At 48.0% G+C, this 72089-nt stretch overlaps 1 protein-coding gene across 1 annotated transcript; it reads right to left on the bottom strand.

Moving 5' to 3' along the window:
• Positions 1–23911: 23911 nt before the first annotated feature.
• On the bottom strand, positions 23912–27781 carry hey1 (hes-related family bHLH transcription factor with YRPW motif 1). The gene is made up of 5 exons (XM_072467503.1): positions 27208–27781; positions 26856–26931; positions 26651–26734; positions 26341–26422; positions 23912–25615 (listed from the first exon to the last, which is right to left on the bottom strand). The coding sequence occupies exons 1-5, from the start codon at positions 27291–27293 to the stop codon at positions 25032–25034; spliced, it is 912 nt and encodes a 303-aa protein (XP_072323604.1). The 5' UTR covers positions 27294–27781; the 3' UTR covers positions 23912–25031.
• Positions 27782–72089: the final 44308 nt, after the last annotated feature.

The following is a 72089-nucleotide window of genomic DNA, read 5'->3' as shown; positions in this document are numbered from 1 at the left end:
GCCAAGCTGACTACTGCCGATGTTACCCATTTATCGACAAGACACTCAGTCAAATTTCATCATCAAAACTCATTCTACTCCCGTCAACGAACTTCCCATAGGTTTGGGCCACTAGACAGTGCCAATCTGGGATGGGATTCTGAGTGAACTGGCAAGGGGAAGGAACGGGTGTGAAATAGAAGGATGGGGAAGAGAAAGTGTTTGGAAATGGGGCTGGAAATCGGAGCTAGATGAGTTATATCAGGGCAGAAAATTCTTACATTGAAGACATTGGGTTGCATTCAGTAAATGGGATGACTGGGTTTCAGGCTGGCAGATTGAAATGAAGTGCCCATGACACAAAAAAGGGATTGACAAAACGACAACAGGAGACAGCGTTGTTAACATTGGCAAGGCATAGTGCTAGAGGTGAGTGACCAGGAACAAGGTGGATGACGGTGAGGCAAGAGGATTAATGGTAGTTCCACAACACAGGAAGAGATCGGCCAACTGCATTGAACATTTTTTAGTCAAGGACCTCAGAGTGGGAATAGAGGCCGAAGGCATGAATGAATCCAAGGAGCAATGATGAGCTAGGAAGAAAAATGTCTAAAAGGCAAACTATGAGGCAAAATTTAACAACATTTGTTTAAACTTACATTTCCAATATGTGGTATTATCACCGTCTCAGGGCAACTAGGGTATGACTGCCAACTTTCCGGGATTGTCATAAAGTTGTCAAGAATTAAAGATTAATCTCCACACAGGATACTACTGCAAATAATCCAGAAGAGTAATCATCCTAGTGCTGTAAACAAGTATTTACTTTTTTATTTTCACCACTTTTGCTTCTTAGACATTAAAATATTGGAAATGGGAAAATTACTGTTTGACAGTCAAGATTCATCCAATCAAATAATGGACGAGTTCTCTTTTGAACATGATGCAAGTATAGAAAGCAGGAATATGGGAAGGGATAGATAGAAGGAGAAGGTCATGTGATGAAGGAATGCTTCCAGAGTTAACAACTCTAAGTAGGGTTCTCAACATATTGAGGTATTCCTGAAGATTTGCTTCTCCGACATTAGATCACATAGCATTTGATCATCTGACACCACTGATAATCAGGATATTTGATCAAGTGACATCTATCCACCGTTTGAATGTCAGCATTGTCAAGTTCTGAATAAAATATTTGACATTGTTTTATGAGGTGAATAAATTAATTTATAAATCCAAGAAAGAAGAAAGACGTAGTAAGGATTTAATAAAAGTGACTACTGTGATGTTTGTACTGAGCACAATACGAAACATCAAGTAAATTCCATTGACTCAGTAAAAACACTATTGACATAAGTAATCTCTAATTAATGTTTTCAATCAATTTTGTGGCATCTTACAATACATAGCAAATTATAAAACTAATGAATAAAACCAAAATCAAATTCAATTCAATGATTCCCACACCCCACAACTGAAGCCCATGACTGGGGGTGGGGCGGGGGGGATTCAGAATATCCAATTCACTGAACTGAACATCTTTCGGGACTTGTGGGAGGAAACCAGAGCACCCGGAGGAAACCCACACAGGCACAGGGAGAATATGCAGACTCCACACAGACAGTGACCCAAGCCAGGAATCGAACCTGGGACCCTGGCGCTGTGAAGCAACAGAGCTGCCCAATGTGCCACTGTGTTTGTGGTGTGCACCAGATAGTGTCCCAGGAGCCTCTTCAACAAAGTGTCCAACCAAGTTGAGTGTCTCTGGGATGGCGGAGGGTGTTGGAGACAGCTGTGACGGGAAATCCGTGTCATCCTCTGACTCGGGCTCCAGGGTGTCCTGGGTCTCCCATCCGTGTTGGTGTCCCCATCGCTGCTCGGCATCTGGGGCTCTGGGCTGTGGCTGTGGGCACCCCATCACCAGCAGCTCCTGCACGACACAAGACAAGATGCATGCTTAGACTGCAGGCAGAGGGGATGAGTGGGGGAGGGGGTGTGAGAGGGGGTGTGCGGGTGTTGTGGGTGTGAGTGTGGTGTGGGGTGAGGGTGGTGTTGGGAGGGTGACACACGTGTCACGGGAACTGCAAATCAGTCGGGCCTTACTTCCTTGCATGACGCCAATATCTACCCCCGTGACTGCCCTTTCCTCGTGCCCACTGACCATGTCCAGGGCCCGCTGCTCTGCTACGGTGAGGGGCAGTGAAGTTACGGGTGTGTGGGATGGGGGTTGATACCAGGGGCACAGTGCTGCCTATTCACCCTGGATGTCCTGAGGAGGTTGTGCAGCATTTTTTGGCTCTGCTGGCCGGTCCGGACAGTGTTGCTCACGGTACTTACTGCCTCTGCCACCTGTGCCTAGGCACGCCGAACGGCGGCAGCTAGCAGCCTCCTTCCCAGCGTGGATTTTGTAGTAGAGGTATTACGGTACTTGGTAATGCTGGAACACCATTGGTAGAAATTGTATGCTTCCTATTGGTCAAGCTGTATGGTAGCTCCGCCCTGCTAGGCGGGGTATAAGAGTCCGTGCCGCCCCAGCAGCCTTCATTCTGTACCTGACCTGCTGGGGGAAACATCTAGCTTATTAAAGCCTTCAGTTGGACTACAACCTCGCTTTAGTGGTCATTGATTATGCATCAGTGGAGTACAAGCTCGCTGGCCTCTCCTACACGGCCACAAGCAGGGTCTCAAGCTCGCTGTCCATAAAACAAGGTGCCGCTCTCCTCGCTGCCATCTTGTTGGTTGGATGGTGTGTGGGGGGGAGTGAAATGTGTATATGCGGTTGCAGTTTGTGAACCTTCCGAGTGTCAATCGCGAATCCGGCAAATCCAGCATTGTTTCTCATTGAAGTTGATTGTGTTCCATGTGGCGCCGGTGCTAGCCCCTCAGCGGTCGGAATCGGTCCGGGTGCAGTGCCTGTTTTGCTGTCGTAGAAGCCGACGAGTTTTACCCTGGTGTCAACACTTAATCTCAGGAATGGAGAATTTTGTCGACTATTTTTCCTATGAACAAAAATGGAATTAGGACAATGCCTGGGAAGCATAGATGAGACTGGTTAACATAGACAATAGGAAAAATACTGTAATCTACACTAAAAGAAATGATAGAACAGCATCCATAGAGACCAAAAAAAGTAAAGTCAGCATGGATTCTGAAAGGCTGTCATGTTTAATTAACTTGATTAAATTCTTGATAAAATAGACCAGGGCACCATGGAAAGTTTAAGGATTTTGATAAGGTGGCACATTGTCGGCTGAAGACGAAGTTTAGGGCATGTGGAGTCTCGGCCCAAATAGCTGTAAGGTTAGCAAATCGGTTAGAAAATAGAAACCAGCAAATAGGGTAAAGGATAGTTCTTCAGATTGAAGATAGTGGAAAGCGTTCTTTCACAAGGATCAGTGCTGTGGCCGCTGTTATTCACAGATGAATCCTGTTTTGTCCTCAGTCTCTGGAGGAGCGATATGAGTATCTAGTTCTGTCTAACGATGATACTAAGCCAGCTGTGATGTTGTTCTCCTGTTCTATGCTGTGCTCATGAGGTTAATCTATTTCTCTTTTTTCTCTTCCTTGCTTTTGGTGATGTATTACTTCGTAACTATGCTGCTTTATTTTATAAAATGTAAAATCTCAATAAGAATACTTATTAAAAAAATATTATGAATGAATTGAACAGCGTAGAAAGAATACTTCCACTTATGAGAGAATTTAAAACCAAGGTCCATAAATACATAAAATTATTGATAATAGCAAAACAAGGAGGAAACACTTCATTCAAAGTCTGGTTAGAATGTGGAACTCGCTGCAACAATAAGTTGTTATGGGAAAAAAGCTTAAATAATTCAAAAAGGAAAGGCAGCACGATGGCGCAGTGGGTTAGCCCTGCTGCCTCACGGCGCCGAAGTCCCAGGTTCGATCCCAGCTCTGGGTCACTGTCCGTGTGGAGTTTGCACATTCTTCCCGTGTTTGCGTGGGTTTCACCCCTACAACCCAAAGATGTGCAGGCTAGGTGGATTGAACACGCTAAATTGCCCCTTAATTGGAAAAAATTAATTGGGTACTCTAACTTTATTTATTTTTTAATTTAAAAAGGAAACCAGATTAGTGAATGAGAGAACATGAAGGAGAAAATGGTGTTGAGAGACTGAGATAAGGTTGAGGGGAATTTTGTGGAGTTGAAATGCCAGCACAGGCTAGCTCAGTTGAATGCCCTGCTTGTGTGCTGTATATTTTAAGTAATTCTATAAAAATTTGTGTTGTACAAGTATACATGGTGTAAGTATACATCTCTCCATCAATTTCAAGTAACTGCTTCACTCGAGATGTAAATAATGTATTTGGCCAGCAGAGGGAACATGCTACCTTACACAGTAAATATACTTCCAAGTCTTTGGGCTGGCCAAAAAAAGGTTATGGCTAGTCGACAGGGGTGGGGGCGGGGGGGCAGACCCCCATCCAGGCTGATTACATGGAATGTGAGGGGTTTGAATGGGCCGGTGAAAAGGGCTCGCGTTTTCGTGCATTTAAAGGGGCTGAGAGCAGACGTAGCAATGCTTCAGGAGACACATCTAAAGATTATTGATCAGACGAGATTGAGAAAGGGGTGGGTTGGTCAGGTGTTTCACTCTGGGCTTGACTCAAAGACCAGGGGGGTAGCGATATTGATCAGCAAGCGGGTGGCATTTGAGGCTGGATGAATTGTGGCAGATAAGGGGGGTAGATATATTATAGTGAGTGGGAAGCTGGAGGGTGTATGGGTGGTGCTTGTAAACCTATACGTTCTGAACTGGGACGATGTGGGATTTATGAGACGGGTGTTAGGCAAGATCCCGGACATAGAGGCATGGCTTGATCATGGGGGGGGGGGACTTTAACACAGTCATTGATCCCGATCTGGACTGGTCAAAATCCAGGACTAGAAGGAGGCCTGCCGCGGCGAAGGAGTTGAGGGGTTTCATGGAGCAGGTGGGGGTAAGACCCTTAGAGATTCGAACGGCCAAGGGCAAAGGAGTTTTCGTTTTTTTCTCATGTCCATAAAGTTTACTCTCGCATTGATTTTTTTTGTTCTAAGCAGGGCGCTAATTCCGAAGGTGGCGGGGACGGAGTATTCAGCGATTGCAGTCTCTGATCATGCCCCGCATTGGGTGGATTTGCGGTTGAGTGAGGAGAGAGGGCAGCGCCCGCTGTGGAGATGGATGTGGGGATGTTAGCGGACGAAGCGGTCTGCGGGCGGGTGAATGAGTCCATTCAGAATTACCTGGATACAAACGATACGGGTGAGGTATCAGCAGCGGTGGTTTGGGAGGCTCTGAAAGCAGTTGTAAGAGGGGAACTAATTTCGATTCGGTCCCACAGAGAAAAGGTGGAACGAGCAGAGAGGGAGAGATTAGTGGAGGAGATACTTCGAGTGGATAGGAGATATGCGGAAGTCCTGGACGCGGGGCTCCTGAGGGAGCGTCGGAAACTACACGCAGAGTTTGAGTTGTTGACCACGGGGAAGGCGGTGGAGCAGCTGAGGAGGGCGAGGGGGGCAGTGTACGAATATGGGGAAAAGGCGAGCAAGATGTTGGCGCACCAGCTTAGGAAGAGAGAAGCAGCCAGGGAGATTGGGGGAGTAAGGAATAGGGAGGGCAACATGGTCTTGGACCCAGGGGGTGTGAACGACATTTTAAAATAATTTTATAGCAAACTATATGATTCGGAACCCCGCCTGGTGTAGAAGGGATGAGGCAGTTCCTGGATCAGTTGAGGTTTCCGAGGGTGGAGGAGGGCCTGGCCGAGGGGCTGGGGGCCCCGATTGAAGCAGAGGAAATTGTTAAAGGACTGGAGGGCATGCAGTCGGGCAAGGCTCCGGGGCCGGACGGTTACCCGGTAGAATTTTATAAGAAGTTCTCAGAGGTGTTGTGCCCGCTGCTGATGAGGACCTTTAATGAGGGGGGGAATCCTCCCCCCAACGATGTCGCAGGCCTCGATTTCGCTCATCCTTAAACGAGAACAGGACCCGGAACAATGTGGGTCATATCGGCTGATCTCGCTTTTGAACGTAGATGCCAAGCTGCTGGCTAAGATTTTGGCAACTAGGATAGAAGACTGTCTCCCGGGGGTAATAGGGGGGGACCAAACCAGATTCGTTAAGGGTAGACAGCTCAATGCTAACGTTCGGGGGCTTTTGAATGTAATTATGATGCCCTCAGAAGGAGAGGAGGCGGAGGTGGTGATTGCGATGGACGCCGAGAAGGCTTTTGATTGGATGGAGTGGGAGTAACTTTGGGAGACGCTGGGAAGGTTTGGGTTTGGTGAGGGCTTCATCAACTGGGTGCGATTGCTCTACCAGGCGCCGGTAGCGAGTGTGTGCACGAACCGACTGAGGTCGGGGTACTTTAAGCTACACCGAGGGATGAGGCAGAGGTGCCCCCTCCCCCCATTGCTGTTTGCTCTGGCTATAGAGCCGCTGGCCATGGCGCTGAGAGCATCAAGGAAGTGGCAGGGGCTGGTTCGGGGTGGGGTGGAGCACCGTGTTTCGCTTTACGTGGACGATCTGCTCTTATACATCTCGGACCCGGTGGAGGGGATGGGGGAGGTTATGCAGATCTTGGGGGAATTTGGCAGGTTCTCGGGGTACAAATTGAACATGGGAAAAAGGGAATTGTTCGTGATCCAGGCAAGGGGGCAGGAGAGGAGACTGAAGGAGCTGCCACTCAGGATCGTAGAGAAGAACTTTCGCTACCTGGGAATACAGGTGGCTCGGAAATGGGAGGCATTACACAGGCTCAACCTAACCCGGCTGGTGGAGCAAATGGAGGGAGACTTTAAAAGATGGGATATGCTCCCGCTATCGCTGGCGGGGAGGGTGCAGACTGTGAAAATGACGGTCCTCCCCAGATTTTTGTTTGTCTTCCAGTGCCTCCCCATCTTCATCCCTAAGACCTTTTTCAAGCGGGTAAACAAGATTATTTTGGGCTTTGTATGGGCGAATAAAACCCTACGGGTGAAGAAAATGTTGTTGGAGCGCAGTTGGGGGAGGGTGGGCTGGGGCTGCCGAACTTTTGCAACTACTACTGGGCAGCGAATATAGCGATGATTAGGAAGTGGGTAATGGGGACGTGGTCGGCATTTGAGCGGATGGAGGCGGCGTCATGCAAAGGCGCCAGTTTTGGAGGACCGGTAACGGCACCTCTGCCGTTCTCGCCAGCCCGGTACCCCATTAGCCCGGTGGTGGTGGCGGCACTGAGGATCTGGGGGCAATAGAGGAGGTATAAGAAGGTGGAGGGTGCGTCAGTCTGGACCCCGATTTGCAATAATCACAGGTTCGCGCCAGGCAGGATAGATGGCGGGTTCCGAAGTTGGCAGAGAGCAGGAATTAGACGGATGGGAGATCTATTCATAGACGGGGTTTTCCCAGTCTGAAGGCGCTGGAAGACAAGTTCAAATTGCCGCCGGGGAATGGTTTCAGATATTTACAAGTCCGGGATTTTCTGAGGAAACTGGTGTTGGCTTTCCCGCTGATGCCACCACGGGGGATACAGGACAGAGTAGTGTCCGGTACCTGGGTGGGGGAGGGGAAAGTGTTGGATCTCTATCAGGAGTTGTTGGAGGCAGAGGAGACCCTGGTGGAGGAACTGAAGGGCAAGTGGGAGGAGGAGCTAGGTGGGGCGTTAGAGGCGGGTCTGTGGGCGGACGCCCTAAGCAGGGTTAATTCCTCCTCATCATGTGCCAGGCTCAGTCTAATACAGTTTAAGATGGTACACCGGGCACACATGACAGCGGCGAGGATGAGCAAGTTTTTCGGGGTAGAAGATAGATGTGCGAGGTGTGCGGGAAGCCCAGTAAACCATGTCCATATGTTTTGGGCATGTCCGAAGCTTGGAGGATTCTGGCAGGGGTTTGTCAAGGCAATGTCCAAGGTGCTAGGTACGCGGGTGGTGCAGAGTCCAGAGATGGCGATCTTTGGAGTGTCAGAAGACCTGGGAGTTCAGGGAGTGAAAGAGGCCGACGTTCTGGCCTTTGCCTTCCTGGTAGCCCGGAGATGGATCCTGTCAATGTGGAAGCCCCCGAGTGTGGAGACTTGGGTCAGTGACATGGCTGGGTTTCTTAAGCTGGAGAAAATAAAGTTTGCCATGAGGGGGTCAATGCTGGGTTCTCCCGGAGGTGGCAGCCATTCGGCGACTTTCTCGGGGGAAATTAAAACGTCAGCAGAAGCAGCATTCTGAAGGGAGGGTGAGGGAGGGACAGGTAGGTGCAATATGGTTAAGGGATGTACAGAAGGGGTTGGGTGGGAAATGTCTAGTTTACCATGTTGATATTTATGTTATTGTTTTTGTTTGTTATTGTTATAAAAATTTTGCAAATGCTTCAATAAAAATATGTTAAAAATATATATATATACTTCCAAGTATAAAAACAAAATACCCAAATGAAGCTTCCTTGAATCTGGAGCAAAAGCAGAAAATACTTCACATGCAATGCGGACTAGTGAGCGTCTGTATGCAGGCCCTTCACCTGAACTGAAAGTTTAGAGGTCTGAAAGGGAAAGGGATAGAGAATGGAGTTTGTGGTGGGAACTGAAGACGATGGCTGGAATTCTCCGGTCATTCGCTGGCGGTGAAATTCTCTGGTCCCGTTATCAGTGTACATCTGCCCGTAGCTTTCCTAGCGGCGGAGGATGGCTTCAATGGGAATTTCCATTGACAGCAATGGGAACAGAGAATCCCGCCGCAAGCGAACAGCACAGTGCCGAGGAACAGGCGACTGGGAGGTTGGAGAATCCCTCCCAATGACTTTAGGAAATTTCTGCTTATCCACTACTCGTAGAATCTACCCTGTCAAGCCCCCTGAGAATCCTATATGCCTCAATAAGGTCACCTCATTCTTCTAAACTCCAATGAGTACAGGCCCAACCTACTCAATCTATCCTCATAAGAAAACCCCTCCATATCCGGGATCAGCCTAGTAAAGAGGAAACATTCACTCTGTGTCCTCTCTGTCAAAATCTTTCAGAATTTTAAAGACTTTTATTAGACCTCAGCCTTCTTTATTCAAGGGAAAAGAGACTCAGCTTATTCATCCTGTCCTGATACGTATACCCATACATTTCAGTATAATTCTTGTAAAACGTCTCTGTAATCTCTCCAGTAACTACGACCTTTTTATAATAGATTTTTCAAATCCGTTCTTGGGTTGTGGGCCTCGCTGGCTGGACCAGCATTTGTTGCCCATCCCTAATTGCCCTTGAACTGCGTGGTTTGCTCGGCCATTTTAGTGGGGGGGCAGCAAAGAGTCAATCGCATTGCTGTGTGGGTCTGGAGTCACATGAAGGCCAGATCGGGTATGTTGACTAATATGGTGACTAGAACTGCACATAGTACTCTACGTGTGATCTAGTCAAGCTTCAAGACACGTTTATCATCGCCTCTCTACCTTTCAATTCTATTGTTCTAAAAAATGAAGTCTAGTGCTTTGTTTGCTTTATTTATGGCCATGTCTACGAAAGGGGTGTGAAGGAGCCTCCCTAAGTCGTCGACCCCCCCCCCCCACTTGGCAGTGCCCCTTGGAACCCTGGCAGTGCCATCCTGGAACACTGGCAGTTCCCTGTCCCTGACCACCCAGGGCTCCCATTGGCCTCCGAGCTGCCCATCCTGGCGATCGTGTCTAGTTTCTGTTTTTGAAGGCCAGTACTGATTTGCGCTGACCTCAGGCTGCACCGATGGAGCCGGTGAACCCCAGGATCGGGAGATTCCAGCCTCAAACAGGCTGTGTATATTTAAAAGAGTTGAACGACATGTAAATATGCTGATCATGTCGGGCGCAGAGGGTCGAGCGCATCGCGATCAACTCGGCACCGGCACGAAGCCCATTTTTGGGCTTTCCTGCTTTTCCCGATGAATAGTGGGATCAGTGCCAGGTGCAATGCGGCCAGAAAATTGAGCCCTACACCTTTCTTGAACAAATTATGAAATCTGAGTAGCAATGCCAATGCTACCTCTTCCCTAGATTCCTTCAAAATATCTGGATGTAATCCATGCAGACGAGGGCTTTTGTCCTCTTTGAGTTTATTTAGTTTATTCAATACATTCCCTTTTAAAATTTGAAATGCATTAATCTCATCTCATCATTAAACAACGCGGCTGGATTCTCCGTTTCGGCAGCAGCGCACTCACGCCCACGGATTTCCTGACAGCGTGGGGGTGCCCACAACGGGAAATCCCATTGGCCCGCTGCCGGGACGGAGGATCCTGTTGCTGGTGGGGGCGCACCGCACCAGAAAACGGGTGTGGCAGGACGGAGAACCCCGACCCATGTCTACGTGTTCTATCTCCCTGGTAAATACTAAAGCAAAGTCATTTTATTTTTTAAAATATATTTAGAATACCCAACTCTTTTTTTTCCAATTAAGGGGAAAAATAGCATGGCAAATCCACCTACCCTGCACATCTTCGGGTTGTGGGGGTGAGGCCCACGCAGACATGGGGAGAATGTGCAAACTCCACACGGAGCAAAATAATTATTTAATATTTCTGACACCTCTCTCTCTCGTTATCTGTGGTATAATCCTGTCTATCCCTTAATGGGATAGCAAAGCCACCTCGGTCAATGAACTGAAATGTTGTTCACAGATATCCTATAACATTGTGAGTGCTCACAGCATTTTCCCTTTTACCTCCAGCTACCTGCAGCCTTTGTTGTAATTGGACACTCCATCCTCTTCCATTGCCCCTTCCCCTTCAGCTGTCCTAGCCTGGTCCCATTCTTAGCTATCCACTTGTAGTCGAAGAGTCATCTGAAAAGGCTTCCCTTTTTCGGTCCCTACTTTCTCGTTACCTCTGGATTCCCTCAAAGATCAATTTACTGGCCACTGTCCCAGGTTGAAGAAAACCATTATCAACCTTGGTGTTGTAACTGATTCTCAGGTAAGTTTATCTAAAACCCACACCACCACCAAAACACGTACTTGCGCCTCCGGAACATGGCCTATCTTTGCTGCCCCTCAGCTAATCTGCTGTTGTAACTCTCATCCTCTACACTTGCCGATTGCAATGCATTCCTGCTCAGCCTCCCCTATTCTACCCTCCATGAACTTGTACTCATCCAAAATTCACTTACACTTCAATTATAAACTTCTCATTCTGTTTTCAAATCCTTCTGAGCCTTTCCTACTCTGTAACCTCCTCCAGCCCCTCTTGAGACATCAGTGCTCCTCTAACACTGGCTTCTTGAACATCGCTGATCTTACTCGCTTTCCGACTAACTACACTTTACCTCACTTTGCTTTCCTCCTTTAAGCCTTTTTAAAGCCAACCTCTTTGACCATCTGCCCTACTATTCTTGGGCGAGATTCTCCGCCCCCGCCGGTTGCTGAATTCTCCGGCACCGGAGATTCGGCGGGGGCGGGAATCGTGCTGGTTGGCAGGCCCCCCCCCCCGCGATTCTCCGGCCCGGATGGGCCGAAGTCCCGCTGCTAGGATGCCTGTCCCGCCGGCGTGGATTAAACCACCTCTCTTACCGGCGGGACAAAGCGGCGCGGGCGGGCTCCGGGGTCCTGGGGGGGGGGGGGCGCAGGGCGATCTAGCCCCGGGGGGTGCCCCCACGGTGGCCCGGCCAGCGATCGGGGCCCACCAATCCGCGGGCGGGCCTGTGCCGTGGGGGCACTCTTTTCCTTCCGCCTTCGCCACGGTCTCCACCATGGGGGAGGCGGAAGAGACTCCCTCCACAGCGCATGCGAGGAGATGCCGTGAGCGGCCGCTAACGCTCCGCGCATGCGCCGCCCGGCAATGTCATTTCCGCGCCAGCTGGCAGGGCATCAAAGGCCTTTTCCGCCAGCTGGCGGGGCGGAAATCAGTCCGGCGCGGGCCTAGCCCCTTAAGGTTAGGGCTGGGCCCCCCAAGATGCGGAGGATTCCGCACTTTTGGGGCGGCGCGATGTCCGACTGATTTGCGCCGTTTTTGGCGCCGGTCGGCGGACATCGCGCCGATACCGGAGAATTTCACCCCTGATATATGATCCGGTTTCAAACGTTGTTTGATAGCGTTGCTGAGAAGCACCTTGAGATGTTTTACTATGTAGCGGTGCTATAGAAATACAAGTTGTTGCTGTTGTTGAAATCACTGTGCTCCTCAAATTCTGATTTAAGTAACTCCACCATTGGCAGTTGTGCCAACTGTTGCCTAGGTTCCAAACTCTAGAATTCTTCCCTAAAATCTCTTCTCCTTTAAGACACTCCTTAAAATCTATCACCTTGACTAAATGTTTGGTCACTTGCCTTAATGTCTGTGCATGTGAGTAAGTGTCACATTTTGTTTGACAATGCTCTCTTGACGCACTGTGGGGCATTTTACTGTATTAAAGGGACATATAATTGCAATAATGGGGCACGATTTAATTTTAAAATCAGTCCTGGAGAGATTAGCGTGGTCATTCCCAGCGCGTTTAGTGCCGGGAACGGCCCTGCTATCTAATGGTAATTTGTTGCTATTTCGGTCCCCGGCAGGACCGGGCCCCCCCCCCCCCCCTCTCCTCCCGCCCCCGCCCCGAGACCGGATGTGGTAAACCACTGTATTGCATTGTGTCGTGTTGTACATGCCTGGGCTTGACCCGGCTGGCTCCGCCTGTGGCTCCTCCCCTCGAGCTCATGTATAAAGGTGGCTCGTCTCTGCCTATGACCCAGTTCGGGACCAGAGGCCATGAGGCTTGCTGTTTAGTGTATCAAAGCCTCAGTTACATTCATCACTTGTGTGTTTATTGATGGCATTTCAATTTAATACTCTAGACTTCTAAGATGAACTGAGCACTGGCTAAGCTGCTTCTAATCTTACCTCGCATCCTTCACCGAAGACTTCACAGACCTCCAGAAGAAGCAGATACTCCACGCACATGTGAGCCCACGAGACTTTCTTCTCATCAGGGACGCCCCCTCGTATGCGGAGGCAATAATGCTGCTGAAGGGACAATGTGTGAAGTCCGTTAATGAGGTGTATGCCCGGCACCTCCTTGCCACGAGACGGCAACGCCCTGAGGAATCACTTGCAGAATTCCTCCGTGCTATGCGTGTACTCTGCCGGAACTGCGATTGCCGGGCAATATCGGCTACCCAGCACACGGAGCTGTTGATCAGGGATGCTTATGTCGCAGGCATGAAATCAAACTATATCCACCAACGATTACTAGAAGGGGGTACACTCGGCCTCCAAGAGACAGTGCAACTCTCCAACTTCGAACATGGAGGCCTACACCTCCGACCGCGCGGCACCCTCATGGGCGCCGCCATCATCCGACCCGGGTGCAACGCAAGCCTGTGCCACGCAGTGGCCCGCCTACGCCGGAGGCCCAAGGTGCTACTTTTGCGGCCAGGGTAAACACCCCAGACAACACTGCCCTGCACGGAACGCAACTTGCAACGGATGTGGTAGGAAGGGCCACCTTACAAAAGCCTGCCAGTTCCGATCTCCCGCTAAAACTTCTAGGCCCAGCAGCGCTGCCTGTCGGGGCCGCCCCCAGCTGCCGCGCCACCCGCCATGTGCGACCCCAGGGCGCCGCCATCTTTGCTGCCATCTTCAATTTCGGCTGCCACGTGCAACCCATGGGGGCCGCCATCTTTAACGCATCCTTCAACTGCCATGCGCGACCCATGGGGGGGGCGCCATCTTGGACGCCATCGCCGATGCCTCCTTTCACGCGCGACTCATGGGGGCCGCCATCTTGGGACCACTCCACAGCCTCCCGGGAGCCCGGCTCACCCGACCGTATGCTGGCCGCCGCTACCTCCGACCGGCCTACCAACCGCCTTCCGACACTCTCCTCCATCACGGTCGACCAGTCCCGGCCGCACCACCTCGCGAAGTCTACGATGACCATCCGGATCAACGGGCACGAGACGGCCTGTCTTTTCTCCGGGAGCACAGGCAGCTTCATTCACCCAGATACGGTAAGGCGCTGCTCCCTCCCAATCTTAGCCGCGACCCAGAAAATCTTGCTGGCTTCCGGATCCCATGCAGTGGAAATCCGGAGGTACTGTGTCGGGACCCTTACGTACAAGGCGTAGAGTACGCTAACTTCAAACTCTTCGTCCTTCCCCATCTCTGTGCTGCCCTATTACTGGGGCTCGACTTCCAATGCCACCTCCAGAGCCTTACTTTAAAGTTCGGTGGACCCCTGCCCCCTCTCACCATCTGTAGCCTCGCGACCCTTAAGGTTGCCCCACCCTCGCTCTTCGCAAATCTCACCCCGGACTGTAAGCCCTTCACTACTAGGAGCAGATGATACAGTGCCCGGGACAGGGCCTTTATCAGGTCTGAGGTCCAGCGACTCCTGCGAGAGGGGATCATTGAGGCTAGTACCAGCCCCTGGAGAGCCCAAGTGGTGGTCGTCAAGACTGGGGAGAAGCACCGGATGGTCATCGATTACACTCAGACCATCAACCGGTACATGCAGCTCGATGCGTACCCCCTCCCCCGCATTTCTGACATGGTCAACCAGATTGCGCAGTATCGAGTCTTCTCCACAGTTGACTTGAAGTCCGCGTACCACCAGCTCCCTCTCTGCCCGGAGGACCGCCAATACAATGCCTTTGAGGCAGATGGCCGCCTCCACCACTTCCTCAGGGTCCCCTTCGGTGTCACCAATGGGGTCTCGGTCTTCCAAAGAGAAATGGACCGAATGGTTGACCAGTACGGGCTGCGGGCTGCAGGCCACGTTCCCGTACTTAGACAATGTCACTATCTGCGGCCATGACCAGCAGGACCATAACAAAAACCTCCGGCACTTCCTCCACACCGCTAAATTCCTGAACCTCACCTATAACAAAGAAAAATGCGTTTTCCGCACAACCCGCCTAGCCATCTTCGGCTACGTCGTGGAACACGGAGTCCTAGGGCCCGACCCCGGCCGCATGCGCCCCCTCCTGGAACTCCCCCTCCCCCACTGCCCTAAGGCCCTGAAGAGATGCCTGTGACTCTTACCCGGTCCCCAATTATACGGACAAGGCCTGTCCACTTATCAATTCCACCATTTTTCCCCTGACGACTGAGGCCCAACTGGCCTTCAATCGCATCAAGGCAGATATTGCCGAAGCTGCGATGCACGCTGTGAACGAGTCCATCCCATTCCAGGTGGAGAACAATGCGTCGGACTTTGCTCTGGCCGCTACCCTCAACCAGGCGAGCAGGCCCATGACTTTCTTCTCCCGTACCCTCCATGCCTCCGAAATTCGACACTCCTCCGTCGAAAAGCCTGTGGCTCCTCCCCTCGGGCTCATGCCTAAAGGTGGCTAGTCTCCGCCTCCGACACAGTTCAGGACCAGAGGCCAGGAGGCTTGCTGTTTAGTGTATTAAAGCCTCAGTTACATTCATCACTCGTCGTGTGTTTATTGATGGCATATCACCGGACTTAGCATAATTTCAGACGAGCGGAGCTCCTCCGATCTCTCGAACCCCCCAATGCACCTATGATGGGGGGTCCTCAGGCCCTTTGTACCCCACCTCACATGGGAAGGGCACCACTGAGCTTGATCCCCAGTACAGGCAAAATGCCAGCCTGACACCATGGCACTGTCAACCTGGTACCCTGGCAGTGCCTCTACCACTCTGGCAGTGCCAAGGTGCCCAGGTGGCATCAGCAGTGCCAGAGTACCACCCTCCCCGGAGGCCTAGCACCCCAGGGGCCTCTGGTCGCCTAGGAAACCCCTCCAAGTGCTGTTCCGCCTGGTGCCCGTTTGTGGGGACCAGTGTTGAACGCCACCTGGCTGGGGTCTCCTCAGCAAGCCTGCTAGATATCAGGTGGCCGTTCGATCAACGTAGACATAGTTAAGTGAGTTTCTAAACTCAGTTAACTATGCAGTCTGGACCCCACCCATTGTGGGCAGGATCCAAATTACGACGTCTTGCGAGATTTGGTTAGTCCAAAGTCCCAAACATTTCTTCCATGTACAACAGAAAGTTTTACCAACTTCGTTCACTGTTTTTTGGGCAATCCCTTAAACATTGATTAGATGGCCACTTTTCCAAACACGTCTATTGGTTGTAAATGTGATCATGGCACTTCATTTTAACTCCCTGCTACCAATTTTCTTCCTCAGGCCCATTTTATTCTCTCTGTCATTAGCCTCGCACTGTTACAGCCAAACTCTCGGCAGGTTTTGAGAACAAAATTACATTTTTTCTCCTGCAAACCTGTGGTCTGAACAATGACTGAAGTAACTTTAAACGTGAGTTGTAGCCTCATTTTTAAATCAGTTTTAATTCCTATCTGACTACCAGCCACCTGCTGACTTTAGCTATTTTAAACACTTGTTAAATCTGGACATGTCACTAAATGAAATATATATATTTTAAAATATTTTTATTAAGGTATTTGAAAGTTTTTATAATAATAACAATAACAATGACATAAACATGGTATAATAAACATTTCCACCCCATCCCAATCTTCACACACCCCAACCATAAAACAACAATCCGCCCCTTCCCCCCCCCCCCCCTCCCCCCGGAATACTGCATCTGCTGACATTTTAATTTTCTCCGAGAAAGTCAACGAACGGCTGCCACCTCCGGGTGAATCAAATCATTGACCCTCTTAAGGCGAACTTTATCTTCTCGAGACTGAGAAACCCAGCCATGTCACTCACCCAGGTCTCTGCACTCGGCAGCTTTGAGTTCCTCCATATTTACAAGTTCCATCTCCAGGCTACCAGGGAGGCAAAGGCCAAGACGTCAGCCTCTTTCGGCCCCTGAACTCCCAGCTCTTCTGACACTCCAAAGATCGCCACCTCCGGACTCGGCACTGCCCGTGTTTTTAGTATCGTGGACTTTGCCTTCGCAAAACCCTGCCAAAACCCTCTAAGCTTCGGGCATGCCCAAAACATGTGGACATGATTTGCTGGGCTTCCCGCGTACCTCACATACCTGTCTTCTAGCCCGAAAAACTTGCTCATCCGGGCCACCGTCATGTGTGCCTGGTGAACTACCTTAAATTGTATCAGGCTAAGCCTGGCACATGATGAGGATGCATTAACCCTGATTAGGGCATCCGCCCACAGACCGGCCTCTATCTCCCCTCCTAGCTCGTCCTCCCATTTGCCCTTAAGCTCCTCCACCGGAGTTTCCACCGCCTCCGAGAGCTCCTGGTAAATATCCGATATCTTCCCCTCTCCCACCCAGGTACTGGAGACTACTCTATCCTGTATCCCCCGTGGCGGCAGCAGCGGAAAGGCCGGAACCTGCTTTCTCAGGAAGTTTCGCACCTGCAAATACCTGAACCCATTCCCTGCTGGCAATTTAAATTTATCCTCCAAGGCTTTCAAGCTGAGGAAGCTCCCATCTATAAATAGATCCCCCATCCTCCTAATTCCTGCCCTTTGCCATCTCCGGAACCCACCATCCAGCCTACCCGGTACAAACCGATGATTATTATAAATCGGGGACCTTACCGATGCTCCCTCCACTCTCTTATATCTCCTCCACTGCCCCCAGATTCTCAGAGCCGCCACCACCACCGGACTTGTCGAGAACGGAAGAGGTGCCTTTATCAGTGCTCCCAAACTTGTGTCTTTGCATGACGCCGCCTCCATCCGCTCCCACACCGACACTACCCCCCCCCCCCCCCCCCCCCCACACTACCCACTTCTGATCATGGCTATATTAGCCGCCCAATAGTAATTGCAGAGGCACGGCAGCACCAACCCACCCTCCCCCCGACTGCGCTCCAGTAACACTTTCTTCACTCGCGGGGTTTTACCCGCCCACACAAAGCCCGCAATAACCTTATTCACCCGCTTGAAAAAGGCCTTAGGGATGAAGATGGGGGGGCACTGAAAGACAAACAGAAATCTGGGGAGGACCGTCATTTTCACAGTCTGTACCCTCCCCGCCAGTGATAGCGGAAGCATGTCCCATCTCTTAAAATCCCCTTTCATTTGTTCTACCAGCCAGGATAGGTTTAACTTGTACAGTGCCTCCCATTCCCGGGCACCTGGATTCCCAGATACTGAAAACTCTTCCCTACCATTCCAAGCGGCAGCTCTCCCAGTCCCTTCTCCTGTCCTCTTGCCTGGATCGCGAACATCTCGTTTTTCCCCATGTTCAATTTATACCCCGAAAAATTGCCAAATTCCCCCAGGATTCGCACTACTTCCCCCATCCCCTCCAACGGGTCTGAAATATACAAGAGCAGGTCATCTATGTAAAGCGAGACCCGGTGCTTCCCCCCCCCCCCCCCCCCGAACCAGCCCTTTCCAGTTCCTAGAGGCTCTCAACGCCATGGCCAATGGCTCTATGGCAAGAGCAAACAGTAACGGGGAGAGGGAGCACCTTTACCTCGTCCCTCGGTGTAGTTCAAAATACCGCAACCTCAGCCGGTTCGTACGCACACTCGCTACTGGTGCCTGATAGGGCAACCACGCCCAGTCAATGAAGCCCTCACCAAACCCAAACCTTCCCAGCGCCTCCCACAGGTAATTCCACTCCACCCGATCAAAAGCCTTCTCCGCATCCATCGCTGTCTCTGAATGAAATATTATTGTTCTTCACCACCTCACCACCTCAGAATCTTTTACCCCCCTCCCAGTGGCTGAGCGCTTCTTCTCATTGGGACACAATTGCTCTTACTAGGCCTCCACACCCACCTGACAGTTAGGCCCTCTCAGTGCAAATGTTTCATTCACAGTGACAGGTCTCAGGAATTAGTCAGTGAACCCTGGACCCTCGCCGCTAATCCTTCTCTAGAGTAAAGGGACAAAGGAATGTAGAACCAATCCTCACTTGCTCATGATCCGGGGAGTCAGCACGCTGGCAGCAGACAGGCAGGAGTCAGACATAAGCAGTAGCTGAGGAGCATCGCAGACCATTCCTCACTGCAAGTCATCATCACCCTCCTACATTGACTGGGCAGCAGGCACTCAAGTACTTCCCTGCTCGAGCACCCTGATGATTAAGATCTCTGCAACCTTCATCTCCTGGTCATAGCGGGGTCACTATGTCCCGAAGGGGGAGGGGGAGGAATGCTGTCGAACAAGCTGCTTCTACACAAAAAAGCAGGAGGGGATGAGGGCATCCCAAGCCCTCCTGTCCATGCGCACCCTCGCCCCCAACTGGCCTCCATCCTTCAGACCCTCAGCTGTCTCCTCCTCGTCCGAGGACACATGCCGCTCCTCGAGGTTGTCCTCAGGAAGGTTGTTGCCCTGCTGCAGAGCCAGGTTATGTAGGGTACAGCAGGTCACAACAATATTGGAGACCCTCTGGAGGCTGCACTTGAGGGTCCACCGGACATGTTAAGGCAGCGGAAACGCATCTTTAGGGGGCCTTTGCACCGTGCTAGTATAAATCTGGTGGCACTGTGAGCATTGCTGTACTGGCCCTCTGCTGTAATCTCTAGTCTCCACACTGGCATCATCGGCAAAGACCCCTACAAGCCATCCCTGTAGCCTGGGGTGACTCTTGAAAATGTCTGGGATGTGCGATTTCCTGAGGGTGTAACTAGCATGCACACTCCCTGGAAAACCAACACACACATGCATGAAGCACATCTGGTGGTCACACACCAGCTTCACATTGAGGCGTGGAACCCCTTCCTGTTTATGAAGGGGACTCACTGGGGTCACAGGGAGCGACATGTGTGCAGTCAATTGTCCCCTGCATCTGTAGCAGACCAGTTATGTTGGCGAACACTGTAGCCCTTGCGCCCTGCTTGGCCTGGTCCAGGTCAAAATGAATAAAGCCCAAAGCCATATCATACAGTTCATCCATGACCTAACGGATACACTTACGGGCGGATACCTATGATATGCCACGCAGGTCACCCATGGAGTCCTGGAACAACCCTGTAGCTTAAAAATTGATAGCTGCCGTGATCTTTACAGCCACAGGGAGCAGGTGTCCTCCACCACCATACGGCACCAAATCGGCAAGGATGCGGCACAGGTACCACACAGTCTCCCTGGTGAGGCGGAGTCTTCTACAGCACAGGCTGTCAGTCAGTCTTGGTATTCTTCTGCGCCTTCAAGCCCCCTGTACAGCTGGTGCTGCCTCCAACTCCTGAGCCTGCCCTGTGCCCCCTTGGTCTCCCTGGGTGCTGCCACATGTTGATGCCGGAGTCTGTGTCCTCCAGCACTGTAGTAAGTAGAATGACAAGCTCCACTGGATCCATACCGATCAGATTCCTGCGAGGGATTTGAGTCAGGTTGGCGTTGCAGCCAGATAATATCATTGCCTCCCGTAACCCATTGGCCTCCCAGACCTGGAAGCAGCCAATCCCAGACCTTATCCGGTGGTGACCGTTCACTCCCAGTTAAGGTGCCCTCCCTTCCCCATTACTGGCCCAGCCTCTACCCTCACCAGCTCGACTGGCCTTTGGCCTCCTGCCAGGTTCTCCCCTCCCTTATGCCCTCTAATACTGGGGGTTCTTACAGGAGAGTGATATGCTCGTGCATCCCTAATCGGCCGGGTCAACTAGATGGTCATGACTGCCTTGGGGGATAATGGATCCTGACTGACAGGTATTGGGATCTGGCACAGAAGCAAGCTCAGTGCCTCTCGATCCCCTGCAACCAAGCATTGAGCACTGAACCCTAAATACGCATCTCATCCCTTGATTTTGAACTGTTTTGGGTCCTTCCAATTAAACAAATTGAGGGACAAATTAAAAGGGCTGTTCCTTAAAAGGGCTTTGAGACTGTGGGCAACTGACATTGCTACGGGTTAACTCCGGATGGCCAATTAATGGGCAGTGCATGATTCTCAGGAATGCTAGAGAGCACAATTGCTTTCTGCTTCACGGACAGGCAGAGCTAATAAGCAACCTTCTTACTCAAGCTGCATCATTCCAAGATCTCATTGCTGACATACCTCTACACTTAAGAATCCTGGACATGTACTCCAGAATGTGTGCTCCTGAGGATCCCTCCTCTCACCAAGTCCAGGTTAGGCACCATGTTGCTTTCTTTTTCGGGATCTCATCCACCCAGCCCATCAGGCCCGCCTCCTTGGCTCTCATCACAACCAACCCCCCCAACCCATGTGGCCCGCAGCCGCCTCATGTCACAAACAGCAGACTAATCCAGCCTTCTAAAAACTTTTAAACAACACAGGCAGCAGGCTATCACAGCCCGAGAAACTCTTCTAAACAACATGGACAGCAAACTTCAGGACCGCCCATACTGACCACAACCCCCATCCCAGAAATCCCTGACTACCTTCCTGGAAACCTGTCTGTGACCCCCCCCCCCCCTCCCCTGGGTAATGCCAGCGTTGTAGCTGTACTGGAACAGCTTGGCCAGGTGAACGGATAGTTCAGTGCTATTGCTGGAATGTTGTCAGGCTCCATAGCCTTTTCATTATCTAGTGCCTTCAACCATTTTTTGTTATCACGTAGAATGGATCGAAATGGCTGAATACTGGCATTTGTGATGCTGGTGACCTCTGAGGGCCAAGATGCATAATCCACCCAGCTCTTCTGGCTGAAGATGGTTGCAAATGTTTCTGCCTCATCTTTTCCAGTGATTACTGGGCTTCCCAATCATTGCAGATGGGAACATTTGTGGAACCTCCTCCTCCAGTTAGTTGTTTAATTGTCCAGTTCCATTCACAACTGGTTATGGCAGGGCTTAGATATGATTCATTGGTTGTGGGGTTGCTTAACTCTTGTCTATAACATGTTGCTTATGCTGTTTGGCTTGCAAGTAATCCCTGTGTTGTAGTTTCATCAAGTTGATTCCAATGGATATATGATTTATGTCAGGGTCACATGTTTCTAGGGCTGTAGATTGCACTCGTTTCTGGTTGAGGTAACAGGTATCAGATATGACATGAGCTCCTGGCAGGGACGTAGCCCGAGTTTGGACAGTAATCTGGGGGACACAATCCAACCAGGACTGCAAGCAGGTTTCTGATCAGAGGTTGGGAGGGATCTGGCCATGGTGTAGGGTAGCTGCAGAATGAAATACCTCAGATGTGCCTCCTTCTCTGACATTTGCTCCCACAGACCCACATCCTATCTACTCCCTTTCCCCTTGTCCCAAATGAACATTGGAGTTTAGCAGTAAGGCTGTTTGGCCAACGAGGTGCCTGTTTAAACACTCTTAATAAACAGCCATTCACATTCCTGAGAAACTCCACATTTCCAATGGCTTTCCATCCCTCCCCACAATGCAACAATCTTTGTATCATCCCCAGCTCCTTGCTTGATTCTGCTTTTGACTCCCCTCTCCCTCGCCACTAATCCTGTCATATTCCGCTCCAACAACTTCCCTTGTTGGCACTGCTGCTTTGCCAACACTATTTGCCCCTGTCCCTTTATGCATTCCCATCAATGTCAACAAATTCTCTCTTTTTCATTCTTGGGAAGCTTGCATTGTTGCCTCAACAACCTTTTTAATCTCACTTCAGCCCCCATCTCTTTAATTCCCTCCATGCCCTTATATGCCCTCCACCTGTCATAGTGAGTCGCAGCACTTCTTGTACAAATTCTAAAAGGTCCATTGTTCACTAGTCTGCATGCAGGACAGACTTTTCTTCACCATTCTGCCCCCACCTAACCATCCCCCATTGATTTTTCAGCAAACATCAGGCTGGCATGAACAGAAACATGCACCATGAGGAATTCCAGTACATTCACACTCCCTAGGGTCCCTAATATACTCATCCAAACAGAAAAGGCACTTGTCAACTAAGTTATTAAAAAAATGCAATCTCTGGCAAAATTTCCCCTCCTTGTTGTGAATGAACATTGGACATTGGGACCCTAATAGCCATTGTTACAAGATCAGCAGTTGGGGCATTTGTTAACCTTGGTCTCCTAGAACACAGCCACTCTCAGGCCCTATCAACATCCTACAAACACAATATTTTAAGGAATTATTTTTTCCAGACAGCTCAGTGACCACCTTTTCCTCCTGTTGCAACAACAAGTCTTCATCGCCTGTCTGGCACAAGCTGGCAGCAGAAGTAGGGGAGCTCACCTCCAATCAGGTAATTATCTCCCACAAGAGCAAAAGTCCCATCCAGAAAGAGAGATACTCTTCTGCTAGGAAACCCAAGGTAATATTTGGACAGACTTTTACCCACGTGATAGAACATGCAAAATTCTCTGTTGTGGATCAGTAGCTGTAATATAGAATTTGTTGCTGTTTTGGAAACCCGTATTTGAATCCAAAGAGCTGTATGTTCTCATTGACCATCAATGGGGCTGTACTCGTTGGAATTTAGAAGGATGAGGGGGGATCTTATAGAAACATATAAGATTATGAAGGGACTAGATAGGATAGATGCGGGCAGGTTGTTTCCACTGTCGGGTGAAAGCAGAACTAGGGGGCATAGCCTCAAAATAAGAGGAAGTAGATTTAGGACTGAGTTTAGGAGGAACTTCTTCACCCAAAGGGTTGTGAATCTATGGAATTCCTTGCCCAGTGAAGCAGTAGAGGCTCCTTCATTAAATGTTTTTAAGATAAAGATAGATAGTTTTTTGAAGAATAAAGGGATTAAGGGTTATGGTGTTCGGGCCGGAAAGTGGAGCTGAGTCCACAAAAGATCAGCCATGACCTCATTGAATGGTGGAGCAGGCTCGAGGGGCCAGGTGGCCTACTCCTGCTCCTAGTTCTTATGTTCTAAATGTTAATTTGTGTATGCAAACTAATTTGTATCAACCCTGTCATTGGTAATGAAAATACTCCTCAGAGCCAGGGGAACAGAAAGGGAGAGTTTACTTCTATAGAAATAAAAGAATGCAATTCCTTCCTGTAGGGCCAAAAGATCTTTGTTAATGAAAAATAAAGAGAATCATAAACTGCTCCTTTGTCTACCTTCTTGTAAACTTGCTGTTACAGCGACATCGAACTCACCAGCATTACAATTAAACCTGAAGACCTACCATTAAATAATATGTCTATAAACATTAAAACGGTGCATAATTATACATCACTTACAGAAATCATTCTCAGAAAGGATGCACAAACATGGAATTATACTTAATTGCACTTGTAGTTTATTATTTATCTTGTTTAGTAAAGTCAGGACAAACCATCACACAGTAACCGAACACTGCACCTTGCTATTACTTTCCAAAAATTAACAGCTTCAGCATTGAAAAATACTTTAGCATCTAACACTCGCTGAAACAAAGCTGGAAATCTGATTTGTCATCGCTCCATTCAGCAACATAAAATATAAAATATCACTGAAAAAATTAATATTTACATTACTTAAGACAGTTTTTAATAACTCAAGAAACCAGTGTATTGATCTTATCAAGTTGACCTTTTTGTTATCTTTTTGGGGGGGGTTTAAGGCAGATGGTGTTGACTTTGTAGCTAGTCATGTACAGTACAGCTGTACACATGAAATAAATAGATGTAGGATGCCACTGTTGATTTTAAAAATCTGCAACATTTGAAGGGTAGTAAGTTAATATTTTTTCAGACAATATTTAACCAAACAAGTAAGCAAGACTTGGAAAATTAAACCCTCTGGCCTTAGGCTGTGCTCGATGCCACATACACACACATGCCTCTTAGTAATGGGAGGCCTTACCCTGGCTAAACACAACCTGCCTCATTTAAACACACCACTGTTATTCCTTTTTGGAACAAAGAATAAGAACTTAACTCACTTAAAACAAATAAATTTAATCCAATTTTATATTAGACCTCTTTTCTCAAAAACAATTGAATAACTTTATACTCAAAGCTTCAAGGAAACTGATAACATGATATCTGAAATGATCTCTAGAACCTTGAAACAAACTGGCATTCTGCTTGTTTAGACTAATCTCATTACTAAAATGAACTGCTAGAACTTTTTGTTTGAATGTAGACTACTTTAGGAATGAAAAGGTCAGAATGCTCACATAAGAATATATTGAATATTATTTATAATATTATGAGCTAAAGAGGCTATCTATGTAGCCAGATTCACAGGATTTCAGATTGATAAGCAGTTTTACACTATCTGCCTGCAGTGAACTGAAGTATATCCTTAACATTCCATGGCAATTATGCTGGTAATAGCTCAGCTCAGCTGAGTTTAAACTAAGAATTCAGTATTTCTGTCAGTTTAAGAAATGAACATCATGTAGAAGAGTCTTTAGAAAGCACCGATCTCTGTCCCCCAGGCTCTGTAGGCCTTGCCAATGCTGCTTGTTGGAGTCTGGGCTGATGAACTAAAAGTACTGGGAGAAATCAAGGGGAAAGTGCTAAAGGACAGAGGGAATGCAGACAAGGATGACATTGAGAACAAAGGTGGGGACAGTTTGGTGGAGGAGGTGACCACTGGGATGACTGGACCAACACTGCAATTAGGAGCCACTCTAAGTGGAGAGGTATCTGTGTGCGAAGATGTGCCGATCCTGTTCTGATGGTGAGGCTCCGTTGAGGCAGTATTACTATTGTTATTAAGGGCAGCCTGTGGCAGTAGGAGCGGGTGTAAATGATGATGTGGGTGCTGACTGAAGCCAGTGCCCCAGGCAAGGTGTCCAATGCTAGGGGGAGCAGTGCTTGCAGCTTCCCTCTGAGATGCATAGTTATTGAGGTGAGAGACCAAACGCACACGGAGAGGATCAGAGTTCTCCAGGCCTTCAATGATACTCAAATACCGAGCCACTTCAGCCAAACATTCTCGAAATCCCAGGCTGCGGTAGTCCATAGCTAGCGCCTGAGCATCAAAATAACCTATAACATCAGATAAAATTATCTTAGAAGTCACAAACACTATAGCAATTGCACAGTCACTTAAGCAGATCTTGAGTTTTATAAAAATGGCATTCATACAAAAGGAATCGTCTTTATAAAGAGCATTTATGTAGTGCCTTTAATGTAGTGCAATGTTCACAGCAGTGATTGCAGAAAAAAGTGGCACCGAACCAAAAAAAAGGAGACTGAAATGGCTTCAAACAGAAAGGTTTTAACAGAACCTTAAAGGATTGGTGGAGAGATAGTTACATCAAAACACATCTCTTGCTCTATCTGTGTGAGATGTATTTATTTTTGGCTAATTGAATAAAATTAAACTTAAAACATTCCTCTGTTCTTTCTTATTTTCTTAATTCAAAATACCTCATGATTGTACTCCATGGAAGTGCCTGGCCATACTTGATGAAAGGTTTACACAACAGGCCAAACTATACAGAGGTGGAAAAACAACTGAGGAATCTTTGACAAATGATTTTGCTTAAATAAGGTTGAGGGAGTTGTAGTTGTGGAGAGTTCTGCTCCGCTGAGATGTCATGCCAGAACAAACTTAGGCGAATTAACTGTTTACTTCAATTTCAAATAAAAGCCCTAATAATTGGGGAGTCCTATGCTCTTCAAGCATTTCCAAACTTTTAAAACATATATATAGATTAACCACTGGCATTTCTAACAGACCTTTCCTAGAAATACCAACAAATTGTTACCTTTGCCACCGGCTGCATGCAGCATCTTCAAATGATCAACGGTCATTTGCAAAATTTCAGCCTTTTCTAGTTTGGCGGATCCCTGTCAACAGGAGCAAGAAGCTACAATTAAGGATCTATGTGAAACCGACTTTTCCCAATCAATGTGCTTGCTGCACGACACAATCTGTGATAATAGTAGTCATTTTCTTGACATTTAGTTTCAATTGACTGTGGAAAATGTTTAAATTGTTTTTAATAAAACAAGCGGGCGGATTTTTATTAACGTTCATGTCACTTGTTAATCGAGGACTAAACTTATTTCGCATACTTGTTTCTCATAAGCGCTCGGGACCAGTCTTCGCAGTTCTGACAAGCTGTTGTTAATACGATCCCGGCGGCGTTTTTCTATGATCTGTTTGAAACAAAATAGATGTATTTCTTTTTTTAAAGAATACGCCGGACAAAACGCGGTTCGCTCTGATTACGAACAACAAAAGCGGTCGTGTTTCTCAGCGGGATTGTGTGAAACTTACCCCTCGCCTCCTTTTCCTGGCCAGGACTTGAGAGGATGTACTCGGGGACATGGAGCCGGTGGCTGTGCTGGAGTTCCTGAAATCCAATCCAAGAAACACGGGATCAGCATTCAAGCACAGACAGCTCTGTCGCAAGTTTTTTTTGTTACTTAAATCGGAAATTTTACAAACTTTTTTTAAAGCAGTAACTGAATATCATAAATCGCAACGTGCAGGAATGAATGTTAAATGTGCAGCAGAGCTTGTGTGGTTATTTTTAATGCAATGGTATGAGTTTCAATAGTTAAAATGTTCATCAAATCTATGCAATCTCCAGATTTCAGCGTAACCTCTACTAAATATTAGACATTACCCATTTTCATCGGCGCTTTCTTTCTCCACTTCGATCGTTTCGTCCAGTTCACTGTCCGACGAGCTGTAATCGTGAGCTCTCTTCATGCTCGCTTCAATTGTTCCCGTGTGTGTGCTGTAACATTAATGAAGCTGCCAGCAGATACTGTCCGCTCGGCTGCCTGCACTGCACTGACTTTGCTTTCCCACGGTATTGCACTTACCAACTGCACCCAGTGACCTGTCAAAGCCCCGCCAGCCGCGCCGATTGACAGCTCGCGCGGCCCATTTGCCGAGCGCCCGCGCTGTGTGGAGGGGGGGGGGAGCCCAGCATCTGATTGACAGCTCGGCCCGTCCAATCAGGAAGCCGCGGGCCGGGGTCGCTGCGTCGCCATTGGCCTCAGCTCGCGTCCGACCCCGTCCTCCGTCGGCGCGGCGGCCAATCGGGTGGCCTTGCACCCCCCCCTCCCCCACCCCAGGGCCGGCCCAAACGTCAAGCACGCGCAGGTCGTGGGAAAGTCCTGGCGGCGGTCGGGCGTTCGACTGAAAGTAGCAATTCGCTCGGGCGACTGTGGGTCTGCGGCGGACCGTGTGAACAGTAACATTAGCCGCTCAGAGCCACGCCAGCTAATTCCTGCCCCATTTATACTGCTTCCAGAGAGCGAGAGCGCCGCCCCTCCCCATTCTATCTCCATTTCTTATCCTCTTTCCACAGACTGAGGTCAGTCACACCACAACAGACTCATGTTGTATACAAGCAGCCGCACTGCCGAGAGAGAGAAAAACACCAAACCGACCGCTCTCGCCCCTTCCAGGTCTATTTATGTAAAGGATACACAATGGGAACGGTGCAATACAACACTTTATTGCATATGTGAAGGACTGATTAAAATTGGCAGATGTGATATATCAAAACCGTGCAACTCGAAACCATACCTCACCGGAAAAAAACAGGTGCTAAAGCCCAAGCCTCAGCTTGGAGAGAGGAATTATTTTATTAATAATAATCGCTTATTGTCACAAGTAGGCTTCAATGAAGTTACTGTGAAAAGCCCCTGGTCGCCACATTCCGGCGCCTGTTCGGGGAGGCCAGTACGGAAATTGTTCTGCATTACAAGCCAGCTATTTAGAACCAGCCCCAGGTATTTCCCAGGCCACCCTCATTTATTTGGTGTAAATCCTCACGTGCCAAATGTGGTTAAGAAATGTAATGATTTCAAATTGAAGAAGTACAAAACCAAAATGCAGCGGATGCTGGAAATCCGAAATAAAAACAAAATACAAAAATGCTGGAAATACTCAGCAGGTCAGGCAGCATCTGTGGAGAGAGATGGAGTTAACGTTTCAGGCCGGTGACCTTTTATCAGAACCAAACAACTACTTGAGTCAAAGTTCAAAATCTGCATTTGGCAAAAGGGGCTGTCCGTGGCACATCAAGTATGTTCGGGGTCATTAAAACACGGACACAATCTGTCAGAGCACCGATGTTGAATTCACATTCCATAGAGTTTTTCTGATCTCACAATCAGGCCTGGAGGAGAGGTTTTGGCACTTCCCTGGAAACAAGGAAGGAAATTGGAGCTGGAACATAGGTTGTTCACACACACAAGTCACTAATTCTGAGCAGCAATGTTCTCCGCATTGATTGTGTGTTGCCTTAGTAGAGAAAATAAAAGATACAAAATGTAGGAAAAAAATAAAACTTGTGTAAAAAAGGCATGATAAATAGACAATTTATTTATTAAAATACAGGCACTGCCAGTCTTCAAATAACCTATGTAAACTAAGATAGTAAGTCTTGGTGTCATTATAACAAGATAATCAAAGTCTCGCCAATATTTCCAAGGAAGGGTCCCTGGATAGTCATCATGAATGGCTCTGGGCTTGGCCCATCTGTGATGACAGTCAATTCTTCTTCTTGGCCAGTCCCTCAGCGTCAAGGATGACTTGCTTCCACTCTGGGGAGGTGGGTTCTGCAGTGGCTGAAAGGTCCGATCCTGGATCCGCAGACTCTGCCACAGGTTTGGCAGATGGTGCTTGATGAGGTGGATGGGTGGGACAATCAATACCACCAACAAATAGGCTGGGGCTCCCACATCTGTGCTTCCTGTGGTGATATGCCTATGGGCTATATCATAGTCGGATGGTGTGCGACCTCCAACCAGCAGTGGACGGTACAGACAGACCATGCGGTCTCTAGACCAAGGACATGTGACCTGTGACTCAGCTATAAAGGGAGATACATCTGGCCATCTTCAGAAGAAGATTAAGAGGGTGATAAGACGTACATATGAATGGTCAGTGCTGGTGCAAGTTCCAGAGGAGTCATTAGCAGACTCCATGATAACGGGCTCTGTATCAGATTGTTATTTTACCATACGGGACTCAATAAAAGATTCTGGTTTGGACAAGTCGAAGTGCTTGGTGAGTTCCTTTGTGAAGTACAAAGGACCAAACACAACACTTAACAGCTCATGCTTTTCCACTAATTCACTTTCATAGCAGAAAAGAACTGCCGGCAAATGTTCAATTAGATAATCCTAGCTTTACTATCGAGGTTTACACATGGAGAATGGTGATTTGGGTAAACTACCAGAGGGTTGAACATTCCCCTGCCAGATTCAGGGGGAAAATATTCTTTTGTATATTCTCAAAGAAGTGGCATTTTCACTACTTTGACCATTTCTATTCTGAAATGTACCCCTCCAATGTGGCAAACACTTCTGTGATCCAACAGGAGTAGCAGGGGTGTGTGCTGTGACCACTATGCACCACCACTAATGGCTACCATAGACAAACCACAGTGACAACTTCCCACTATGCATCCGAAGAAGAAATTTTAAAGAATATGAAAAGAATATTGTTTGGATCTCTGTGCTCAGTGGGTCCAAGCATGGGTAGTCTTTTAAGAGAAAAAACATCATTAACATGTGAGCATTGAAATTTAGGTCAAGTGTAAGTATTGCATATCAACAGGTAAAATTTCCAATGGTACTCATATGCTGGGAGTAGGTCTAGCAGCTCCTAGACAAGTGTATGATTATCTGGCTTCATCTTATAATGAAGGCAGTTGTGTCATTGTATTAGAATAAGGGACTTTATCAGAAAGTACTAAACATTTTTTTCTTTCATGTCAAACAAAAGCTTAACTGCCAAATAATCAGTAGCCTTTGAAAATAGGAGGATTTTTATTTACGTAAACTTGCCACTATGCCGCATTAAAATGCATGTTTGCTAAATTTGCTAAGTAGAACGAAAAGGGCAGCAATGTATGGAAACACCACCGCCTGCAAGTTCCCCCCCAACATGATTTGAAACTGTATTGCCGTTATTTCACTGTCACTGGGTCAAAATCCTGGAACTTCCTAACAGCATTGTGGGTGTATCTAGACCACATGGACTGCAGTGGGTCAAGAAGGTGGCTCATCACTATCTACTCCGGGGCAAGTAAGGATGGGCAATAAATGCTGGCCAAGCCAGTGACACCCACATCCCATGAATGACTTTTTAAAATTTCAGCACATTATCCCCTTGAATATTCAGTTTGATAATCATTCCATCATCAATGGAGAACTATTTCTTAAAAGTCTGCTGTACACCATCTCTGGAAAAATCCACTGATGACATTTCAATAATATTCACAATCTTGCCTTTACTCATGAGGAATAATAAATTGCTACAAGAAGAAATTGCAGGATTAGGGGCAACTGACAGTTCAAAAGTTCATACAACTCCCAGAAGATAGTCAGCAAACCCAGACCATTGATACTGGGCTACCAAGAATCAAGTTAGCAGCTGTGACTTTTCACAAAGCTGAACAACACTGCTTGTTGTACCAATACTACAGCTTAAGTTTTCCAATCAGGTCATCTGTTTGCCAGATTTAGATGGCAGCTTAGTTTCTACAAATTGTTTGCCTTTAACTCTCCTTTTGCTTGTCCAGTAGCCTTAACTATGCTTGTTTAACTTCTCATTTGTTTTCCTAACTGCATTTGTAACCAGTAATCTTTAGAAAACTGTTTTAATTTATGAATCAATAGAACAGTTTTATTCAACCATAATTTGTATATTTCCCACTGCACATCTTAAAAAGCACACTACCATATGGATGATGAATTAAGTCTTATGCAAAAAAATCATTTTGCAAAGTTCCTCTCTTGGCATGGAACCTCAGAAGACATTCCAAGGGTCAAAAATCGTCTTTCATCAAGGGAGGTGGTAATTACATGGTGATAAAAGACGGTGTGGGAGGAAGAGGGACAGAAATATGTAACAAAAATAGATTCCAGTGGTTTCTGCAATATTGTCATCCTACTAAAGTTTGGATATAGAATTGGCTGGAAACAGGAGTATTAGGATTATTAGTATCAGAAGATGCGCTTATTTTAAGCCGAGAATTGTGTCATTGGAACACTTTTATCTCTGGTTAAAGCTTTTCTATATAGTAACAATCAAATTTCAGTATGTCAGTATTTGCTGACAAATATTACTCCCATCTCCCATAAATGCCACTGACAAGTGTCTTGCTACCTGCCCAGACTGGCCTCTCCCCTCAGTAATGTAGACTGATTTGGGCCTTTTCCAATCACCATCGCTCCATAGGGTCCTGCCAGCAGTGCAAGGGATCATCAGATCTACTTACTGTAAGCAGGAATTCCTAGTCTCATAAGAATTCTTCTTAACATTCTGCAGCAGCTGGACTAATTTCAAGTAGCATTGATGGCAAAGGGAAGGGGAAAGTGCATTGGATAGCAATGAATGAGTAAAGAAAGGAGGAAGGGATGACAATGAAAAGAAGTCAAAGGGGAGAATGGGTGATTACGAAGGGGAAAAGAAAGTGCAAACAGGAAGTCAATAAAAAAGAGTGAGAAGGAAGAAATGAAAGGGACAAGGAAAGGTGTTGAAACCAGTGCTTCTTGATGGGGACGAAAGAAACGGTCAGTGGGGTAGTCTGTCGGAGCGCTGCTCCAGCATCTTTTATTTAAAGCAGACTTGTCGAACTCGATGCAGCCCGTGTTCAACATCAAGTGACTTATATTTGAAAAATGCTGTATAGCTGCTCATCCAATCACAGGCTGGTTCCTCCGTGCATTCAACATGCATATAAAATGTATTTGCATCCAATGCCGAGAGAAACCAGCCTCTGATTGGACGGGAAGCAAAGAGTGGGAAGGTAAGTTTTGAAGGGCCCAGGCGAGACAGCTGGGCAGTCGGGCCAGGACGAGGTAGCGAGGGCAGCGGGGCCCACCAGCATGTGAGTGACTGGAGACTGGTGTGTGAAGAGATGGGGGAGAGGGTGCGAGGGGGTGGGAGAGAGAGTGTGAGAGGGGGGTGGCAGAGAGTGTGTGTGAGGAGGTGGGGAAAGGGAGAGGGTGAAGATATGGGGGAGAATGAGAGTGAGGGGGTGGGTGAAAGTGAGTGTGAGGAGGTGGGAAGAGTGTGAAGGGGAGGTAGAGAGAGAGGGTGGTGGGGGAGCAAGTGTGAGTGGGGGGGAAGAGTGATTCAGATTAATTCCTTCGCTGTGAGGCCCTAATGATGTGAAATGCAGTACAGTGCTTTTATTCCCTGCTGGTAGCTTTACATGGTATTTACAGCACAGTAACAGGCCATTTGGCTAACCACATCAATGTCGGTGTTTATGTTCCACACAAGCCTCATAGAATCATAGAATCCCTACATTGCAGAAGGAGACCATTCGGCCCATCGGGTCTGCACCAACCCTCTGAAAGAGTACCCCACCCAAGCTCACTCCCCCTCCCTATCCCAATAACTCCTTAACCTAACCTACACATCCATTTTGGACATTAAGGGGAAATTTAGCATAGCCAATCCACCTAATCTCCACATCTTTGGACTGTGGGAGGAAACCGGAGCGCCCAGAGGGAATCTACACAGAGAATGTGCAAACTCTACAGACAGTCACCCAAAGCCAGAATCGAACCCCGTTCCCTGGCACTGTGAGCAAGCAGTCCTTGCCACCGTGCCGCTTCCCACTTTTCTCAATCACACTATCAGGGTAACCTTCAGCTTCTTTCCTCCTCATGTATTTATCAAGTTCCTTGAAAGGATCAATATCATAATCGTACAATGGTTACAGAAGGAGGCCATTCAGCACAAGGGCTGAATTTACCCAAAATCTGGCAGTGTGTCAAGGTCAGACTGAAAACTGGCATGTTGGCAAAGTGGTTAGCACTGCACCTTACAGCACCAGGGACCCAGGTTCAATTCCAACCTTAGTAGACTGTGTGGAGTTTGCACTTTCTCCCCGTGTGTGTGGATTTCCTCCGGGTGCTGCGGTTTCCTCCCACAATCCAAAGATGTGCAATTTAGGGGGATTGGCCATGATAAATTACCCCTTAGTGTTAGGTGGGGTTACTGGGTAACGGGGATAGGGTGGGGGAGTGGGCCTAGGTAGAGTGTTCATTCAGAGTCAGTGCAGGCTTGATAGGCCGAATGGCCTCCTTCTGCACTGTAGGGATTCCATGATTCTATCTGTCCAGATGCACAGCCAAGTTTTCACTCTAGATTTTCTGGCACTCTGTAATCTAACCATTGCCCCTTGACATTCAATGGCATTATCATTGCTGAATCCTCCACTATCAACGTCAACACTGGAAGTTGCAGATGAGCTCAAAGAAGAATTTCACTCCAACCTCGAACAATCCTTGGCCTAAGCCCCAGTGGACAACAAACTGATCCAAATTTGTGACTTCACTTCCAGAGTTGAGAAGGACACAGACTTCTGGGAAGGTGTAATTGGCAGAGAGAGGTTAGGGAAAACCCTGCTCCTGACAAATTGCCTAGAACATGACCTTGTCATAACTAACACGTTGTGTCATCAGAGAGACAAGACCTCATAACAACATCCTCGCTCCAAGCAATGGCACTTTCTCAACTATGTCATCATTTGAGCGAGGGACCACTAGGACATGGCAAGGGTGGTACATGCGTATCACCCTTGCCATGATAGGAGCCAACAACCTCTGGACAGACCATCGCCTAATCCGTTCTGTGATCAATTTAACCCCAAAGCAACAATGGCAACAGAAACAATGCCGCAGGAAAATCAATGCTGAGGCACACAAAGACTCTGGTAAAACAGCTCTATTCAACCAGTGCCTCATTGCCAACCTGATAACTCCCGGTGACCAGGGACACAGAGTGTCCACAGCACCTTGTCTGCCCTCAACGTCTCCATAATCAGCATCTCGACCAGGAAATACCAAGACTGGTTCCACTGAATAAAGAGAGATCCAGGAGCTGAGAAGCTACAAGCATAAGATATTTCTGAACCTGAAATAGCAACCCAAATCGAGAGTAAGAAAACAGTCCTACAAATGGCTGGCGGCTGAGTGAACTAAAGAACAGATGGTGGGTGGAGAAAGCTCATGAGATACAGCAGTTAATCGACAACCATGGCGTGTGAGGTTTCTTTAGTGCAGTCAAGGCCACCTATGGCCCAAGCACCCAAGACCTACCCATTGCTGGCCAAGAATGGAGAGGTGATCATCAAAGCACAGAAGCTGGACAGGTGACATTATCCACATGCCTGACACGAGACTCCCAAAACAAGTGATCTACTCAGAGCTTCGACACAGCAAGCAAGCTCTAGGAGGGCAGAGGAAACACTTCAAGGATACCCTTAAAACCTCCTTGAAAAAATGCAACATCCCCACCAACACCTGGGAATCTCTGGCCCAAGGCAGTGCAAAGTGGAGGAAAGCATCCAGGAAGGAGCTGAACATCTTGAGTTTCATCGTCAGGAGCAAGCTGAAGCCAAGTGTCGACAGCGAAAGGAGCGCGTGGCATCCCGAGACGCCCACATACCCACTCCTCCAAACACTGTCTGCCCCACCTGCTACTGAGACGATAGGTTGCATATTCGACTCCTCATCAGCTGAAAACTCATGTTTAATGCTGATGCAAGACATCCTTGACTCCAAGGGACATCTACGAAGAGAAGATCAACATCTTGTGGGTTACCATTGATCTGAAACAGAAATAGATCAACCATGTAAATACTGTGGCTACAAGAGCAGGCCAGATGCTAGAAATTCTTCTCTTGACCCCCCAAAGCCTGTCCACCACCCAAGGCACAAGTCAAGAGTGTGATGGACTACTCTCCACTTGCCTGGATGAGTGCAACTCCCAACAACACTCAAGAAGTTCAACACCATCCAGGACAACACAGTCCCCGCTTGATTGACACCCATCCACTACCTTCAACATCCAATCCCTCCACCACCGACACACAATAGCAGCAGTGTGTACCATCTACATGATGCAATGCAAGAATTCACCAAGGTGCATTCAACAGCATCTTCCAAACCAGTGATCTCTACCACCTATAAGAACAAGAGAAACAGATGAATGGGAATATCACCACCTGTACGTTCCCCTCCAAGTTACACACCATTCTGACTTGGAACTATATCGCCATTCCTTCACTTTTGATAAGTCAAAATCCCAGAACTCCCTGCCTAATAGCACTGTGGGTGTACCTACATCACATAGACTGCAGCGGTTTAAGAAGGCAGCTCACCACCACCTTATCAAGGGCAATTAGGGATAGGCAATAAGTGCTGGCACAGCCAGAAAAGCCCACATCCTGTGAACATTTTTTAAAAATAGGATAACAACAGGTTCTGAACTTTTCAGTAAATGAAAATCTGAGTCTGGTAAAGAAGGTCAGTGCAGTGCAGGCACAGGAAGCCACATGAGAATATGATGTGTTAATGCAGACTGGGCTCAACAAAGGGTAGGACTGCATGTGCACTAAATATTCCTGGATACAGGATGTTCAGGAAAGATAAGGTAGGAGAGAAAGGATGAAGGGTGGTAGTATTAATTAAGGAGAATATTATATCGCCAGAGAGCGAGGAAGTTCCAGACAAGTCAAGGACAGACTATGTTTTGTTAGAACTAAGAAACCACTAGTGGGAGTATTCTATGGATCACCAACTAGTGGGAAAGATAAAAAGGAAGTGGCAATTAAATTACAGACAACTGCAAAATCTGTAGAGTAATAATAACGAGGGACTTTAATTATTCTAATATGGAATGGGGTGGTCATAAAGTACAGAGAAGTTTCTGATGTGTATTCCAGAGAATTTTCTCGATCTGTATGTTTCTGATTCAATGAGGATGGAGGCATTGCTGGATCCTTTTCTTGGAATGTGGTAGGCCAAGTGGATCAAGTGTTAATAGGGAATATTTAGGGAACAGTGATCACAATACCAGAAGTTTTAGGTTAGCTAAGGGGAAGGACGGCAAAATCCAAAGTAAAAATAATTAATTGGGGGGAGCACCAATTTCAGTGAGATAAGAATTGACCTGGCCCAGGTAAATTGGAATCAAAGACTGACAGGCAAAACTGTAACATAACCACTGACCACATAAAAGAGTGAATGTTTAAGGTGCTGAATGAGATGCCAACCAAGGAGGCAGCTTTGCGCTAGATGGTGCAGAGTTTCTGGAGTGCTGTTGGAGCTGCACTCATATAAGCAAGTGGAGGGTATTCCGTCACATTTCTGATTTGTGTCTTGCAGATGGGCTTTGGGGAGTCAGGAGGTAAATTACTCATCGCACAATTCCTAGCCTCTGACCTGCTTGTGTAGCTACAGTGTTTATAAGGCTGGTCCAGCTAAGTTTCTGTTAATGGTAACCCTCAGAATGTTGATGGTGGGAATGCCAATTGAAAGTCAAGGTGAAATGATTAGATTACCTTGTCGGAGATTGGAGGGAAGGCCTCTTGATGAAGAAGCTGAAGATGGTTGGGCCTAGGACATTACCCTGAGGAACTCCTGCAGTGACATCCTGGAACTAAGGTGATTGGCCTCCAACAACCATAACCATCTTCATTTGTGCTCGGTATGACTTCAACCAGCGGAGAGTTTTCCATTTGGTTCCCATTGAGCTGAATTTTATTAAGGCTTCTTGAGCAAATTTCAAAAAGTACTCATGATGTGAACCTTGAAAGTATTGTGAACTGTGAGAAGGATAGTGATAGACTTCAAGAGGACAGAGGAAGGCTGATAGCATGTGCAAACATGACAGAAGAAATTTAATGTACAGAGTGGGAAATGATACATTTTGCTAGGAAGAATGAAGAGAGGCAACATAAAATAAAGGAAACAATTCTAATCAGGAGCACGGGCAGAGCAGAGCGACCTGGTGACATATGTACCCAAATAATTGAAGGTGGCAGAACAGGGAGAGAAAATATTTAATAAGACAAATGGAATCCTGAGCAGCTGGTGCCAGTTAAATTAAATTTAATGAATGCATTTGGAATTGAAAGTTAGTTGAAGAGATGGTCACCATGAATCGACCAGATTGCTGTAAAATCCATTTGATTCACTAATGGCCTTGAGAGAAGGAAATTTGCTGTTCTTCCCAGACTCACAGTAATGTGGCAATGTGCTTTGCCTTTAAATGTCTTCTCTTAGGGATGGGCAACAAATATTGCAGTTGCCTATGATGTTCACATCCCATGAAAGAATAAAAAAAGATACAGGGCTCTGGCACAGAGCACCAAAGCAAGGAAGTTATGGTGAACGTTTAGAAAACATGGTTTTAGCCATAGCTGGAATATTGTGTCCAGTGTAGCCATCTGGGCTGGCCACTTACAACCAGGAACAGGGAAACTCGCAAAGCATAGCAGGTAAAATGGACGAAGCAAGATTCAGGCAGGCTCAGAGCCTGAAATGTATATTTGCGAGTAAGGAATCCAGACGGTATCGAAACCCCGACCAATTAGCATTTTGATGGACCGATTAGCATTTGATGGGCCATCTCCACCAAGACAAAGGACTGGTACTTGAGCGACCGGTATAGTCCCAGACATTTCGGCGCCACTCCCTGTACTAGGGAAACGTAAACAACAGGGTCAGTGACCGCTTGGGACTCGCCCAGCCATCCAGGCACCCGCCCATGTATTGGTTTGAAATCGAACATAGTGATCAGGGATCACCCAATTAGTGGGGTCCAAACTGAAGGACCGCGAAAAGAGCATGAAAACCCCCAAACATAAGAAGAGAGTCCACAATGGGTTCGTCCTCTTTTGGACCTGGCGCCCCGGCAACGTCCACCTCCAATCGCAGCAACACCAGAAGCAAGTCCAAGTTCAATGCTCGCTACCAGACGGATGAGCCTAGCTGAGCAGCAGTTATTTCTTCAGACGCGATAGATCCAGAATCGAACAACGGACACTTCCTCTGACCTAAGCCGGGTGCCTGAAGTTAAGTACAGGTTGTCTTAGTCGATAGGTGTAGTTAACTAGTAGTGTATGTTGCATGACAAATTGTTTGTGTAAATAAAGTACACTTGACCTTGAACTAACTAACTGGTGTTTGGCTCTTTGATCGATAGCCGGTTGAACCTTGTGGTGGTATCATTTGATACCTGGCGACTCTGAGCATTAGAATATAGATAGCAAAGAAAGGAGGTGAAACTCACTGATTGCCATAGTTACAGCAGAGCCACAGAAAAGGCAACAGTTATTGGCGACTCTGGTGGGACTCGACCCAGAGGTGACTGTGTCACTCCGAGAGAACCCACAAAAGCGTTTGAATTAGAAATCCAAATTGGCGAAGTAAAAGAAACCACAAGCGAAATTAGTATCGATCAAACCTCCAGAATTCGGAAGTATGTAATTTGCATGCGTACTAACAAAGGGATATAAGGTAAACTCGATAGATTTTGTTGCGTGAAACTTTTGGGAGTTGAGTAAACCGGAAAATAGCTTGAGCCGTACCCGTGTTTGCACCACCGCTTTATTCCCCCTTGTTCCAAATTCCCAGTAGAGACAGAAACAATTGTAGTGATGGCCATGAAGGCAATGCAAGGCCTTATGCATCCACAAGAGCCCGAGGTCGCAGCGACCAACAGATCAGAACAGTGTCCCGTATGGGAAGAAAAGATTAGGAGATACCGAAAGGGGAAAGGATGGCCCTTATGGTCGGAATTTTGCGTAAATGAGGAAACAGGTCCTGGCAGCATAGGACAGACTTGGTGGGACAGCCTGACCGAGATCCACAAGAACAGTTTGAGTAAGGTTCGTAAGCCAATGGCAATCATGTCCTGCTTGGCACAATTGCGAGGCACAGAGGAGGTCATGAGGATGCTCCGTAGACAGCTTGAGGAGAAGGAGAGAAGTAGTATAGGAAACATTAGTGAAAGTGAGAAATTAAATGTGCAACTCCTGGAGTTGCCAGTGGCGAAGGACAAGGAAATGGATGATGTCAAGAGGACACACCAATCTTGTCTCACCCACCTCAGCAGCTTCCAGATTCAGTATGATAAGTCCTACCAGAACACGCAATGTGCGGTACTGGTAAGAGAAGAAACAGAGAACCAGGTCGAACAGTTGAGGAAATACTGTGAGGATTTGAAGGCAGCTCTCCGAGCACTCCACAGTTCCACCACGGAACAGAGGCAGAGTTTGGTGGATCATGCCAAGTGCAGACAGCAAATTACAACATTGCAATCACTGCTATCTGTTCAAAATGGGTTCAGAGATACCTTTGGCCCACAGTTAGATCAGGAGGATGGCCCCGATTGGCAGGAACTCAGTGAAACGGCTCAACGGTACATGAATGAGACAGAAAACCAGAATAGAGTCCCCCAGGCCCCGAAAAGAAAAGCACCCGCACCACCGACTGCACAGGCAGCACCCAACCTAATGAACCCCATCACTACGCAGCGCAGGGTCATCATGGAAGACCAACCCGATTTTGTGTACACAACCCCATTAACCATCATCCAGTTAAGAGATGTCCGTGATAAAATTGAGACTTTCCACCCAACATCAGATCCACACCACTTTTTCGAACTAGTTAAGCAACAGACCCTCATGTAAGGTTTCGACGAGCAGGAAGAGGTAAAGCTCATAGTGATGTGCCTTGACCCGTCAGTTAGTTCAGCCCTTCCCGACCCACAAAATGTAGGAGGAGGTAGCCTCCAAGAGATGAAAACAGCCATTTTAGACGCCATTGGCTACAATAAAGGAGATCCGGTAGAAGGACTCAACCGGTATAGACAGAAAAAGGGAGAGAATCCAACAGCATTTGCTGGACGCCTCTGGATCCACTTTACCGCAGTATTTGGTGAGTTAGCCCACACCTGTTTATCAGCAGACGATACGGCCAAATGGACCCATAGTCTAATATCCCATGCCACAGACGCAGGACAGAAGGCATGTGCAAATTGCGACCCCTCAGACCCGGCACACAATGAAGTGTGGGTGCTGAAGCGCTTATCCAGAGCTTGGGAACAGTCCCTACACAGAAAGACAGAGCAGGAAAGAGTAGACGCCACAATGAATCTAGTAAGGGCACAGCAAGACCCCGCATGGATAAATGAAAGCAGAAGTAACACGCAGCACCCTAAAGCACAGGAATGTTATAATTGCAGACAGAAAGGACATTACGCACGAGAATGTCAAGCCCCCCAAAACAGCAACAGAATCAGCACAGAAATGCACCCACTAGAAACAATGCCAGACCCATCCACATTGTTAGCGCTCGAGCAGATACTTTAGCCATAAACAGCACCGATTGACGGTATTCGGGCTCCCCAACTTGGGTCTGCGATACCCTTTGGGATAAGTCCGGAAGACCAGTAGTTGCAGGCACAGTCCGGGGACACCCAGTAGAGTTCCTTTGGGACACAGGAGGGCCCCGAACCACGTTCAACTCCTCTGTGATGTACCAGAGAGATATATGGCCCACTACGGACACCATTACCCTTAGTGGCTTTACAGGTCACCTCCAGCAGGGACACATCACAGCCCCTGTGGCTGTACAGATTGGCAATATTAAAACAAAACACTCGGTCATTTTAGTAGATTTACCCCAGGCAGCAGAACACATCCTGGGCATAGATTTCATGAGTGCACACGACCTTATATTCAACCCAGTTAAAGATGTGTATGGAGGATGGCTAGAGCAGCGCGCGCCCCCGCCACGCTCACAATAGGAGACTATGCACAGAGAATTAGCTCAGTGGGAGAGTACTGGTTTGATCCACAAACCATTACCACAGACAAAGCGGTAGAGAAGTCTTGAAAAGACATAAAGCAGCGTTTGCCCAGCACAAGCACGACTGCGGCAAAATCCCAGGAATGGTTACCATTACAGGTCCCGATCCTAAGCCCCAGAAACAATACGACTTTCCCCAGCAAGTCGAGGGAGAGATAGCCAAGGTAATCCAAAGTTTATTGAACCAGGGAGTGATTCGACCTGTGGCATCGACGAACAATGCCCTGATTTGGCCAGTAAGGGAACCAGATGGTTCATGGCGACTGACCATCGATTATAGGGAATTGAACAAAGTGACTCCACTAGCAGCCCCCACCGTTGCCACGAGTCCCGAGACCATGTTAAAACAGGGACTCCAGTCAAAAGTTTTCACGGTATTGGACATCAGCAATGGCTTTTGGTCCATACCACTGGACAAAGCATGCAAGTATAAATTTGCGTTCACTTTCCAGGGACAGCACGTGGACGTGCCTTCCACGAGGCCTCCATAGTTCCCCCTCCATTTTTCACAGACAATTGGCGAACGGCTTGTCTAAATTTTCCCACCCTGAATGCCTTGTTCAGTATGTGGACGACTTGCTCCTGCAGACTGACACCAAGGAAGAGCACATTTCGATTCTTTCGGAATTATTAGGACTACTCACAAAAATTGGATGCAAAATTAACCACAAGATAGCCCAAATCCTCCAGGAAAAGGCACGGTCATCACGCATGGGAAGCGTGAAATAGAACATAAACGCATAAACTCGATTGTAAAATTGCCCTTGCCCCAAAACGTTACAGCACTCCGGTCATTTTTAGGACTGGTTGGTTATTGTGGAAACCACATAGATGGTTTCGCCACAAAAACAGCCCCACTTTCCGAGCTCCTTAAAAAACAGGCCCCATGGAAAGGGCTTCCACAGCACACGGATGCCGTGGATGCGTTGAAACGCGCCCTGAGCACAGCCCCCGCTTTGCAAGCCCCAGACCCACACTCCCCATACGCGATAGAGGTAGCAACCACCGACCGAACCCTTTCGGCCGTACTCCTGCAGGAAAGGCACAGTCGTTTAGGACCTGTGGCCTATGCCTCACGCGTTTTCGATCCAGTAGAACAGGGATTTTCAGCCTGCAAAAGGCACCTACTAGCAATTTTCTGGGCGGTACAGTACTTCTCGTACATAACCGGACTCAACCCCGTAACCATTCTGACTGAGCACACCCCGACACAGCTCTTATTAGACGGTAGACTAAAAGACGGCACAGTAAGCCAAATTCGAGCAGCAAGATGGACCCTACTCCTACAAGGACGCGACATTACTGTAAAACGGACAAAAACGCACACGTTTCTGGCTGACAATTTACACTATGCAGGAATCCCCCATGAGTGCAAAATCATAGCCCCCAAGCACAGCACAGGCCCCTTTGTTCCTAAGTCGGTACCGAAAAAGACAGGAATCCGACTACAGACGTCCCAGCCCACAGACAAAGCTTTGAGAATTTACGTGGATGGCTCCTCCACAGTCCTTGATGGGAAAAGAATCACAGGATGTGGGATTTATGTAGAGGACACGCAGGGATGCGCTTTAGAAGAGATAGCTTTAAAGTTGCCTGGACACTTAGGTTCACAGGCAGCCAAGTTAGCAGCCATCACTTACATTGTCCAGCACCCCGATTCGTTCCCGACCCCAGCAGACATATATTCAGACAGTTTGTACGTCTGCAACAGCCTGACAGAATTCCTACCCCTGTGGGAATCGAGAGGATTTATTTCCGCCGACGGAAAACCTCTACCCCCAGCCCCATTGCTCAGGCATATCCTCCAGACAGCGAAAGGCAGAAAATATGGCATAGTTAAAGTTAGAAGTCACCATCGTTCCTCCCCATCTGGTAACGTGAAAGCTGACGCCCTAGCTAAGGCAGGCTCAGGACATGGCCACTTTTCGCAACCCCCCGAGAGTGCCCCAGTACACGCAGTTCAGGTCTTACAGACCAACATTCAAGACTTAGCCCAAGCACAGAAGGAAGACGAGACATTAAAGGAAATTTTAAAAGGAAACTTCCCAGCTCCCTACGAAAAGTTTAAAATTTCTTTAACGATCCATGATGGAATCGTTTTAAAAGATGGCATTTATGTAGTCCCCACTCAGGACAGGAATGAGATCATTTGTAAATTCCATGACGGACATGGACACCAAGGGATAGAATCCACTCTTGCCCACCTCAGACCTCTCTGCTGGTGGCCTGATTTGAAAACCGATGTATCCCATTACATTGAGAATTGCTTGATTTGTGCACAGAACAACCCGGACAGATATGTGAAAAAAGCCCAGCTACGACACACCCGCCCTGTAAATGGCCCGTGGACAAACTTGCAGTTAGACTATATTGGTCCCCTTCCCCCCTGCAGAAATGGATACATTTGGTTGTCATCGACACATTTACGAAATGGGTCGAAGCTTTCCCCTCGAGAACAAATACGGCCAAGGCCACGGCAAAGATCCTAACCGAGCAAATTTTCACCAGATTTCCCCCGTAGTATTGAGTCGGACCAAGGTTTGCACTTCACAGGCAGGGTCATGAAAAATGTCATGACAATTTTTGGCATAAAGCAAAAATTCCACATTACCTATCAACCGCAGTCCAGTGGCATTGTAAAGCACATGAATCGGACACTAAAGGCCACACTTAGGAAAATGGTGCAGCAGCACAATACAACATGGGACACAGTGCTCCCATTCACACTGATGTTTATTAGGAACACAGTATCGAGATCTACAGGATATACCCCCCATACCCTCATGACCGGACAACCCATGAAGGGTACCGATTATTTATTTGGACTTGATTTGGCCAGCCCCGCAGTCACCACCCTGACCCATGAGAATGCAGTCCAGAACATGTTAGAGAATATGAAAGCAGCACAGCTCGCTGCAGCTGTTCGACCAAGCGCTAAACGAAAGCAGAGTAAGGCCTGCTTCGATAAGGCAGTACACCCGACAGAGTATACAGTCGGACAGCAAGTCATTATCTCCCTCTACAACCTCAGCTCATTCCTCTCCCCTAAATTTGCAGGACCCTATTCAATCTCTGACAAAGTAAGCCCCTCAGCTTATAAAATTACATATCCGAATGGAAAGTCAGGATGGTTCCATGTAAATCAGCTTAAGGCTTATGGAACGCAGTGCAGCCACTCGCACCACCTCTCATTGGCAATGGCAGATAACGGAGACCTGCCCACTGACAACCCAATCCCGCCCTCCCACAACAGCAACAGCACATCCACAGACACGATCTTGACCCCGCACCCAGGATCAAATTTCCCCCGAACGCTTGATTCGGCTGCTAGCAACAGCGACAGCACAACGGACGCCCCTGAGACACTCGAACATTGGACACACAGACCAGGCCCCAGTCACTACAGCCCCAGAGACACCGACCATGATATGTTCAGCCCGTTTGAGACGATTTATTTGCCCTCACCGGAACCTGACCCGCCACCCGACAATAGCGACACTCCCAATGCCCCGACCGCCCTACGGAACATGAAACACTGGCACTGCGATAATTCCTGTTGTCTGACACGGAATGATGAAATGGACCCCACATCGGCACACGCCGCATTGGCACTTAAACTCCAGGCACGAGTTTGGCACCCGGGAGGTGGTGATGACTCCAAGTCTGACTCCGACCATGGTAACCCCTTTGAGACCCTTTTTGGAATGGAATCTTGAGGTGTCCAGATGATGAGAGACAGGAACCAATTGACATTTCCGGTGTCCTATACTCTGATGGAACCTGCCCGCTTTTATTTTTTAGTTTGTTTTTAAATGTTGTACGTTCTCTCTTGTACGATTCTGTGTGTCAGCTTCACAAATAATTTCTTGATACAGTAATGACGACTCCTCCTACGCCACATGACAGTTAAAGAAACAAGTTTGTTGGAACCCATATATTCCCACATTCTTACCGCTCATGGAAGGTCACTCAGGCAGTGGAGTAATGGCACTGATCCCCGCCCTGCCTGAGGACCACCTATACATTTGGTAGGCCAAGCTCGGGGAGTGGAGTGACGGCACTGGTCACCGCCATACCCGGGGATTCCACCCATTCTTGCCCTGCCGGATCATATGCACCCCATTCGGAGAATTGTTTTTCGAAACTCTTTTGCTGTTCTTTTTCACGTCTGTGGTTTAAAGAATGCACTTTTGCCACAACCTTTGCCCCTTTCCGGCGACCCTTCGGTTGCTATCCGCCCCACCTGCTATTTACATGTCAGAATCACTTGGTTGGAAAATGAGTTTGCAGAGGACGGAGAAATTGTCCGCCCACTCAGCCCATCGACCACAGGCTGTGAGAGTGCTCGCACTGTGACAGAATTTTTTTCCCGGATGTCTTGTCTCCCAAATGGTTGTTTAGAAAAAAAATGATGGAGTCACATATGGTGACGATTCTAAATGGGAAATTCACGTTAAGGAGAAACAGACAGACAGACGAGATATTAAGCAACAAGATAATAACAGATATTATAATTGTACCCCCAGGAAGATAAGAAGATACGTGAAGGTGGAGAAAAGCACGAACAAGATGAAGACGAACCTGATGATCTGCATCATGATCGTCTCTGGAACAATACAGTTGCGCGCGTTACCCACCCCTACCTCCCTCATCTCACAGGCCCTAAACATTACTACCCAACACCACACATAGACACAGCCACAGCTACCGATACCCCCATATGGTGTGAGAATCTCATTAAATGGTACTCCCTGTCATACACAGTAGAAGCCTTACTGGTGATAGCTATACTCTGCAGAGTCATCCAGTCAATCAGACTGCGGAAATAGAACAAAAAACAAAGAACAAAGAAATGTACAGCACAGGAACAGGCCCTTCGGCCCTCCAAGCCCGTGCCGAACATACTGCCCGACTAAACTACAATCTTCTACACTTCCTGGGTCCGTATCCTTCTATTCCCATCCTATTCATATATTTGTCAAGATGCCCCTTAAATGTCACTATCGTCCCTGCCTCCACTACCTCCTCCGGTAGTGAGTTCCAGGCACCCACTACCCTCTGCGTAAAAAACTTGCCTCGTACATCTACTCTAAACTTTGCCCCTCTCACCTTAAACCTATGCCCCCTAGTAATTGACCCCTCTACCCTGGGGAAAAGCCTCTGACTATCCACTCTGTCTATGCCCCTCATAATTTTGTATACCTCTATCAGGTCGCCCCTCAACCTCCTTCGTTCCAGTGAGAACAAACCGAGTTTATTCAATCGCTCCTCATAGCTTATGCCCTCCATACCAGGCAACATTCTGGTAAATCTCTTCTGCACCCTCTCTAAAGCCTCCACATCCTTCTGGTAGTGTGGCGACCAGAATTGAACACTATACTCCAAGTGTGGCCTAACTAAGGTTCTATACAGCTGCAACATGACTTGCCAATTCTTATACTCAATGCCCCGGCCAATGAAGGCAAGCATGCCGTATGCCTTCTTGACTACCTTCTCCACCTGTGTTGCCCCTTTCAGTGATCTGTGGACCTGTACTCCTAGATCTCTTTGACTTTCAATACTCTTGAGGGTTCTACCATTCACTGTATATTCCCTACCTGCATTAGCCCTTCCAAAATGCATTACCTCACATTTGTCCAGGTTAAACTCCATCTGCCATCTCTCCGCCCAAGTCTCCAGACAATCTAAATCCTGCTGTATCCTCAGACAGTCCTCATCGCTATCCGCAATTCCACCAACCTTTGTGTCGTCTGCAAACTTACTAATCAGACCAGTTACATTTTCCTCCAAATCATTTATATATACCACAAAGAGCAAAGGTCCCAGCACTGATCCCTGTGGAACACCACTGGTCACAGCCCTCCAATTAGAAAAGCATCCCTCCATTGCTACCCTCTGCCTTCTATGGCCTAGCCAGTTCTGTATCCACCTTGCCAGTTCACCCCTGATCCTGTGTGACTTCACCTTTTGTACTAGTCTACCATGAGGGACCTTGTCAAAGGCCTTACTGAAGTCCATATAGACAACATCTACTGCCCTACCTGCATCAATCATCTTAGTGACCTCCTCGAAAAACTCTATCAGGTTAGTGAGACACGACCTCCCCTTCACAAAACCGTGCTGCCTCTCACTAATACGTCCATTTGCTTCCAAATGGGAGTAGATCCTGTCTCGAAGAATTCTCTCCAGTAATTTCCCTACCACTGAAGTAAGGCTCACCGGCCTGTAGTTCCCGGGATTATCCCTGCCACCCTTCTTAAACAGAGGAACAACATTGGCTATTCTCCAGTCCTCCGGGACATCCCCTGAAGACAGCGAGGATCCAAAGATTTCTGTCAAGGCCTCAGCAATTTCCTCTCCAGCCTCCTTCAGTATTCTGGGGTAGATCCCATCCGGCCCTGGGGACTTATCTACCTTAATATTTTTTAAGACACCCAACACCTCGTCTTTTTGGATCACAATGTGACCCAGGCTATCTACACCCCCTTCTCCAGACTCAACATCTACCAATTCCTTCTCTTTGGTGAATACTGATGCAAAGTATTCATTTAGTACCTCGCCCATTTCCTCTGGCTCCACACATAGATTCCCTTGCCTATCCTTCAGTGGGCCAACCCTTTCCCTGGCTACCCTCTTGCTTTTTATGTAAGTGTAAAAAGCCTTGGGATTTTCCTTAACCCTATTTGCCAATGACTTTTCATGACCCCTTCTAGCCCTCCTGACTCCTTGCTTAAGTTCCTTCCTACTTTCCTTATATGCCACACAGGCTTCGTCTGTTCCCAGCCTTTTAGCCCTGACAAATGCCTCCTTTTTCTTTTTGACGAGGCCTACAATATCACTCGTCATCCAAGGTTCCCGAAAATTGCCGTATTTATCTTTCTTCCTCACAGGAACATGCCTGTCCTGTATTCCTTTCAACTGACACTTGAAAGCCTCCCACATGTCAGATGTTGATTTGCCCTCAAACATCCGCCCCCAATCTATGTTCTTCAGTTCCCGCCTAATATTGTTATAATTAGCCTTCCCCCAATTTAGCACATTCATCCTCGGACCACTCTTATCCTTGTCCACCAGTACTTTAAAACTTACTGAATTGTGGTCACTGTTACCGAAATGCTCCCCTACTGAAACATCTACCACCTGGCCGGGCTCATTCCCCAATACCAGGTCCAGTACCGCCCCTTCCCTAGTTGGACTGTTTACATATTGTTTTAAGAAGCCCTCCTGGATGCTCCTTACAAACTCTGCCCCGTCTAAGCCCCTGGCACTAAGTGAGTCCCAGTCAATATTGGGGAAGTTGAAGTCTCCCATCACCACAACCCTGTTGTTTTTACTCTTTTCCAAAATCTGTCTACCTATCTGCTCCTCTATCTCCTGCTGGCTGTTGGGAGGCCTGTAGTATACCCCCAACATTGTGACTGCACCCTTCTTATTCCTGATCTCTACCCATATAGCCTCACTGCCCTCTGAGGTGTCCTCTCGCTGTATAGCTGTGATACTCTCCTGAACAAGTAGCGCAACTCCGCCTCCCCTTTTACATCCCCCTCTATCCCGCCTGAAACATCTAAATCCTGAAATGGAGAAGGAGCGCCTCCCGCCCTCCAGTATACACACTTAGAGCCCCTTTCCTCGGACTCCAGCAAACCCCACACTCTTTCTGAACCCTTACTCCCTAACAAATTCCACGGTTGTTGTTTCTTTAATAAAGTTACTTCTTTGTACATGGACATTTGATAAGTAGGAATGTGATGCTGCTATTGGTTATCTTTTTTGTATTGTAAGATAAGTTCTTTGATTGTTAAATAGCAGCATGAGTGTAGTTTAGTTAGAGACAGTTAGAGGTTCGCCTTTTTGTGTAAGGAGACTGAAATATAGTTTTGAATTTTAAATATGTTAAATGCCCCCTTAGGAATTTTTAGAATATGTGTTGTGTTAGGGAAATTTAGGTAAATGTTTTGACCCATAGGACAGAGTAGGGTAGAACCTGTCCTTGATTGAGGGTACCCGGCATGTCAGAGAACAGGAGAAGACTCAGCAGTGTGATCCTTCACGCTTCGCATTGAGGATCAAGAGGACGGAGTGTAGCCAGCTGGGATGGCCACTTACAACCAGGAACAGAGAAACTCGCAAAGCATAGCGGGTAAAATGGACAAAGCAAGATTCAGGCAGGCTCAGAGCCTGAAATGCATATTTGCAAGCAAGGAGTCCAGATGGTATTGAAACTCCGTCCAATTAGCATTGTAATGGGGCCGATTAGCATTTGATGGCCGATCTCCACCAAGACAAAGGACTGGTACTTGAGCGACCAGTACAATCCCAGACATTTCAGCACCACTCCCTGTTCTAGGGAAGTGTAAACAACGGGGTCAGTGACCGCTTGGGACACGCCCAGCCATCCAGGCACCCGCCCATGTATTGGTTCGAAATCGAACATAGTGACCAGGGATCACCCAATTAGTGGGGTCCAAACTGAAGGACCGCCCAAAAGAGCGCGAAAAACCCCAAGCATAAGAAGAGAGTCCACCATGTGTTCATCCTCTTTTGGACCTGGCCCCCCGGCAACGTCCATCTCCAATTGCAGCAACACCAGAAGCAAATCCAAGTTCGACGCTCGCTACCAGACGGATGAGCCTAGCTGAGCAGCAGTTACTTCTCCAGACCCGATAGATCCAGAATCGAACAACGGCCACTGTTCCTCTGACCTAAGCCGGGTGCCTGAAGTTAAGTACAGGTTGTCTTAGTCGATAGGTGTAGTTTAACTAGTAGTGTTTATGTTGCATGACTAATTGTGTGTAAATAGAGTACCCTTGACCTTGAACTAACTAACTGGTGTTTGGCTCTTTGATCGATAGCCGGTTGAACCTTGTGGTGGTATCATTTGATACCTGGCGACACTGAGCATTAGAACATAGATATCAAAGAAAGGAGGGCAAACTCACTGATTGCCATAGTTACAGCAGAGCCACAGACAAGGCAACACCAGGAAGCACATGAAGGGATGGACTGAATATGGAAAAGATTTACAAGAATGGCTCGAAGGATGCGGGACTTCATTTTTAAATTTATCCATTTATGTATGTGGGTGTCTCTGGTCAGGCCAGCAATGATTGCCCAGCTCGAGTTCCCTTCGGAAGGTGGTGGTGAGTTGCCTGGTTTGATTGGGGAAGCTGGGGCTGTTCTCCTCACAGAAGAAAAGGATGAGAGGAGTTTTGATCGAGTTGTTCAGTTATTTGGAGATGGTAGATAAAGAGAAATTGTTCCCATTGATGGAAGGATCTAGAACCAAAGAACAACAACTGGTGAATGGCAAAAGAACCAAAGGTGACGTGAGAGAAAACATTTTCATGCTGCGAGTGGTTAGGATCCGGAAAGCAGTGCTGGAGAGTGTGACGGAGGCAGTTTCAATCGTTGCTTTTAAGAAGGAAATTAGATCATGATCTGAAGAGAAACAATTGCAAAAAAAGACAGGTGAGCAAGACCAGCTTGCAGATAGCTTGTGTGTAAATGAAAGGCCTTCTGTGCTGTAACCATCCTATGATTCTAAATGCCATTATATTCTTTTCAATCTTTCATAGGATGTAGGCATTGGTGACAAGACCAGTATTCGTTGCACATTCCTGACTACCATTGTCTGAGTGGCTTGCTCGGCTGTTTCACAGGGCTGTTAAGAGTCAACCACTTTGCTATGGGTCTGGAGTCACATGTAGGTCAAACTGGGTGAGGACGGCAGAATTCTTTCCCTAAAGGACATTAGTGAACCAGATGGGTTTTTAGGACAAGCAATGATGGTTTCATGGGCATCATTACTGAGGCTAGCCTTCAGTTCCAGATAAATTAATTAATTCAATTTATTAATCATTTGAATTTAAATTCCATCAGTTGACGTGGTGGGATTTGAACCACTGTCCCTAAAAGCACTAATCTGAGCTCCTCGACTAATCGTCCAACAACATTACTTCTACCCCAACAGCTCCCTTGAGAGTTGTGATGTAAGGTTGTGGGCAGTGGTGGATTCTCCCTTCACTTTGACAGATGAGTGTTTAGCAAGGAGACCAATTGTTCACCCTCTAGGTTGGTGTCTTCACAAATAGATATTAACCAAATCTTGATTTGGAAATTCGATTGCAAATACATATGAAGTTAATTCTGGAGGGGTGGGCAAAGACATTGGCTTTGTGGCATGTTCACTTGTCCGATAGGGACTTGACTCTTTTCTCCTCAAATTGAGATTGCTTGATGACAGAGACCTCTCCACTTGGATCTGTCCGGAGTTTTCCCATGCAGTGGTTTCCAATTTACAGGCTCGCAGATTGGCTTTCATAATGCTTTTGTATCTAAGTTTGGGATGTCCAGTGGTGTAGGTTCCTGTGATCAGCTGATTGTAGATTACTGCCTTTGGTAAGCGGGAATCTTCCATGAAAACCATATGGCCAATTCAGAAAAGCTAAGGCTCTGATGAGCATGTACTTAATATCAGGTATGCCGCAACTTCCAATGACTCCGGTGTTTGAGGTTTTGACCTGCCACTCGATGTTGTTGATAAATCTTAAGCAGCAAAGGTGGATTGAATCTGCTTGCCTTATGGGATGCCAGCAGACAGTCCATGCCTCACAGCCACAGAGAAGTAATGTGAGAACCACCGGCTGATGGACTTTGATCTTTATTTTTAGACAAACACCATGCTCTTCCCAAAGCCTTGGGTGAGCTTGCCAAATGTTGAGCTTGCTTTTGCCAGGCGTTGGGCAATTTCATTATCAACTTGGTGTTGGAGAGGATACTCTCAAGACGGCAGGATTTCTGAACTGAGCTGAGACGTGTATTGTTTGTTGTTACTATGTAGTCTTAGAATTTGTGGCCAGGAGCAGATTGGTATAACCTGCTCTTTGTCATTTCCAGGTTTATTGTGAAGCTGTAGTGTTCTGAAGCTTGGGCAAAGCAGAGAACAAGCTGCTGTTTGTCTCATGGAGTGTGTGTGCTAAAGAGCACAGTCATCGGCAAACAAGAGTTCACTTAGCTGTTCTGTGACCTTTGTGTGAGGCTTGAGCCTTTACAGATTGAAGAAGTTGCTGTCAGTCCTGAACTGAATGGTACTCCTATGCCAAGATCTTTGAGTGCATACGAGAGCATGGCTGAAAGGTAGATCGTGATCAGAACTGGAGCAATTACACTGCCTTGCTTGATTCCATTGGAGACAGAAAAGTGACATCTTTAATTTCTTCTGCATCACACTGGTCATCATGTCATTGTGAAATGAGATGATGGCCATGATCATCCTTTCAGGGCAGTCATAGTTGTACAGCACTTTCCACAGCCCTTCATAATTTACTGTGTTGAAGGCCTTGGACAGGTCAACAAACACCATGTAGAGGTCCTTGTTCTGTTTTGGGCTTTTCTTGAATTTGATGCACTGCAAACATCATGGACTGTTTTGCATCCAGTGCAAAAGCCTCACTGTAATTCTAGGTACACAATCTTTCAGATGAGTCACAATACTGTTTTTCCTGCTATGGCAAGAAATGAAAACTACAATGAATGTCACAGATGAACTTGCTTTCCTTCCATCTGTACAGGTGAGTTATGGAAGCATCTTTGTCATCTTGGGGCACAACCTCCCGGTTCCAGATTGAACAGAAGAGGTTACAGTGTTTCCTAACCATGTGAACTTTTCCATTCCCGCCTATTTCGGGTGAAATGCCACCATTCCCGGATTTTCTGGACACTTGCCCTCAGATGACTTTAGTGACTTCAGCTTAAGATGGATCAAGGGTAAGCTTGTCCAGAATGCAATGCTCTGTGATGTTGTTGCACACTATGGATTCCTAGTTCAGAAGATTATTACAGTGCTCTTGCCCAATGAGAGAGAGTCTCTTGACTATTTGTTAGGAGTTGATTGCTATCTGATAAGAGGATGGGTGTTATACCGTCGGTTTGGGGGCCATAGGCAGATAGGACACCTTCATGGAGCGCTTTCAGGTCATGCTTAACAACAGCTTTCTGAAGCTATGCAACCTTCTTCTCCTACCATTGGTTCTTCATCTCAATTAGATCCATCACTCCTTCCCAGAACCGCGATAGGATTCCCCTTGTCATCACCTTCCACCCCAACAACCTCCAATTTCAATGGATCGTTTTCTGCCATTTCTGCCACCTCCAGCATAATGCCGTCACCAAAAACATCCTCTCTTTCTGCATTATGAAGGGACAATTCCTTCCATGATACTATGGTCTATTCCTCAGTCACCCTCAGCACTCTGCCTCCATCCTATGGCACCTTTCCATGCAAGCACTGTACTTATAACACCTGCCCTTTACCTCCTCACCATCCAAGGCCACAAACATCCTGTGGTAGTGTGACTTCTTCAAGGGGGTGAGTTCCACTGACCACTGACCAGCTCGGGGACAGTCACATAGGAGTGTGCAAACCCAGGCCAATGGGGAGTTTGCGAGGGGACCTGGGAGCAGGATCCTGGACAGTGTGGACCAGGGAGGTGGAGATCAAAGTCCTGTGTATAGTGTTCAGTGCCTGTTATCATTTGACGTTTACCTTACATCAATAAACCTCTTTTGTTTACTAATGGCAGTCTCCAGTGTATGTCCCGAGCCATCACATTGGCGATGAGGAAAACATTTTTGATTGCAGTCGTGATGAATCGAGGGGGGGAGGTTGGAATGGTTGGGAAAATAGAGAAGCTCCAGTAAGAGTCGGAATCATTTAAACTTTGAGTCGAAATGCCTATCATTGGGGAATTGACACATTTGACCAAGGGCTTGAGTCATGGAGTCAGTACATTGAAACTCAGTTTCTTCTTTACAGCAAACAAAATCACAGGCGAGGACAAAGAGAAAGTGATGCTTCTGACAGTTTGCAGACCCCAGACCTACTATTTGATTAGGAACCTCACGTCCCCGGAGGCACCCGGCTCGAAAACCTTTTATAAAAATATCATAGATTTTTATCATAGAATTTACAGTGCAGAAGGAGGCCATTCGGCCCATCAAGTCTGCACCAGCTCTTGGAAAGAGCACCCTACCCAAGGTCAACACCTCCACCCTATCCCCATAACCCAGTAACCCCACCCAACACTAAGGGCAATTTTGGACACTAAGGGCAATTTATCATGGCCAATCCACCTAACCTGCACATCTTTGGACTGTGGGAGGAAACCGGAGCACCCGGAGAAAACCCACGCACACACGGGGAGGATGTGTAGACTCTGCACAGACAGTGACCCAAGCCGGAATCGAACCTGGGACCCTGGAGCTGTGAAGCAATTGTGCTATCCACAATGCTACCATGCTGCCCAAAACATAATCAAAGGGCTTGATTAAGAAATTTTTCAGAATACTCAAAACAGCCCGAGACAATCAAACATAAAAATACCAGAGAAGAGAAAAAAAAGGCAATAACACAAACACTTAGTTTACTTAAATACAAAAACTAACCTAAACTCCCGAAAAGCTGATGGTGACTAACTCCTTAAAAAAGGAAATAAATGGCTGCCACCTTAGATAAAACCTCTCCATCAACCCCCTGATGGTGAACTTGACCTTATCCAAATGACATTAGGTCACCCAACCAAACAAAGGAACTAGGTGGAGTGGGAGACCTCCACCCAAACAAAATTCACCTCTGGGCTATCAACGAGGCAAAGCCGAGGACATCTGCCTTTACCCCAGACTGTATCACTAGCTAGTCCGGCACCCCAAACATGGTCGCCAGCGGACACGGATCCAAATCTACATGGAGTATCTGTGATGTGGTGTTAAGGAAAGAAGCCCAGAAACCTATCAACTTGGGACAGGCCCAGAACATATGTGTATGGTTAGCTGGCCCACGAGAACAGCGCTCACACTTATCCTCAATCCCAGGGAACAACCCGCTCACCCTTGCCTTAGTCAAGTGCGTCCTATGCAAAACCTTAAACTGAATCAGACTCAGCCAAACGCATGAAGTCATGGAATTGACCCTGTGAAGGGCCGCCCTCCACACCTCACCATTAAGAATGGGATCCAATTCACCCTCACACCACTCAATGGAGCAGAATCCGTTGAAAGGATATGGCCATACAGATTCAAAATAGACACATAGTCAGGCCTAGCCAGAGACAGAATCATCTTCATCAGGGAAGAGGGTGGCGCCAAAGGAATGGAGGGAAAACGTTACGTGAAAAATCACAAATTTGGAAGTACCTAAAAAGACTGGAACTGGGCAGCTGGAATTTCTCAGCTAATTACCTAAAACTGGCAAACCTCTCCTCCACGAACAGGTCTCCAAACTGCTCTAGGCCCTCCACCCCCGAGATTTAAAAAGTCAAGTCCAAAACCAGCAGGTCGGAAGAGGTGATTATTGCAAACAGGGGTTAGGAAAGACGGAATGGAACTTGAAATGCTACCTGAACTGCTTCCAAATTCTCAGGGTGGAGACCACCACTGGATTTGAGGGAAATCTAACCCCGGAAAAGGGCAATGCTGCAGTAATTATTGCACAAAGAGTACACATAGTGCAGGAGCGCGCTTCCATCTGTTCCCATATGGATCTGGGATTGCTAAATCATAACAATATTTGCGAAATGTTAGCTTCCCAATAATAAAACAAAAATTGGGGAGGGCCAGGCCCCCAATTGTCTGTCCCTTTGGAGCAGAACACCATGGATTCTGGGAATCCTACCTACCCAAATAAAGAAGATCTCAATTTGTTGACCTTGATAAAAAAAAGGATTTAGGGAGAAAAATGGAGGGACACTGAAAAATAAATAAAAATCATGGGAGCACATTCATTTTAATAGTGGGAGGTTTTTCCACCTCAGCATGTCTGCTTTAATACCACTAACCAGACTGGTGTAATTTAATTTATGAAGTGAGGCCCAGTTGTGGGCCAACCGGACCCCCAGATAGTGAAAGCTTGTCTTGGCAAGGCGAAAAGGTAACATCCCCAGTTGGGCTCTCCTCCCAGGAGGGTTGATCAGGAAACATTCACTCTTGCCTAAGTTCAACTTGTACCCAAGAGAAGGAGCCAAAAGTTCTAAACAACCTCATTATGGTGGCTATGGATGGTGCAGGGTCCGTAATATAGAGAAGTTGATCGTCTGCTTAAAGGGACACCTGATGCTCCACCCTTCCCCGATTAACCCCCTTCCACTTAAAAGAGGACCTCAGCGCTATTGCAAGCAACTTTATTGCCAGAGCAAACAGGAGTGGGGACAGTGGACAGCCCTGCCTTGTGCCCGTATTCAAAGGAAAATAATCAAAGTTCAGGACATCCTTACAACCACTGGCAGTGGGGATCTTATACAACAGACGAATCCAAGAAATAAATTTGTGCCAAAATCAAACTTCCCAAGAATCTCAAATAATTATTCCCATTCCACTCTATCAAATGTCTTTTCAGCATCAAGAGATACAATCACCTCAGGTTTGGGCACTGAGGAGGGGAAAAGGACAACATTTAACAGGCGACACACATTGGCTGACAATTGTCGGCCCTTCACAAAGCCCGTCTGTTACCCCGAGATTATATTTGGGAGGCAAGGATCCAGCTCAAGTTCCAGCACCTTGGCAAGTAGCCCGACGTCCACTTTTAAAGTGAAATAGGACGGTACAAACCACACTGTCCGGTCTTTGTCCTTCTTTAGAAGCAGAGAGATAGAGGCATAAGTGAGGGTGGAGGGCAGCGATCCCTGGGATAGGGAGCCATTGAGCATGTCCAAAATGAAAGGCACTAGCTGCACCAAGAGCTTCTTGTCGAATTCAATCAGAAAACCATCCAGACCAGAGGCCTTGCCAGATTGCATCAATCCAATACATTTTAAAATTTCATCAGGGTGTAACAGGGATTCCAACTTCCTGTTCTTCTCCACCTCAACAGTTGAGATGGATAGGCCGTCCAAAGGTCCGACATGACCGACCCCATCCGCAGGAGGCTCCGATCTATAAAGATCGTGGTAAAAAGATTCAAAAGCTGCATTCACTTGAGGAGGGGCAGAAACGAGGTTACCGCACAAATTGAACACCAGTGTGATCTCCCGGGAGGCTGTCTGCCATTTAAGCTGGTGAGTCAACAGATGACTGGCATTCTCCCCGTATTCATAAAACGTATCTCTTGAACATAGTAACTGGCTTATTGCCCTGAGAGCTTTGAACAGTGAACTGTGTTTTGTTACTTGCCAGCAGCTCTGGGGTCTGGATCAAGAGTGTACTGGTGGTCCACCTTGAGAATGGAGTCCACCAGCCCCTGTTGCTCCACCCTCACTGTCCACATCAAATGCCCACTATAGGAGTTAATTTTACACCTAAGGACCACCTTAAGAGCCTCTTTAGAGTGGAAGGTGAGATTGACTCGGTTTTATTAAATTTTATATAGTCCTCCATGGCAGTGGACATACGCTCACAAAAACGCTCACAAAATGCTTTACCCGCTAATAATGCTGTGTCTAATCTCCATGGTGGACGTGGGTGAGACCAGACCTTAGAGACAAATCAACAAAGTGCAGGGCATGGTCCAAAATAACAATTGCTGAGTACTCAGCTGCCACCACTGAAGGGAGGAGAGACCTATCAAGAACATTTTGCTTCATGAAAGACGACAAACCCTGGCCACCCCGGATGAATCAAGAGATTTTGGCCTGGAACCATCCAATCTAAGGGTCCAAGACACAATTCAGATCCATAAAATAAGATGCTGCAAATCTAAATTAGGGAGGGAGGCCAGCAGATTATTAATAAAATTTGTATCATCCCAGTTGGGGATGTAAATGTTAACCATGACAACCGGGGTGCTCACCAGGGAGCCACAGACAATAATATATTGACTGTTGGAGTCGGCTATCACCTTAGAGGTGGAAAACTGAACACTTTTATTAATTAAAATCACCACACCCCTGGCCCTACCCTTGAACCCCGAATGAAAGACCTGCCCTACCCACCGCCTTGTGCAGCCTAGTTTGGTTCTTGACCTGCAAATGGCTCTCTTGCAAAACCACCACATCAGAGTTTAAACCCTTAAGATGAGCAAATGCCCTTGACCTTTTCACTGGGCCATTCAAACCCCTAACGTACTGATGCGCAATTAATTACTCTCAAGACAAGGTGAGGCATAACTAATAGGCTTTAATCTGCTAGAACTCTTCCCCGCCGGATACAGAAAGTAAAGGCTCCTAGGATGGCATCGGTTCTTGTACTCCACCTCTCAGAGCAGAGCTATGTACATCAGCCAATGGTAGACTCCTGGGTCTAACCAATGGTCATCCACCTCTCAGGTACCGCAATACCTGGTACTACCACATTCACCCCCTGTTAAAAAAGAGCCCGGCGGGGTGATGGCCAGCGTTAATAGTCGCCTTTCGCATGGTATGACCAGGTATGGAGATACCGAAAAACCTTAATAAAAAATATGTTTTAGAAAAAGGTATGGAGGTACCGTAATGTTGAGGGGAATAACAAAGTGTTCATAGTGCAGCAATCAGTCGATCGGGTGGCCTGGTCGTCCTTCTGGAGCGTCTGGGCTTTGGCGGTGATTCTGATGCGGGTCCCGGCGGTTGCGACTCCGGGAACGTGATGTTGTCCTCCCAGGCAGCTTCGTCACCCCTAGGCGGCGCTGTTGAGGCAAAAGGTGGACAGGGGTGAAGGCACCTGTAGGGGGCGTCGGTGTGTGTTCGGGCCTAGGCAGGAGCGGCGGGAGTACTGACCCTCCTGTTAGGTGCTGTGGGGAGGGTGGGGTTGGGGGCAATGGTGTGGGTGCACGTGGGGTTCCGGCGGGCGACAGGTCCTGAAGGGAGACCGTGTCTTGGCAGCCGTCAGGGAACGCTACGTAGGCGTACTGGGGGTCGGCGTGCAGCCCTCACATGTTGACGAAGTAGGATGGGTCCGGGTGTCGCTAGCCAGGTTGGGAGCGAGGTCCCGGAGGAGGACTTCTTGGGGAAAACAAGGAGATGTTCGTGAGGTGTCGGATTCGTGGTTGTACAGAGCAGTGACCGGCTGGAGTGTAGGGCCACCGGGAGGACTTCCTGCCAGCGGGAGACTGGGAAATTCATGGACCGTAGGGCCAGCAGGACGGTCTTCCAGACCGTTCCGTTCTCCCTCTCTACCTGCCCATTTCCCCGGGGGTTGTAACTGGTCGTCCTGCTCAAGGCGATGCCCTTGCTGAGCAGGAATTGACGCAGTTCGTCGCTCATAAAGGAGGATCCCCTATCACTGTGAATGTATGCGGGGAAACCTAACAGTGTAAAGATACCCTGGAGGGCCTTGATGACGGTGGTTGTGGTCATGTCTGGGCAGGGGATGGCGAATGGGAACCGGGAGTACTCGTCAATCACGTTAAGCAAGTACGTGTTGCGGTCGGTGGAGGGGAGGGGGCCTTTGAAATCCATGCTGAGGCATTCAAAGGGACGGGAAGCCTTTATCAGGTGCACCCTCTCTGGCCGGTAGAAGTGCGGTTTGCACACAGCGCAGATTTGGCAGTCCCTGGTGACTGGCCTGACCTCCTCGATGGAATAGGGCAGGTTGCGGGTCGTGATAAAATGAAAAAAACGAGTGACCCCCGGGTGGCAGAGGTCCTCGTGGAGGGACCGGAGGCGGTCCACTTGTGCGGTGGCACAAGTGCCGCGGGACAGGGCATCAGGAGGCTCGTTCAGCTTCCCCGGACGGTACAAGATCTCGTAATTGTAGGTGGAGAGTTCTATCCTCCACCGCAAGATCTTGTCGTTCTTAATCTTGCCCCGCTGTGCATTATCGAACATGAAGGCAACCGACCGTTGGTCCGTGTGGAGAGTGAATCTCCTGCCGGCCAGGTAATGCCTCCAGTGTCGCACAGCTTCTACTATGGCCTGGGCCTCCTTTCCGACCGAGGAGTGGCGGATTTCGGAAGCATGGAGGGTACGAGAGAAGAAAGCCACAGGCGTGCCCGCTTGATTGAGGGTGGCAGCCAGAACTACGTCGGACGCATCACTCTCGATCTGGAAGGAGAGGGACTCATCGATGGCGTGCATCGTGGCTTTTGCAATGTCTGCTTTGATGCGGCTGAAGGCCTGGCGGGCCTCCGTCGACAGGGGGAAGGTTGTGGACTGGATCAGGGGCCGAGCCTTGTCTGCGTAATTGGGGACCCACTGTGCATAATAGCTGAAGAACCCGAGGCAGCACTTTAGGACCTTGGGGCAGTGAGGGAGGGGGAACCCCATGAGGGGGCGCATGTGCTCAGGGTCGGGGCCTATGACTCCACTTCGCACTACATAGCCTAGAATGGCTACACGGTCGGTGCTAAACACGCATTTATCCTTATTATATGTCAGATGAAGGATTTTTGCGGTCTGGAGAAATTTGCGGAGGTTGGTGTCGTGGTCCTGCTGGTCATGGCCGCAGATGGTGACGTTATCCAGATACGGGAACGTTGTGCATTCGGTCCATCTCTCGCTGGAAGACCGAGACCCCGTTCGTGACACCGAAGGGAACCCTTAAAATGTGATAGAGCCGCCCGTCTGCTTCGAAGGCAGTGTACTGGCGGTCACCATTATGGAGGGGTAGCTGGTGGTAGGCAGACTTGAGATCCACCGTGGAGAAAACCTTGTATTGCGCGATCCTGTTCACCAGGTCGGCTATACGGGGGAGAGGGTACGCATCCAGCTGCGTAAACCTGTTGATGGTCTGACTGTAGTCAATGACTATCCTATGTTTCGCCCCGGTCTTTACCACCACTACTTGGGCCCTCCAGCGACTGTTGCTCGCTTTGATGACCCCTTCCCTCAGCAGCCTCTGGACCTCCGACCTGATGAAGGTCCGGTCCTGGGCACTGTACCGTCTGCTCCTGGTGGCGACGGGTTTGCAATCCGGGGTGAGGTTCGCAAACAGGGAAGGCGGGTCGACCTTAAGGGTCGCGAGGCCGCAGACAGTAAGGGGGGGTATAGGGCTGCCGAATTTAAAAGTCAGGCTTTGCAGATGGCACTGGAGGGTGGCTGCGCAGAGGTGTGGCAGGACGTACAGGCAGAAATTGTGGAATTCCCTGCCTTGAACAGTGAGGTTCGCTAGGCAGAACCCCTTTATCTCCACCGCGTGTGACCCGGAGGCCAGGGAGATCCTTTCATTTACGGGATGGGTGACAAGAGAACAGCGCCTTACCATGTCAGGGTGAACAAAGCTTTCCGTGCTCCCAGAGTCAATCAGGCACGACGTCTCGTGGCCATTGATGGAGATCGTCGTTGTAGCTTTCGCAAGCGTCCGGGGCCGACTCTGGTTCAGAGTCACCGAGGCCAGCTGAAGTAATGGAGAGTTCTGGTCGGGCAGCATGTAGTCGGCTATGCTGGGGGCCTGGGGCCCCATCCAAGATGGCGTCACCCATGGGTCGCACATGGTGTCCGGGGATGAAGAAGATGGCGGTGGCGAGGGACAAAATGGCGGCGCCCACCCGTCCAGTGTGTCCGAGGGGCAAAATGGCCGCGCCCGTGGGTCGCACGTGGCCTTAGGATAGGGGGGTGGCGGTGAGCGCTGGCCGATCGGGGCCTGAAAGGGGGGTTACCGATAGTCGCTGGAGACCGCGGCCACGGCGCGGGCCTGGCAGACCCCCGCATAGTGGCCCTTCTTGCTGCACCCTTTGCAGGTGGCGGTGCGGGCCGGGCAGCGTGGGCGGGCATGATTCGCCTGCCCGCAGAAGAAACAGCGGTGTCCGGCGGCGTTAGCGGGCCGTCTCGCGCGCAGGCTTGCGGTGTCGGGGGAAAGGTCTGAGGGGCTGCCGCTATGGGGTGCCACGCAGCCCAGGGGGCCGCCGCGCGATCGGGAGCAAAGGACAGCGCGTTTTTATATGCAACGTCCATGGACCCTGCCAGGGCCCGTGCCTCTGCAAGTCCCAGAGTGTCCATTTCTAGGAGCCTTCGGCGGATATCGGGGGAGGTCATACCTGCCACAAAAGCATCCCTGATCAAAAGTTCCGTGTGCTCGTTCCCCGAAACTGGTGGGCAGCCACAGTTTCGGCCTAGCACCAGCAGCGCCCGGTAGAAGTCTTCCAACGTTTCCTCGGGGCTTTGTCCCCTAGTCGCCAGCAGGTGACGAGCGTAGACCTGATTCACAGGGAGGATATAATGTCCTTCTAGCAGCTCGATCGCGGCAGCATAATTCTCCGCCTCCTCGATAAGAGGGTAGATCCCAGGGCTGACCCGTGAGCGTGGGAGATGCATCTGTTGTCCTTCCGTGGGGGTGTCGGCGGCCGTGTTGAGGTAGCCCTTAAAGCACGCCAGCCAATGTTTGAAAATAGCAGCAGAGTTGGCTGCGTGGGGGCTGAGCTGAAGGCACTCCGGTTTGATACGGAGATCCATCCTTTCAACTGAAGTTGTCGCAGATTAAATTGATGCGCAATCAATTACTCTCAAGACAAGCTGAGGCATAACTAATAGGCTTTAATCTGCTAGAACTCTTCCCCAGCAGCTTTGATAGAGAAAGTGAAGGCTGCTGGGATGGCATTGGTTCTTATACTCCGCCTCTCAGGGCGGAGCTATGTACATCAGCCAATGGTAGACTCCTGGGTCTAACCAATGGTCATCCACCTCTCAGGTACCGCAATACCTGGTACTACCACACGTACCAGATGACCAAATGAATTTGAGGTCTCTTATCTCCCCTCAACCTGAAGTCAGCCATTTCCATCAAGAGAGATTTCCCAAAGAATACTTAAAAGTTAAAGCAAACAAATCTACCCAAGATGGCCACCAAACCAAGTCAAAAGACTGGACAAAAAAAATCTGCAGACACCGTCAGCAAACTACCCCCTTCTCCCTCTCCCACACCCCAAAGCCATTGGCCTTGAACACAACCACACCCAAGCACAAATAGAAGTGAGGCAAACAAAAACTACGAAAGACTACACCTGACAAACCCAAATAAAACCAGAACTTTAAGCTCATTTTCTAAAAAGCTACTATAATGAGCTGCAGCTAACCCTTAAAAACCACTCCCGTTAACTAATACGGAGGCTCCTGACTGGAGAAAAAGAAAAATAGATCAAAACAACAAAATACCAAAACCCCATGTAACTTACGCACCGAAAGGAAGCTATATATTAACATAAGGAACAGAACTCTACATAGTGTAAAACCCCAAATCTAAACAACTATAAGAACTCAAACCCAACAAGAACAAACGAGAAACCCCGACAATGTAACAATTACAACGTTCGCAACTTGTGTCTTTGAACAAAATAATCCACCTTTCCCAACACATTGAGGAAATCGTCTTTTCCCTCAAAAGTGTCTCTGAGCCGAGCTGGGCAGACCAAACCGAACTGGACTCCACTCTTATACAGGGCGGCCTTGACTCAATTGGACGCGGCCTTCTTTGCCAGCTCTGTACCCATGCCCTGATAGAAGAATGGCCTTCCCACTTGGCTATCAACGATGTATTCGTCTCGATCACCGAAGACAGTTCTGATTCCAACAAGGCAATCTGATCACTGTGGCCCAACAAGGCTACCTCCATAGCTTTGATTGTGGCTCCCCAGACTTCAATGGCCCGATTAGTTTTTCCCAGTGCTGGTCAAATGGGGCCAAGGCCTCTTCAATTTATTGAGGTCTTCCAACACAATTCATCAGTGCTTTTCAAATTCTTTCACCAAGGTACCAGAAAGCACCTCGGCCGTTAATGGAGTGGACGGAGAGCCAGACTCCACCAGTTTACCTGCCGATGAGCTGCAACAGGCCTCAGACTCCGTTGACATGTTTCTGCTCCCAGCCTTCTTTTCCCTGATTTGGCTGGGCATTCAGTCATACTATTTTTAAAAAAATAATTTTTATTAAAGGTTTTCATAAAATATCAATAACAAAATGAGAAAGAAAAAAGAACCCAACAGGGTTAAGTACAAAACACAATCTAAAAAAGCAACCCCCCAAAACCCCCCCCCCCCGTACCTTATAATAAATTAACATTAACACCCCAACTTAAGACAACAGGTGTATACACCCCCTCAGACCCTTCCAGTGTAAATAACGTAAACAAAAATAAAGTAAACCCCCACCCCCGAGCTGCTGCTGCCATTGACCAATGTCTAGCATTCTGCCAGAAAGTCTAAGAACGGTTGCCACCGCCTAAAGAATCCTTGTACCGACCCTCTCAAGGCGAATTTCACCCTCTCCAATTTAATGAACCCCACCATATCGCTGATCCAGGATTCCACGCTTGGGGGCCTCGCATCTTTCCACTGAAGGAGAATCCTTCGCCGGGCTACCAGGGATGCAAAGGCCAGAATTCCAGCCTCTTTCGCCTCCTGCACTCCCGGCTCCTCTGCCACCCCAAATATTGCGAGCCCCCAGCCCGGTTTGACACTGGATCCTACCACCCTCGACACCGTCCTCGCTACGCCCTTCCAAAATTACTCCAGCGCTGGGCATGCCCAGAACATATGGGTGTGATTTGCTGGGCTCCCTGAGCACCTAACACACCTGTCCTCACCCCCAAAGAACCGGCTCATCCTTGTCCCGGTCATGTGTGCCCTGTGCAGCACCTTAAACTGTATGAGGCTGAGCCTCGCGCACGAAGAGGAAGAGTTCACCCTCCCTAGGGCATCTGCCCACGTCCCCTCTTCGATCTCCTCCCCCAACTCCTCCTCCCACTTACCTTTCAACTCCACCACCGAGGCCTCCTCCTCCTCCTGCATCACCTGGTAAGTTTCCGAGATCTTCCCCAATCCCACCCACCTCCCCGAGAGCACCCTGTCCTGTACTGTGTGTGGCAGTAGCCGTGGGAATTCCACCACCTGCCGTCTGGCAAGCGCCCTTACCTGTAAGTACCTGAAGGTGTTCCCCGGGGGGGAGCCCGTACTTCTCCTCCAGCTCACCCAAGCTCGCGAACTTCCCGTCCACAAACAGGTCCCCTAACTTTCGTATGCCTGCCCTGTGCCACCCCGAAAACCCTCCACCTGTTCTTCCTGGGGCGAACCGGTGGTTCCCCTGTAATGGGGTCCACGCCGAGGCCCTAACTTCCCCCCTATGCCGCCTCCACTGCCCCCAGATTTTGAGGGCCGCCACCACCACCTGGCTCATGGTATACCTCCTTGGAGGGAGCGGCAACGGCGCCGTTGCCAGCGCCCCCAGACTCGTACCCACACAGGACGCCGTCTCCAGCCTCTTCCATGCAGCCCCCTCCCCCTCCATCACCCACTTGCGCACTCTTGTCGCATTGGCGGACCAGTAGTACCCACAGAGGTTGGGCAGCGCCAGCCCCCCCTATCTCTACTCTGCTCCAGGAACACCCTTCTCACCCTTGGAGTCCCTCACGCCCACACAAACCCCATTATACTCCTGTTAACCCGCCTGAAAAAAGCCTTCGGGAGAAACACGGGGAGGCACTGGAACAGGAACAAAAACCTTGGGAGCACCGTCATTTTGATTGACTGCACCCTATCCGCCAGGGACAGTGGCAACGCATCCCACCTCTTTGACTCCTCCTCCATTTGCTCCACCAGCCTTGTAAAGTTAAGCCTATGCAGGGCCCCCCAGCTCCTGGCCACCTGGACCCCCAAATATCTGAAACTCCTCTCCGCCCTTTTTAGTGGGAGCTCGCCAATCCCGCTCTCCTGGTCCCCTAGCTGAACTACGAACAGCACGCTCTTCCCCATATTGAGCTTGTACCCCGAAAAGTCCCCGAATTCCCTAAGCATCCTCATTACCTCTGGCAATCCTCCCACCGGGTCCGCCACATACAGCAGCAGGTCGTCCGCATAAAGCGACACCCTGTGCTTCTCCCCACCCCGCACCAACCCCCTCCAGTTCCTCGACTCTCTCAGTGCCATAGCCAGGGGTTCAATCGCCAGTGCGAAGAGCAGGGGGGACAGGGGACACCCCTGTCACGTCCCTCGGTGCAACCGAAAGTACTCGGACCTCCTCCTATTTGTGGCCACACTCGCCATCGGGACCTCGTACAACAGCCTAACCCACCTGACAAACCCCTCCCCAAACCCGAACCTCTTCAGCACCTCCCACAGGTACCCCCACTCTACCCTATCGAAGGCTTTCTCAGAGTCCATCGCCACCACTATCTCCGCCTCCCCCTCCCTCGCTGGCATCATGATAACGTTCAAAAGCCTCCGCACATTCGCGTTCAACTGTCTCCCCTTCACAAACCCCGTCTGGTCTTCATGGATGATCTGCGGCACACAATCCTCAATCCTCGTGGCTAAGACCTTCGCCAGCACCTTGGCATCTACATTTAGCAAGGAAATCGGTCTGTAAGACCCACATTACAGGGGATCCTTGTCCCGCTTCAGGATCAAGGAGATCAGTGCACGGGACATCGTCGGGGGTAAAGACCCCCCCTCCCTTGCCTCATTAAAGGTACTAACATTCAGTCATACTAGACCTTCAATACAATAATTATGTGGGTTTCCGAGAATAAACAATCTGTGCACTAAGGAAAGGGCAGAAAGTACAGCACTTCAGCGGGAACCACCTTCTGCATGTCCACCCCTTACATTATACCACCAGTAGCCTTTTGACTCAGGAACCTTTGACCAGATAGTGAAATTGGAGAACGAGCATTACAAGCCAAGGCCCTCGATTATCCTCCAAATGTTACAAGTTCAACCTTGCATTGAGGGATCAGCCTTCATAGCCAGGCTTTGTCAGCTTGCTGAGCACTGAGATTTTGGGACCATGCTCAGCGACATATTGCATGGTAGGCCTGGTTTGTGGGATCCATTACCTCAATATCCAGAAGAAGCTTCTGGCATTGACCACAATTACGTTGGAAAAAACAATCGAGCTAGCTCAGGCAATGAATTGCGCCAAAAGAAAGCGCCACTGAGCTTCAATAGCATGGCAGTAGTATGGGGTGGTACAGCCAAGAGGTCTGCCGCCGGATCAACAAGCACAGCTCAGAAGCAGCCACCTTCCTTGGGTCAAGACCAGAACCCAAGGAGTGGAAAGGAATCGGGGCATCAAACAAAGTCCATCCCCAGGTGACCGGCCATGTTCGGGAGTTTGTATTCTTCCAGTACCACCAAAGGGCACATTCAAGCACGTTGCCAAACGGTGAGTCTTCCACCCTGTCACAGACATTCCTTTTGTCCTGGTCCCACCTATCACTTGCTCAAAACATATTAACGTTGCCCAGTTCTGGTTAAAAATCACAGACCTGAAATGTTAACTGTTTTTCTATCTACATAGATACTGCCTAACATACTGAGTATTTCCAGCATTTTCTAAATTTATTTCAGATTTCCAGCATCTGCAATATTCTGCTTTTTGATTACTGTATTTATCAGTTTTGGTTTTACTATTCAGAGCAGTGGAAGCTGCCATCACAGAGTGAAAAAAAATGGCCTTTGCTGGTGAATTGTTCAGTAGGAACGACTTATGTCCATTTCCTTTGCTGAGCACAATGTTGTATTTGGTTTTCCATCATTAGAGATATTGGTTAATTTTACAAATTTGACTATTGCTAATGCAAAATTTGGTAAATATTGGTTCGATCTGGATGGAAGCACAATATTATTGAGACATGAAAGAATAATACTGGAGATGTTAGAAATCTGAAATAAAAACAGAAAATGCTAGAAAAACTCAGCCGATCAGACAGCATCGGTGGAGAGGGAAACCGAGTTAACAGGGAGAATTTTAACTTGGAGTAGTTTATGGGTTTGGGTGCAGAGGAAGGTTAAAACCAGCAGCTTCCAGGTTTAACTCAAGTCCATTAAACATCCTGCGTGCAATCTTCTCCAGAGATGCAAATTTCCTATATGTGAATCGCTCAATTGGAGTGATGGTTCAACTCACTTTCAAATTTAACAGCACAGCCACGGATTTCCCAGACTTAACAAGGTCAGTGTGGGACTTACGCCCCTGACTGGGGAGGATGTCCCACCCTATGGAACTGCCAGCCAATCAGATTGGCTGGCAGCTCCACCAGTCTTAGCAGCACCAAGAATGCATTAGTGGCCACTGCTGAGACTGCTACAAGGAAGATGAAGAAGACGCAGGGCTCCCGGAAGCCGGTAAGTCTAGGTCTTGGCATTAAAGGGTTTGGCTGGTCAAAAGGCTGGGGCAGAAGTATAAGAAGAAGGTAAGGTTCAATCTTAGTGGGGCTACCTCCCAATCCGCAAAAAGCAGCCCCCAAAGATTGAACCCCATCTTCATTCCCTCCCTTTGAAGAAGTTAGCTGAAAAAATAGATTGCTTGACCCTGCCCATGTCCACACCAAACCTTTTATGGCTTGGGCAGCATATTATCAGGGTCAATTGGCTTGGTAACAAGCCTAATTGACAATTGATTACTTTTTTGAACATAGCTGGTGGGGTGCCAATTTTGGAGTTTACCCACCCCCATATTATTCACCCTCCCTATCTACATGCACCGGAAACACACCCAGTTGGGCACATAAAATGCAACCCCCTAAGTGAATACAATAGAACATAAACTAGTGAACTCTAACTGGAAAACCAAGTTGCAGGAATTTGTCTTTACATTTATTTTTGTGTTCACTGGCAATCTTATATATTGAATGGGGTTAGTAGGATAGGTTGCGAATGTTTTTGAACACATGCAAGTTTGAGTCCTTTCTCACACCCCTCCCCCCACCCTTACCCAGACTATTGCTACTGCCTATCAGATAGCTCAAAAATCCCCAATCACAGTAATCCTTGGGAAGCCCGAAACATGTTGGTCTTCAAGTACAAGGAGTTGTCTCTGACCGAGCATTGCAGAGTGGCACATTCCAATGCCCATGACTTTGTGCTAAGGGATGCATTAAAGTTTGGGGTGATGTAATGAACTTTGGAGCAACTCTTTGTTTATTTTTACTTAAGTTCTTTTTTTTATAAACTTAAAGCCACAGCTCCTGCTTCACAGGGTTATTATATCTTGTTTTTTATCTGTACATTTCTTTCTAAGCTTTTGATTCAGCCAATTTAAGATTGTTCTGCCTCTGTCCCTCAGCACCTCCAATGCACTGAGCCTCCTGGACCACCTCCTAGGCAACAATGTGAGTGGAGGTACATTTCTGCATTTCGCTCACCCTTCTTGGGGAGTCTGACCCATATTTTATCCATTGCCCACTCATCTTGCAACTGTCCATCTTTTCTGATTCTACATTGCTCAGGGTCTGACAATATCTCAAATGAGTGTTCGCCCAAAGAGATGCATTCTAGTAAGTACTTTTGTTTCAGACTCCAATTAAAACACAATACTCACAGGTGTCGGGCCAGAGGCTGTGTCAGGATATTTTTATCCTCGTCACCAGATGTAACGATGCTCTTTCACAGACTTCATTTGTGAACACAAAAAGGATTTCTTAATAAGAAAACAGCAGCCTCATGACTGCACCTAGCTCCTTACATGTCTTCAGCCTAAGAGAGCCCTCGGGTGATTACCCATTTTGAGTCCCAATTGGTCACCCAAGCCAGATGACTATTTTCTACTGTGTTCCCCTTAAAGGGACAACCACGTCAGACAGTCGCCGCAGAGGAGCATTGGTAATGTTTCTTTGACTTTATTGAAGTACCTCAGAATGCAACATGATCTTTGTAGAAAACCTGAATATTATTGCACTATGTGTGATGGCCATTTTGAAATTTTGGAATGTTCTTTCAGATATTTTACGAATAAAGTATATAGAATCCATAGAATCCCCACAGCACACAAAGAGGTCATTTGGTCCATCGAGTCTGCACCGATCCTCCGAAAGAACACCCCACCCAGGCCCACTTCCCCGCCCGATCCTCGCAACCCCACCCAACCTACACAACTTTGGACACTGAGGGACAATTTAGCACGGCCCATCTACCTAACTTTTTAATTAATAATCTTTAATAATCTTTATTGTCACAAGTAGGCTTACATTAACACTGCAATGAAGTTCCTGTGAAAAGCCCCTAGTCGCACATTCCGGCGCCTGTTTGGGTACATAGAGGGAGAATTCAGAATATCCAAATTACCTAAAAGCACGACTTTGGCGACTTGTGGGAAGAAACCGGAGCACCCGGAGGAAATCCATGCAGACACGGGAAGAACATGCATACTCCGCACAGACAGTGATCCAAGCCAGGAATCGAACCTGGGACCCTGGCGCTGTGAAGCAACAGTGCTAACCACTGTGCTACCGTGCAGCCCTGCACCTGCACATCTTTGGATTGTGGGAGGAAACCGGAGCTCCTGGAGGAACCCACACAGACATGGGGAGAATGTGCAAACTCCACGCAGTCACCCAAGGTTGGAGTCGAATCTGGGTCCTTGGCACTGTGATGCAGCAGTGTTAATCACTATGCCACCGTGCCGCAATATTAACAGCTAAATCATCATTATGCCAAGCCTGGAGGTTGGGTGAAAAGGAACTCGCTAAAAATACATTTTGGGAGCATGTAATATAACTCACAAAGTAAGGGTCCACAAAATATCAGGGAACTCTATGGTCCAAACATATGGGACAGTTGGAAATCCAACATCTACAGAGGCCAAGTTTGATTACCTTATCTCTGCAAGAAACAAAGTTATACAAATAATCTATTGTATAGCCGTAATAGTTATTATATTGTTGAAGTCTGAGTAAGAAACTTGCAATTGGACCACATGCCCGAGCCTGTATCATGAGGAATCATTTAACTACGCCTAAAAGGTTTCCTCACAAAGTGCATACATGTTGTCAGGTAAAGACTCAACTTCAAAATCCTCTGATCAAATAACTGGAAAACACTCAATGCCTGGGATCAGGCATGAAGAATGGCTTATTGTCACAAGTAGGCTTACATTAACACTGCAATGAAGTTCCTGTGAAAAGCCCCTAGTCGCACATTCCGGCGCCTGTTCGGGTACACAGAGGGTGAATTCAGAATGTCCAAATTACCTAACAGCACGACTTTGCGGACTTGTGGGAGGAAACTGGAGCAGCCAGAGGAAACCCATGCAGACATGGAGAACGTGCAGATCCGCACAGACGGTGATCCACTGGAGGACCAATCACACCTATTTAAGGACAAGGCAAGGATTCAATCAATGTCATTTGAAGAAGTGTAAGGTGGGGAGGGAAAGAAAGAAATAGTTAAGATTGAGTTGAAAGAATACAATTGAAAAGTGAAATGTGGTGTAGAAGGCGAGATTTGGTAAAACCTGGTACCCATTCCCTCCTGCTTCAAGTTTCTCCTGTTCGAAAAATGCTGGTTCGGTTTGCTGCTGAACAAGGTAAACTCACAATTCAAGCAATGTTCGACTTGGATCAACCAATAACTAAACCTGAATAAAGAGACATAAAGAATTCCAGCTTTACATCCAAACCCCAAGGTAAAATCCACTAGCCTTTAAAGGATAGAGAGAATAATGTTTCAGCAGCCTATAATAATAAGATTTTATGAAGTATTCAACTCCAAACTGATGTTACACAATATCAAACTGTTGTTTGACTGGGTTTAACTGTGTCATTTTTGTGCAGTATACAGTAGCACCATGTTCCTATTTCTTGCATGTGTTTTTGTTAGACTTTATTGTTAAAAATGTTACTTTGCAGAAAAAAAGACCATGTTCTTATGCACTAGAGAACATTACAGCAGTTGTTAAAAGATCAAACACTTGTCAAAATCCACCTGACTAACATCCTTGCGAAACACTATCAATTAAAAAGCAACTGATAATCATTTAAAAGGGGGCTAATTTTTTGCCCAAGATCATTTTGAATCCTCTTGTACTACAGTGCCTGCTTTTTCCCCTTTGAAGATTGCAGACATTGACAGCTTCTACATCTGCAATGAATGTGTTTAATCCCCTCCAGTGAGTATCCATTACTGCCCAGAATCCCGTGATCCCTGCCGGATAAAGTGTCCACTTCATGCTGAACAATGGGCTGAGGTCGAGTCATTTTGGTTTGTCATGGAGACAGGAGATCGTAAATATAAGAAAAGCTGCTCGCCTGGACA

This window comes from Scyliorhinus torazame, chromosome 11 (genome assembly GCF_047496885.1).
Source record: "Scyliorhinus torazame isolate Kashiwa2021f chromosome 11, sScyTor2.1, whole genome shotgun sequence".
Classification (NCBI taxonomy): domain Eukaryota; kingdom Metazoa; phylum Chordata; class Chondrichthyes; order Carcharhiniformes; family Scyliorhinidae; genus Scyliorhinus; species Scyliorhinus torazame.
This window is presented reverse-complemented; position numbering and strand designations above follow the sequence as displayed.

Excerpts from the sequence above, each read along its gene's own strand:
- hey1 (XM_072467503.1), bottom strand. The coding sequence starts at position 27,293 with ATGAAGAGAGCTCACGATTACAGCTCGTCGGACAGTGAACTGGACGAA. Across the intron at positions 26,735-26,855 it reads CCAGGAAAAGGAGGCGAGGG|ATCATAGAAAAACGCCGCCG; the intron begins GTAAGTTTCACA and ends TGTTTCAAACAG. Across the intron at positions 26,423-26,650 it reads CGAGCGCTTATGAGAAACAA|GGATCCGCCAAACTAGAAAA; the intron begins GTATGCGAAATA and ends TCCTGTTGACAG.